The 72,089-nt window shown below is 40.1% G+C and overlaps 2 protein-coding genes across 3 annotated transcripts; both read right to left on the reverse strand.

The window, feature by feature from the left end:
- Nucleotides 1-1,337: 1,337 nt before the first annotated feature.
- On the reverse strand, nt 1,338-6,750 carry zfpl1 (zinc finger protein-like 1). Of its 2 annotated transcripts, none has more exons than XM_040149538.1 (8): nt 6,602-6,750; nt 4,592-4,699; nt 4,394-4,505; nt 4,025-4,218; nt 3,766-3,844; nt 3,394-3,579; nt 3,111-3,234; nt 1,338-2,991 (listed from the first exon to the last, which is right to left on the reverse strand). In XM_040149538.1, the coding sequence occupies exons 2-8, from the start codon at nt 4,691-4,693 to the stop codon at nt 2,805-2,807; spliced, it is 984 nt and encodes a 327-aa protein (XP_040005472.1). In that variant the 5' UTR covers nt 4,694-4,699; nt 6,602-6,750; the 3' UTR covers nt 1,338-2,804. The 2 variants fall into 2 exon arrangements, with proteins under 2 accessions (XP_040005472.1, XP_040005471.1); XM_040149537.1 differs by having other exon boundaries at nt 4,592-4,704.
- A 15,995-nt stretch (nt 6,751-22,745) lies between these two features.
- Nucleotides 22,746-24,797, reverse strand: flrt1a (fibronectin leucine rich transmembrane protein 1a). The gene has a single exon (XM_040151058.1). The coding sequence runs from the start codon at nt 24,795-24,797 to the stop codon at nt 22,746-22,748; it is 2,052 nt and encodes a 683-aa protein (XP_040006992.1).
- Nucleotides 24,798-72,089: the final 47,292 nt, after the last annotated feature.

Here is a 72,089-nt window from a genome sequence, read left to right on the forward strand (position 1 = left end):
GGCAACTAACACTTACATGCAAACACGTGATGTAATGGTGAATATTTATAATACTGATATCTATACTTGAAGGGGGTTATTACAAGGATCCTCAAGGACAGCATGTGACAAACTTACATCACACAACATCAAGATAATCATAGGCCCATTAATGAATGCAGCAGTGTTTATGCTGAAACACTCCCATAATGCCATTATACTATGGAATTACTTACTAATGAATGCATTTTTCACATGCAACTAATTGTTACAGGTTCAATAAAATGACTAAAAATTTGTGAGTTTCCGTTTCGGGCGAATGAACATTGCCAATGTCAGAGCTGAACAATCCAGAGCATCTCTTATATATATATATATATATAGTAAAGGGTTTAGTGTTGGATAATGCCATTAATTAATTGATCTGTGAGGTTTTAAATGCCAGTTGCCCTGTGTCACAAACAATAGTATATTACAAAAAGAAGGCAGAAAACACAAAGCAAAAAAAGAGAGAAAAAACTAATGGACAGTGGGGTAAAGTTTAAACTGACTGTGAATAAAAACACAAACAAAACATCTTAAACTCATCCACAAGAAAGACTGTTTTTCTGGAGCGTTAACCCATGCATGTTGAGTATTATGCAACAAGATAATGTTTCTAATAGGCGCCTAATTTGGCTCCTCATTTTAAGCCACAACTCCTGAACTGATTCTCTTATAGGAGATTATCTGTATACAGCCATTGTAAATTCAAAGTGAAAAAAATTAAATCAATGTAACTGACATAGGTAAAAATAAGTTTTTATACAGAAGCGTATATGGCGGAGTGTAGAATCTCACTAGGAACTGCAGCCATTCAAAGCCACTGACATTGCAGAGATAGTTCTGCAAACAGCCTAACCACAGACCTGACCCTGGTCTCTGTCCTTTCACTGAGCTTGCTGACCGTCATAGGACATTGCTGATGAGGTCCTGAGCTGAATTCACCACCAGGGGGAGAGATATGCAAAATATTTGTAGAATAGTCTCATGGCTGATCACCACAGTGAGTCCATTCATTGGGTGTTACCTAAGAGGCAGGTCTGACTGCTGTCTCTCTCAGAGTCTGAGTAAAAGTTCACAGTGTTCAGATTAAGGTTGGAGTATCTAATATCCGCCGTCTCATTCGAAAAGAACTGGACATGAGATATTTTTCTCATTTTAGAGTCCATTCTTTCCCAATTTGTGCAAGAGTTGTTTATGTCTGGGATACGACAATGTGACATTATTCACAAAATAGTTTTTAATGACAAATTTAACTGCAAAAAGGAATGCCATTTCACAAAACAAACAAAAAACATAACAGCAAATTAGTCATTATAAAACTTATACCGTCCCATGATGATGATGCATGTATTTCTTATTCATGACGTTTACACAGAGATTGGGACAACTATCAGTCGCATGCTGTACACACACAGAACTTGTGACTCTATATTAGTTTGCATTTACAGAACAGCACTGTAGTTATTCAAAGATGGTCTGAGCTTAATGCAGCAGGGTGAAACCTTTACTTTTACCTGGCACCAGTTGAAATAAAGCACAAACTGCATTATCTTAAAAAAGTAACTTTTTTTTTATTATGGAAAACAGAAACATACATAGTGTCTTGCCACAGTTAAATACTATAAGAGAGAGTAAATGAGTAGTTACTTGATGTTACTCATCTAGTTCTCTTTGTGTATTTTGAAAAATGATTCATACTGTCACTTTAGTGCAAATGTTGCTTTGACACGGAGTGCAACAATTTACTGCGATCGCATTCATATGCTGCTTACAACCAGCAGCTGCTTTATAGGAACTGGTCAATGGAATAACAAATCTGTTTGAGCTACTGAACTCAAATATGAAATAGTGATAGTAATAGTGATTTTTATGTGTTATAACATTCTCATTGACCCTGTGTGTAATACAACTGACATTTCAGGAATCCTTCGTGATTTTGCCTATGCACAGCATTAGATGATGGTCAGAATTCATGGACTTTAAAAAAATATTAAAATACCGAAATTCTGTAGTATTCCCATTTAATAGACAGTCAAAAAACATCAGTGAAATATACATAGAGTATGCATGGCAAATCTAAAAGCAATGCACTCAATTTTCATATATAATGCAGACACCCATAAATAGTTATGTATTAATCATGAGTTGGGGGTATTTGATTCCAGTTCTGAGGGCCACCTCTTCTCTAAAAGGAGAAATGCACAAGGCCATTCAATTCAAACCAGCTTGGAATCAGTTTACAACCATGTAAACCTTACTGAACGTTTCATTGCTGATTATATACATTCTGACATTTCTACCAACAAAAGATGTTCTTTCAACATCAACAGTGTTTATTTACTTTCTACTAAATATAAAAAAATTAACCTAAAAGTATCACTGACAAATGTTAGCTGGAATTGAAAATATAAATACTACTCCTCTTTATCAATAACTATTCAGAGAAACAATTATTGGATCCTTTGTCTAGATGCGCCAGGCCATGGATCACCATTGGAGTTTGCAGATTGGTCAACTGGGATCAGAGGAAACCTCTTAAATGTTGTGAGATATTTTCATCATCTGTGAAGGGCCATGGCGTGTCTCTAATGCCTGATGTAAATGAAAGGAGCCAGGGACTGCCTCCATTCTAAAAGAGGTGCAGCATCTCTTTCCATTCAAGTTGGGTAAACAGTTCTCTCTATTTGGCTTACCATGTATGGGAAAGTCCCTTTTCAGCTCGTTCTACGCAGGCTTAAGTTGTGTAACACAGAAGGAAAAGAGGGAATCGATATGTGTAATCAGTTTTTCCCCACACGAATGTTGGGGTTAAGTAGAGGATCTAAATTTGGGTCTGAGCCCGCCGAGGCACGTCCAAGTTTGGCCATGATGATAATTAGCGTAAAGAATCCAAGAACTCCGACCAGAAGAAGCATGAAGACCCGCTGTTTCCAGGACAGAGACGTCCGCTTTCCGCCTGTGCGGTTCCTGAAAAGATTAAAAATGAGAAAAAAAAACAAAAACAAAATCAGAGATCACAAAAACATTTCAGAACACGTCATTCCTAGTGTCAAAGCAATAACAGAGCTCCAATTCATAATACTAACTTGAGAATTTGAGCAAACCAACTTAATGCTGGTCGTCGCCGGTACTTGTCGTCATCAAAGTCAATCTGCGTGACAGAGCTGTGACCAATTTCCCGTGTGTCATAGAGCTTTCTTGGGGATGATGCTGGAGAATAACAACAACCAATTTTGTTAATCTTTCAACAAAAGTAGGCAAAACACTATGTTAAATGTTCAGTATGTGACAAAACTGACTTAGATTTTTCTTTTGAATGTTATAAGCAACATGTTGTTTTAGGATCAGAGGGCTTTTTCATCGCTTTACCTGTGTGTATTGTAATTGTGTCATTGGCAGTAGTAAAGTTGATCACAGAGTGATCCTGCATATTTGGATCCCCATTTTTATGAGGGCCTCCAAAGTCTTCCTGTGCTGCAGGTGAGACTGAGTTTGATGGTGGGCTGAGGCTGGTGTTGTAAGAGTGGCTGGGGTAAATGTTACTTTGTTCTTGTGCTGTGGAAACGAAAAAAAGAGAGAGAAAAAAAAAAAAAGAGTTTAATCATCTGATCATGTTGAAAAATATGTATGTTGAGTTTCACTGTAAATTGAACTTAAATAATGCTGTGTAAACAGCTACAAAAATCTCCCTAATAAATATGCACATGTTGAAATTTACTAAAAAGTAAACTCAGGGCTCACCATCAAATGTAGACCAGTCAGTATAATCGGTGACATCATTAGTTGTGGTCTCCTCAAGAACCCCAACGGGCTCTTCAATCTGTCAGTCGAAGATCACATTAGTTCGAACATTACAGCTGTACAATTTGCTTTTTAAATACAACCAGAGCATGCTCATGTCTGAATGTGTATTTTCTTCTCATTTGAGTTGTTTTTCAGGAAGAATGTCTAATGCTTGTGAGATGATCAAAAAAGGGATTTAACTATAATAGGCTCATACCAGCGGCAGCCCTAAACCAGCTCTAGCCCAGTTAACGGATGACAGCTGTTCTTTCAGCACGTCGGCAATTGGGCTGGCCAAGTTGGAAGGGGGAAACACTGGACCCTGACAGGTGGGGCACTGGTATCCGGCTGGAGCCGTATGGAGGGGCAGCCGAGATGCCAAGTTATTAAGACAGGACCAGTGGAACACATCTGTGGACAGCAAGAACAGTTTCACATCACAGCAACAGGGATGGGATGTCAATATGTTCTTTTTTTTTTTTTTTTTTGTTTAAATTTAATCCGTTTTAGCTGCTCCTTTAAATACCAGAAGATTTGCTTGTCACAGGTGACCATTTATTCCCACTGATAATCTTGATAATCTTACCATAGCAGACCAGTCTGACAGTGTCTTGAGCAGTCAGGGGATTATTACACAGAGCACAGTTGGGGTTGTAATCACTGTCCTGAAGCCACTGCAGATATGACTGCACAATACACTGAAAATACAGAATTTTAATGTGTTCACATTATGTTACAAGGTTTGCACAAATACACATCATGTGATACTTGTTCACCCACTGACCTTGTTGTGGTTGGAGACGAGGCAATGCTCGCAAACATTTACACGATGTTCAAAGCAGAATAAATTGGTGACCTTCCTCTTCGGGCACTTGCAGAGACCCATAGCCACCTGTGCTGTTTGGATGACAAACAAACAGCCGCAGGTTTGTTATGGATGTGTACGACAACAACACCAGTTCTTGTCGTTCTGCACAGACTGCCCTCCAGTTTAGAGTGAGCAGAAGCTGGAAGCAAGAAGAATGTGTCTTCATTGCTAGCAAAAGCATGTGACATTAAAAAGTTTGCACTGAATCAATTTATCTTGAGGCTGATGTTCCCTTGAATACAGACTGAGCAACACAATAGAGGCAATGATTGACATGATTGTATCTGTTCCCTTTTTCCTGACAGCCTGCAACTTCCCCAGACACACTGGCTCTTGGCATATTTTTGCTTGTGACCACTTCGAGTGTAACAAGCCCCCTCACTTTCCTCATATTGTGAATAAAAATATGAGAAAAAGCATCAATGCATCATTGTGATGAAGAACCTTGCTTTACCAGTTATTTAATTTGCTGGTTTAGCCAAATACAGAGATTTTTGTATGGATATTTTATTCATTAACAGTTTCTCGATTGATTTTTCCAAAGAATCTTGATATATTGCAATAACTGTATATACTGTGAGGGAAGATTTTAGCCACATTGCCCACTCCTAGATTAGTATCTCCAGGGATTTTGGTCATAATGATATGGTATATATGTTGCTAAGGCTTAATTAGGCTTAATATACTCGTCAGCCAGCAAGCACTATTGGGCCGGATGCTGATTTTTGTTTGGCATGCTGCATTCTGGTGAACTATCTGCAGGTAAAGTTCGGCACACAGCAGGAAAGTTACATTATGGCTGCCTCCATTATGGCATTATGACCACACATGAGCCACAAAACCCATAGGACAATCTGAGATGGCTACATGCTGGCAATGTACTCCAGACTACAATAACAAAGTTCGGAATAAAATAAAACACAAAATGAGCGATTTGATCAGTATATAATGATGATATAATTAAATGGAATTACTCATATAAAACAACAGCAAAAATTTGTTTTTAGTGGTCTTCAATCAGGTTAAATGGTTATCTCTAAAGAAAGAAAACTCTAAAGGTGACCTGACTCGGATACTTTAAAATGTGGGTGGTTGGTTCAAACAATGCTCTTTAAAACATTTTAAACATGAACTGTTTTTCTCTAAACTTTGCAATTCCAGGTCAGAGATTTGCAGGCAGACCCTGCGCAGGGCTGTCGTTACATTGTTGCTCTTTGTGTTTAGGATTTGTCTCTGTGGATTCAACATCTCATCCATTTACATATTTGAATAGCCAGGCTGCGAGCGACACTGACACCCATTCACGTTCAACCAAATGTTATTGAGTGACATTTTTCTGAGGTTTATGTTCAAGCTTGGTGACATTATTAAGAGACGCCTTTTCATACTTGCTTATCATTTACAGTTTACTAATGATACCCTTCCAGTTGTCATGTCACAAGCAGTGGATGGGACAGTCCAAAATGATGGTGGTAATACCGCTAGTATACTGCCATATTGTATTAGAGCTGCACTCTTCATAGTCAAACCGTCAGCATACTATGGATATCGACAGGCTATCTGGTTAACATGTCATTTGATTTAATTATTGGATGTTTATCAATGGCACCCAGCTCTAACTGTTACTCTTGTTGTCTGCTGACGTGATTTGTACTTCTCTAACTGCACCAAGCATGTAGTTTTAACGAACTTCACACAAGTTACACATTTCGGGAGGCCATGGGTCAAACTTGACGCTTCAGCATCAACTCAAGCATCTGTTCGGCGCCCACACCTTCCGGCAGCTTCATCCCAACATTTCTGTGAGCTAGCGTTAGCCGCTATCTTAGCTGGAAGTTGTCAGGTGAGGTGACGTTAGCGAGCTAGCCTGGCTATCTGCTGGAGTTGAGGAAGTCCCAACGCAAATGACAAATAAACACATGTTACCTGTCACACGGACTTTAACCGAGTCCCGTTCGTTTCAGGTATTGTCGGGTGCTGTCATTTAAGCTTCCTGGTCAGATCCCCGCGGAAGTCGGCTCCACGGGCTGTCATCAGTAAAGTTGACTGCGGGCTAGCTGGGTCCTTCCTCTATGTGTTTATGTGCCACGTCTCTTCCGCTTCGTGTCTTTCTGTAACAAGCCAGACGCTGCAGTCCGCCACCTGCTGAGCCGGAGTGTGTTCACATCGCCTCCTTTTTTTTAAAAATCGCGAGTAGGCCATTCGCAGTATACAATATGTATGGTGACCAGTAAAGTAAGCATAGGGAGTGACGACTAAGGGCAAAAATTAGACACATGACCTACGATTTAGCAACATGCACAATGCAGGTATGTAGCTGTTTGTTTATCATCTTAACACCGCCTCTTATTAACTGCACATCCTACGTCAGTGTGAAAAAGCATCTCACCTCATACTGTAAGTCTTTCTCATGTGCAACCAAACACTCTGCACAATACATGCGCTGACATGACTGAATTAGATTAATGAGTGACCTCTTACATTCTCTCCTCCAAGGTTCTAATGGCTGCTATCTTTTATGATTCATACACATTAAATGTTCATTTCTCACTTTGTATTGTTTTGCAAAACATGTCGTTTTATCTTCCCATCCTAGACTTAAAGCCCTTTGACACAGAAATACTTATATCATAAATTGTAATCCAGCACAGGAATGAAAAACAAGTTGAATTTGATTTGGTTTAAGTTTGACTCGTGTTTTTTCCAGACAGGGGATTCCTGCCACTTTTCACTGTGGATATTTTGCTTCGATGATGTTGCCCTCTCTCTCCTTTTTAAGACAGTTAACAGCTTTTTAAAACAGTTGACCAGATATAGTTTGGTGATAGGATAAGATTTAAAAAATGTATTGATCCCACAGCAACAAAAGGAAGTACAAGGACAATGATAAATAACCTATTATTTATGATCATGTATGTACTGTGAAGAATAAAAAGAGTCTTTGTATCTACGTGCAGTCATGCTGAATTATAGTGGAGAGGCATCAAAGTCGTGCAAGTGTCAAGTGTAACACATTCACATTTTTCTTTGCAAGACAGTAGCAAAAAAAAAACTTCTTGTACTGCTGGGCTCTTTTTTTTTGTACCGCGCAAGTTTGTGTCAGATTGCAGTTCCTGTGTTTACTCAGCAGATGGTGCACAAACTGATAAGATAATCGCAATTACCAAAAGTAAGAAGAATGCTAGGTTCAGTTATTCACCCAATGCTGTCTTTGCAGATAAAGATGTTAACCTTTCAATAGCAGAACACACCTCAAAATGTAGTCATAGATTATTGATCTTCTATCTGTATGTGTGGATCTTTTAAATAGATATCAGTCATTGTAGAGATCTATGATCATAAGAATTTGATAATAATTACTGCAGTGACTTCCTTAGACAGAGGAGCACAGATGTTATGAAGGAGTTCTGTAGTTTTTCAATTATAATCAGCAGTTAGCTGGGATGATGAGATGGCAGCAAAATGTGTGTCTTCATATGATCTGATGATGTTGTCTTAATGAGCAACATTTGAAGTTGGTCTTGAGAAGAGCATCTGCCAAATGTCATAAATGAACATGGCAGAAAAGAGACAGTAAGGGACAGTAGAAAGGTAGGAAATGACTAGACATGAACATAGTTAAAATCATTTAGAGCCACTGCTTTAGAAATTTTGGGACTTCATAGCTTACACATGGCAGCCATGATAGCTCTCAATCCAGCCCTGCAGACAAGCACTTTTTAAATGCACGGTAATGACACCAGTGTGTGCGTGATGCTGCCTGCATGCATAACAATAATGATTTGTCCTTAGAGTGTGCATGTCTGCTTGTGTGTGTACATGGCCATGAATGTATTTGAGAATCAGGGTACAGTTTTTTCCTTCACAGTTCACTGCACATGTGAATTGCCTGTGGAGGGAAGTGATGAGAGCAAAAAGAGTGAATCAAAAATGAAAAGCAGAAGCACCTACAGTCCAAGAAGTGCAAAGGAAGGGGGCAGAGATGTGCTGTACATCTGTAAGGTTTTAGGCAATAAAATAAAAAGTTGTTTAATGCAATTGAGTGTAAAATCCTTCTAAAAATTTTGCATGCAAACATACATTTTCTAATTTACTAAATAATTAACTTGCTCTAATACTTTTAATTTCAATTTAACAATTAAGTAGATATTATCCATGAAGCAATTCGGTCTCATCCACCCTTGTCATGAGGAATGTCTGTGAATAGGCAATTTTCGAAACAGCATGCTTAAACAAATGTGCATACATGTCAGATCATCTCACCCCCAGTGGCAAATTCTTTAATTTCTTTGGAGAAAAATATGAACAGGAGACTAAATGACTTTGTGCAAATGAGCATGCTCTTGTAATGTCCTCAGTTATGACCAGGGACACATAAATCACAGACAGGGGGTAAGGACATATGGAAAGGGCATTTGAAAAGCACTGGTGCGATCAGATGGAAGGGAAATCTAAAGACAAATGACAGAGGCACTGGAGGACAAACCAGCCCTGGAGCTGAGGCAGCTGGGTCTGAAACGCAGACCAGAGAGGTTGTCGGTTTGGACAGGAGCACATTGATTGATTGAGTCTGGCAACTATTGATCAGCTATCAGCTCTATCTGTGAGGGAGAGTGTTAAGATTCAGGCATGGCTTGTTTACTGTATTAGTTCCCTGATGTGAGTGTAAAAGGGATTGGCCCCTAAATCAGAGGGGTGCTGAAAATCCAGATAGATAGATAGTCCATTGTTTAGTTGAGGTATGAAGTTTTGATGTGTAATACCTTTTAAACATGTTGCATTTGCAATACACGCAAAGAAAATAGTAAAAACTCTAAACAACCTCTTTCTTATTGTGTAATGAAAGTGTAAGAAGGAGATCACTGTCATCAGTGATCACTATCACTGCAAACTGTCATCCATTTAAAATGTCAAGCCTTGGATTTGAATTCACGTGCATCTGTTTTAAAAAAAAAGAGAATGCAAATACTATTGAGCGAACACATTTACCGTAAATGGGTTTAATGCATTTTGTATCAACGCAATGAGAAAAACATTCGTTGTTTGGTCCACATAGAGTCCTGCTATGCAAACCATCTAAAGAGTTTTTAACAAGAGGAAACAATTGGCTGATATCGAAGAGAAAAAACTAGAAATAAAGAAATAAAATGTGCAATACATTTATGTGGTAGCAATTGGTTTTATGCTTGTGCCATAATCATCTTTACTACCTGAAACAATCTATCACTCCTCTGGCGGTCACAGTCTGCAGCGTGAAAACTACTGTGTTGCACTATGAAATGTATTTCTGCATTTGTTTGTATCTATTTTGTCGTTCTTGTTGTACTTTTGTGTGTTATAACTGAAAATGAAACAAAATCAAATCCATGGTCATAACCACATCATCTAATTTGGAATGTAATTACGCTGTGGATACTGTTACTTTATAAGGACGGTGGCTCAGAAGCAAACCCATCAGGCTTTGCTCTGAATGAAATTGGATTGAGTGATTGATTCATGTATGTCAAGTGAAGGGCAAAGAGACGGACACAAAGAAACCACAGTGTGAGAGCAGGTCAGGGGAGGGGAGTCGCAGATATATGGATGAAGCATGGCCCCCTGATGGGGGAAGGCGAGTATTGAATCAGACAGAGACAAATGGAGTGTGAGAGACAGAGAGAAAGAAATTCAGACGTATGCCTGCTGACCTCAACCCTCTTTTTTTATCCGGCTAATCGATACAGGGAAATGCGTGTGTGTGGGTTTTGGTGTGTGTGTGTGTGTGTGTGCTTGTTTGGAGGGAGGTTCTGTCTGTGTTGCTCCCAATAAAAATCAGAAACACACTGACATTACCTCAGCCCTGTCTGACTTCTCTCTGGCCCTCCAACCTTTGCACATGCCTCTATTTAATTTTGTACCCTGTAATCTTATAACAGACTGAGAGGTCTGAAGCACTTAGACTGCCCACATCACTGAGCTTGGTGAGGAAAGCGGGAGATAAAACATAAAATATCGCTGCTGCACAAATGACTATGCATCCTCAGGTCATGAACATAATGTGCATATAAAATGTATTTCTGCAAATGTTTTCCTTGTGTTTCATTTGGTTCTACACATAGACGGTTGCATTCTAGCAAAAAATAATTAATAACAATAAAAATGAATGGTTGGTTATTAGTCACTTTTTGTCTGACTGCCAGACTCTCTCCCACTCACTTGCTTACAAACAGACACAGACACACACTGGCTGACAGAGAAAAGACCCCAGTATTTTCTAAGGAATATATTTTTAACAGATGCCTGCTACAGTATATACTGTGCATTCATCTGGGCATCATATTTTCACAACAGAGAATGCTGCAAAGTTTCTATTAATGCTTTGGCTCACAGGGATCGAAGGTACGCAGAGGATAAAGGTGCCCCTCCCCATCCCAGCTCTCAGCTGTTATTGGTTCTCTGGAGGACCTGTAATCATTGTAAAAGTCTCAAAGGGCTTCGCTTTAGGAGAAAGTAAAGTAAATTGACATTCCCCAACATGAGAACCTCAGTGAGTACAAGATAAAGCTCTCACGAAGATCTCATGATGGACAAAGAAAACCTTGATCAGGTTGTCACAGAGTGGGGCCCTGCCTGACTGTGACTGATACCTAACAAAATAGAATAAGATAAGAAGGTGGTGATGGCGAAACTAGGGGAAAAGTCGGGGATCACTAAAGTCTGTACGCTTCATTCTCTTGGGACGATGAATACAAATTTTCATTGCAATTCATCCAGTAGTTAAAGATATTTCAATCTAGACCAAAGTGGTAGACTGACTACCAACATTGCCATCCTTAAAGCCACTCCACTTACATGACTAAAGACAACTGGTGCAATAACAGCACCAATTTGGTCACGTACAATCGGTTTTTGCAAATATCTTTATGCCATGAAGTCTCCCATGTATTGCTTGACTCATTATTTACTGTACAAAATGGATCCATGTTACACTGCAGGAACTTATACTGCAACATTGTCTTTTAGAAATTACATTGATATACTACAAAACTGTTTTCCCAATTACATTGTGGTGGCAGCATAACCACTGGTGGGATTATGTTCAGAAGCAACTTTTTTTTTTTGAATGAATGAAGTGCTACAATTTTTAATGGCCTCGGAGTAGGCTGGAGGTGGTTGGGTAGATGGTGGGCATCAACTGCAACACCACAGACTGGGGTTCACATCCAGAGTCCCGTATGTGGCTAGGTCAAGCTTGGTCAAGGTTAGTGAAAGATCGTGGTTTAGGTTAAATGTACAGTATATAAATAAATAAGCAACTTGTGTTTGATGTAACCATAAACTTTTTTCTTGATTAAAAGAGGCCATGATGTTTCCCTAACCTTAACCAAGTGCTTTTCTTGCCTAAGCATAACCATAAAAAAGTTTAATTATAATTAACTCACTACAACTGGATGTTGTAATGCAAGATCAGATATTTTGGTGGAAAACAAATGTGTTGTCTGTGACCATTTTACTGATACGTTCAGTATCCCTATATTTGTGACTTGCGAAATACGAACAATATCTACATTGTTAATAGATAGAAATAATTGTTAATAGAAAATGTAATGCAGTCGCAATTACATTTTCTACAATCATATTTTCTGTTACAAAGTAGTTGTACATAAACATAATTTTTAGGATACAGGGTTGGATGCTGTGATGTACCCATGGCTGCCTGATTTTCATTTTTTCACAGTGGAGTTGTACCCACATGTTTAGACCTGCAGAGAAAACAGGATGTGCAGAAGCTCAGCAAAAACAAAAACCCAAAACACACTATGTTTCTATGTGTTGCTGTGTCAGCATGAATTAGGCCAGATGAATCACACTTTGTATCTCCTGATCTAGCCGCTGAGCACTGGACTTGAGAGGAGGTTCTTATTTTACAAGTACTCGAGAGTAGAAGCCTATCAGTGCTTCCAGAGGTTGTTTTTTGAATCCTTAAAGCCAAACAATAAATTTAAATTGGCTTCCAGATGTTTTGTTTAGTCATCATTCCTTTTGATTGAGACAGACAGGGGCCAAGCTTTTCAATGAGACTGAATTAGTCTAAGAGGTCTATTTATGCTGTTGTTTGAGGTGTGTACTGCCTCACCCTGTGGAAACCTGCGTGCTTGATAAAATCAGATCCTGCTATCAACATCTTTGCCCCACTGCTGGCTTAGGTTTGATGTTTCTGCTGACTTACTGTTTGAGTCAAGTTTTTCCAAATCCTTCACCACAATTGTTGCTCATCAGTGAAGATGAAGAATGGGTAGATTCTATTGATCCATGGTGATTACATTGATAGCTCTATAGCTGTGTCCCTTCCTATATGGAGCAGGGAAGAATGCAGGGCTTTGCTGGCTATAATCTGTGAACTCCCTGGTTTGATATAATGTCCAGTGGCTGTCCGTAAGTTAGTGAGCTATCTGTGACTCGCATCGCCCAGTGGCTCTGGTAGGCCCAGTTTAACCGTGCTTAAATTGCACTTGACCATTCAATGTCAAAGCAAAACAGCAAAACAGCAAAGACATCTATCATGCTGACACCCCATTCATTCGTTTAGATACTGTACATCAGTCACACCTTGTGTTCCTTGATAGGAAGTGCAAAGGGTAAAGGATGGGAGCCAAAACCATGAGGATACTGCAGATTTTAGTGCAGTTGATGACAATGATTTGATCAGTGTAATGGATGTGTTTAGTCAGAGTTGAAGGAAATGAACCATTAAAGTGATGTGTCAGTATCACCTACATTTGAGGATTTTGATCAGTATGACAATATCAGAGTGCTGCAAAATGTTAAATGATTCAAAGTGAAAATTCCGTTGGATCTCTCTTGGATAGAAAATAACTCTTGATATAAAGAATTTGTCATAACTATATGTCTGACTCAATGACTGTTCATCTCCAGTGAGATTTTTGAAAGATAAAACTGTTGAAAGATGGACCTGATTTTTAGATTGCACCAAATGCAAGCTTTTTTTTAAAAAAAAATTGGGAGGAACAGGCTAGTTAGTTTGTTTTCAAATTTAAACTAATTGCAGAGATTGCCAAGCTCTTTTAGATATCCAGTAGAGTCAGTGTCAGTGATGAAAGATGTTGTGTTCTCCAAGACCTGATGTAAAAAGCTTAGAAACAGCACAAGGTTGCTTTTCATTTTATGAGGCTATTATTCTTTTCACTGCCTGACAAATTTCGCCTGCCAACATTTTTTTAGCAGCCACTCCTTTCATTGTTAAGTTTATGTTTGCCCAGTTAGATTTTTTTGCATAAATGAAACAATGTGATATGAATTATATGTTAGCGTGTGAAAATGTGGCACATTATGATTGTAACAAGACAAATGTATGAGAAGATAGGTGTTTATATTTGAGTGTATAATGAGGAGGTGGGTTATGGGATGGTGTTAACAGCTGGGCTGACATGTAAATGATTGTCAGAGGGAAGGCACTATCCACTGGAGGGCTATAGCAGTGGAAATCAGTGGTTCTTCTACACTCACCCACGGTGTTGTCAGTATTTTCCTTCAAGAATTAATGTGTGCAAGGATAAAACCAACAGGAAACATCCTAAAAGGTACAATACATTCGCTGCATCCTAAGAGTATATAAGAAAATGTTAATCATATAGCAATATTAACAACAGGTTGCTTTATTGAGCATATGTTACTGTACGGTAATGAACTGAATAAAATATCCACCATTAAACAAGACTAAGAGTCTGCAGCCATGCAAGCTACTCTACTGCTTAGACACAGCGGTGCTTTGAGCAAAATGCCAGCATCAGGATGCAAACATGCTCACAGTGACAATGCTAACATGCTGATATAAAGCATTAGCAGATACAAAGATTACAATGTTCACCATCTTAGTTTAACTTGTTTGCATGTGCTTAGTGCTAACATCAGATAATTAGTAATAAGTCCAAAGTAGAGCAGAGGCTGATGAGAATGTCATTAGTTTTTATTTTAGTTACTCATTTTATTTAATCATAAACCAAATTATTGGTCAGTATATGAAATTTTGACCTGATGATAATGCTAGATATCCAGTCAGAGGAAAATGATTACAAATCATGCTGAGAGGAACATAAATGTCTGGACAAGGTGGTGGATCAACTGACAAACCTACATTGCCTTCCCTTGAGCCATGCTGCTAGCTTGGCTACAAACTGGCTGAAAACTGAAAACCAATAGGTGTTAGAAGATGGTAATGAAACAAACTCAAACATTTGGAAGAGTCATTTATGTGTTGAATTTCATTAGTGATAAACTCTGAAAACTGATTTTCCAGTAACGTGGGTAAGTAAGTATAATGATTACACTATTTTAGAACAAAGCCCATCCTGTTACGGATCCCAAATCAAGTTTTTCATTCCACAGCTCACATTTAATCACATAGCAGGAGACATCCTTTCTACAAAATGTTTATTTTTCCCCTCAGTGTGACACTGAGTCCAACAAAGGGAGTCATTTACAAAAACAGACAAAGGAAACATGTTTAGACAAAAAAGACAAAATGATAATCTCCTTCTAACAGTCAAGTAGGCTAACTTTTTTTTGAGTTTGAAGAAAAACACAAAATCCTATTTGAAAACCCTTCAACTGTCTGAATACTAAAATTACAATCACAGTCACATGCCGTTTTGGCTGTGGGCATTGTGTATAGGTCCATGTGTAATGTGTAACACTGATGAGGATGAAATGATGACACTGATGAGGTCCATTTTCCCAGAAATCTTGACAGAATTTTAAGAAACAGATTCCAGCTTGCTTCATTTGTGCTCTTTATTATTATCTTTTTTTTTTTAAATCATGGCCACACACACGTGTGCGCACACACACACACACACACACACACACACACACACACACACACACACACAAACATACACTCACAAACACAGACAAACAAGGTCAGATCACAACCACTTTTCCACACATGCTAACTGCTGGTCCAATCCCTGTAACTTTAATGGCAGGAATTTTGTACAGAAACACTAAGAGCTTGTGTCCAAGTTGAGCATATTCTGCCAGCATGCATAAAAGTGTTTTCTTAATAGCATTACTTTTAATAACTAACTTTTGTAGAGTGTATTTACTCTCCAGAACAACCCCTTCATCTAATTGTAAAACAGCTAAGCTAAATTGGTTTACAAAATGTAATTTTATTCCAGTCTGGAGTACATCCTCAGTAATTTGAGCCACATCACAGTGATTACTACCACTTCAGAATAAATATCACACTTCATACAGATGTTAGGTGAGTACCTAAAGTAGATTTGTGCTTCAACAAATTTGCCTTTGATAATACTCTGCTTCACTCCACTTTTAGAGAAAATCTTTCAGATTTACACACAAAGATGATGTCTCTGTTTCTCTCCCAAATTAAGTAAGCTTAATTGTAGCAAATCAAGAAAACGATATGGTATGTCTGCAAGTTAAAGCTTAACACATTTCTGAGAATCTTTGCCACAGACTGTCTCTGAGACCTTGGAGGAGACAAGAAATACAGAAGGGGGCGGTTGTAGTATTAATATAGGATCATTGTACAGTAATAAAATTAATGAAAGCAAGAGACCCTGACTAATAAATGTTGGGGTATCACATGAAAAAAGTAAAGTCACAGGCAGAAATAGAGACAACATATACTACAAGACCTTTAAAAATAAAATCTTAACTTTTTTTAGGTCCCTTCCATTTGGGCAACTGTGCAGCTTTACTGTAATTAGAGCTCAGTTGATTTCAAGGCAGGTTCAAGAGCATATACTATAATTCTAATATATAGCACTGAGGTCCACTTCCTGCTACAGTCACACCAGTGAGCTCCAGCTAACAAGCTCAGCTATGTCTCTTATGGACAGGGATTATGCCTGGTTTTCAATCTGAAATTGTTTATATGTTCACAGACATCAAAGCTGTTGGTGCATGGCCAGTGTCAAAAGTGAAATGGCATTCCAAGAGTGCCATTGGCGTGACTGGTATTTCCTTCTGCCTGGTCCACCATAAATAGGTTCCTCCTGATGCAGAGAGTACTGAATGTTCTTGAACTCACATTTCTTTAGAGTCCTTCCTGTTCAACCTCTATTTACTGTATACGGCAGGAAATATAGAGTTCTTAGATTCGATTCGACAAAAGAAAAAAAATGTCCTTATACGATCTTTAGCAAGGAGTGGCAGCTACAGAACTTCTTTGAGGTCGAGAATTGCTTCTGCTTCCCAAAAAGAAAAACTCAATACTTAGTTTGGGTTGACTATGTTGCTTACCCTGCAGAGACCCACCAATACAGTTTGTCTCTTTGCTGTTAAGGATTGTGCTGTGAGTGTAGCCAATGCAGTCTTCTCCTCAGGATCTTAAAGGCTCAGACAAGGCATTCCTTCCAAAATCCATGCAGTATTACATTACGCTTATATGAGATGATCAGATTGCCAACTTATCAACCATTAACTGTTGAAATCTTGGAAAAACATTATTAAACCATCTGCGTTGGAAACCAAGAAAGCCCATCTGCTTTGAGACTAGTCAACGACTCCCATGGTCAATATCTCTACGATTGTTTTCTCTGCAACATCCCCCCCTTACGCCTCATTTCCAAAAATGCATTTCTCATATTTCATTCCCCTGGCCTTTTTTCGCACTGCACAATGAGATTTACAGGGGATAGTCTTAAATCGTCCAGGAGTGAGGCAAGAAATAGGTTACTGCCCAACCTTCAGGCCATAGTTATTCGAGTTGTGGTCTAGCTGACCATGACAAAAGGATACTCTTTCATCTCTGTGAGCACAAAAGGTGCTGGAGAGGGGGAGTGTGCTGTCCAAGACCAGCAGAGACAAATGTACTGTTGGCGGTGAAGACTTCCTTGGTGACAATGAGGCCAGAGAGGGCGTTCCTATAGACAAAGGCTGCAATGGCCAAAGACTCATCTTTCTTAACCATCCTTCTTAATGCAACACCAGTTTACATATGCCAACTCTAAGCACTGATTGCTGACTTTAATCTTACTGATTTCCGATGGAGGCGTCTTCATCTCCACGGTGATGTCAAATCGGGTCTCTAAATAAGCCTCTTCTCAATTTTTTGACTCTTCCACAAAAAAGTAGTGTCTTTAAGTGAGAAAACTATCCTTGTTCAGGTTTCTATGACTTAAAAGATTTGGTTTACATTCCTACACACTGTTGGACTCACAATGGACAGTTTCAAAAATATATCAAAATCGATGCAGCAGAATCTTAGATATTTTTTTGTTACAAACATTCTTCTTTGTTTTTCTTCACCGGCATTGGTGCTCATGTTACCCACGTTGCAAATTGACCTCAGTTCAGTGGGAGATTTGGTCATGTTATGCTAGTAGCAGCTAACGTAACCTTGAGCCACAAGCCTCAAGCAAAGATGAGGAGCAGGCTACAGAGGTCTGACTTTAATGTTTAAAATTGGTGGAGTTCCCCTCTAAAACCCAACCAAATTGCTCATGTAGGAGATGATACCTGCTGATTTAAAATGCGTTCATGTTTTTTTAAGCAAGTTTTACTTCAACCATACCTGGCCAGAGTCTGTAGACCTGCTGGCAAAGTAAAGTAAAGATATGATAAGATGCTTTCGGATGTTTTGCTCCCTCTTGACTTTTTTCAGAGTCTAACAGGAACAGTATGTATGAACCTTATGTATTTCAATCACCCTTGGTTTAACTTGTATGGGGTTGACTCTCAGCTCCAGCATGTTGAGGAGGGTCTGATCCAATTAACGTCAGTTGCTCTGCATGGGGAATTCAGCTGCAATTACAAAGTGTTCACAATGCTTTGCAACAGCAGTTACTGTACATTGTTGATCCGTGGAGATAATCATCAAATCTCCCACAGACCTACCTCATTCCCATGGGCGGAGACAATAAAAAATGTCAGCACATTTCAGTTCTATGGCAATCAAATTTGTGATGGCAAGAAATTCAAATTTTCCTTGAAGAAAGACAATATAACCAAACCAAACAAAATAATGGCCGTAAAGTAGCAAAAGGAGGCTAACTTCCTTTGGAGTTTCAATATTTTGTATATCAAGTTCACAGTTAGTGGTTCACTTGTGGACCTTGTCAGCCTAACCCCCAGTAATTCCACTATTCAGACCACAGGTATTATGAATAGGCTTTCCTCTGACACATCCAAACCCAGCATGACTGTGGGCACACAAAGACTGCCAATGAATTCTCCATTTCTACTCAATCGGTGTTCACTGTTTACAAGCAAAGGAGTTACATGTGAGGCATTGTTTCTGTGTCTAAAGCTTGCAATGATGTAACTGACAAATGCTTTGCTTTTTGTCATGCACAATAGCAAAGAATAAATTGTGATAGTACCACTTTCACAACACGTTAGTAGGTGCATCTGTTTCATTCAGGCACATTCCTCACATTTGTCAGATTGAAATTTGAACTGTCAGACAAATATGAGGATTTGTATACTAGTTTGCTTAAAGAGTAATTTAATGAAATAATTTAATTTAATGAAAATCCTTTTTTTGTTGATCAGTGGCTTAGCTTCCTAACTTGCTGCAGTGACATAGAAGTGTACTCCAGGGTGTGTCAGCACACTGTGACATCACTGTTCGGTGCAGTTACAGGTGCAACAGAGCACGCTTCATTGTTCTATTTTACGTTACTCTTTAAAGTCAGCATCTTTCATTCTTTAATAACCGTATTGGCCCAAATATAGGACATCCCCGATTACAAGATGACCCCCCATTCTCCAGCATCTGTTGTTGAGAAAAAGACTTTTTGAGGATATGAAATACTTTTGCACTCATCCTGTCAGGAAGGTTTCCCTGAGATACTATTATTCCAAGGAGAAGCAATTCCTCATCACTGAAGCCTTTTCTCTCATCCAAGTGAAACATGAAATACAGTAATATGTGAAAGTCATATTTGGGGAGCTTGTCTGTTAGTCAAAATTCATACTTTCTCCTGTCAGACTGTTGGAAATGGTCAAAATGAGTTTCTCTGACTGCATTTTTCAGTCTTTTCAGTCTTTTTGAGCTCATTATCTGTGACAACTTTAATTCTTGGCTGTTTGATAGATTTTCCTCCCTATTTCTTTTCTGCAGTAAAGATGTCGGGAGAGGCTATAACCTCATTTTCAGTTGTCATAGAGTTTCAGTGTGGCAACAAAACACATTACACAAGCCTTCAGAAACGCATGCAGGTTAAACTGGGCAACCAAAACACTTTTAGGGCTGACTGACTCTGACAGACACACTGTAATTGGACGTGAAAACACTGATTAGCCTAACATTGATTGGCTAAAAAAACCCCATAATTCAACACTCTCTGTAGAAGACACTCTCTCTCTCATTCAAAAAGAATATCAGATGATGTGAACATGTAATTATGTATTCCTTGAATATGAGACAACCCCCACTTTTTCAAATCTAATTTCCGGAAAAAAATAGTCTTATATTTGGGCCAATATGGTGACTGACTTGTAATAATTTGTATTGAAAATGAAAACATTGTTTTCCTTTACTAAATTAGCAAGCGCCTGTGTTGTACATGGAATTCAGAGGTAACTGAAGCCTTTCAAGTGAACTAAAATTTAAACCTAGTCGAGCCTGATTACTCCATTTCATCTGAAGTGTTCTGATGAAATTGTTCATTTGGAGTTGGGCTCATTCAGTGCCAGGCTGCATGTAAACGTAAAGTCACTAAGAGTAGTGGCCTGTTGACTCCTCTCAGCTCCATCTTATAATCTTAGCTGTTTCCAAGTGTCTGACATCAGGTTGTAGTTGACCATGGTTCATCCCATTGTTGCTCATCAAATGAAAACAATATGTGGGTCTAATTTTTAGCATGCTCACTTCTTGGGATACAAGTGTCTGTCCTACCAATACCTCTATGCAAGGTTATTTTCAATTCAAAAAGTTATACAGGGTTAGAAAAAAAAGTCAGTCTCCCCACGCATAAGGTGAAATGACAGGTTACAGTAATAACAAGATTATAAAACTTTTTATTGATCCCCTCTGAAGATGAATTTATAAAGCAAATTCCACACATATCTCAGGTTCACATAGTTTTTTACGCAAAGTTATGGCACCATTACTTTCTATATTTTGACCAGGAAAAATATTCATGTGGCTGTGGCCATGGTTTTATTTATACAAATGAAATATGTGTCTTGAAGAGATCCACTATAAAATACCAATAACACTATATCAACATTTCCCAAAACAGAATTTGGCAGGCCAGAAAGATGTTATTTGTTTAAGCCAGTGATTTTGGGTGCAAAATAGAATATACATTCCACTGACATATTGTCTGACACCAGTGTAAAACTCTGGGAGACAGCACAGTCAAGGAAGCACAATTGATGTCTGATGGACATTATTAAACCCAAGGGGAGAAGCTGAATGTGAAAAACTGATTTATGCATGGGTGAACTCCACCGTGCCACAGCCATCTATTCTCTATCTTTGTCAGTGCCTGGAGATGTTTCTTTATCCTCTGTCTCCCCATGCCTGTCATTACATTTATCCCTGTTCTCTGCTAAGTGCTAATACATTTACATTTTTAGTGCTGCTCAGTAATAAAAGAGGTGGAATGAGTGGAGGCCTTTTACCTTTGCTAAAACAAACATCAATGAACTCCCTTCACTGAGGAGCCACTCCATCTCCAAACTCCCCCACCAGTCCATCCACACACTCACAGCCTGGCCACTGCCCCACAGTGCAGGTCAACAGTGTTGCGGTTTGAATCTCCTCTGTTGCACTCATAGTTCTTGCCCTCATTTCAAAGTTCACTCACAAGAGTCTACCTCACACAGGAGGCTCATCATTAGTATTTTGTCCAGTCTGGATTCTCAGTGAACACTGTCATCGCTTTAAGAATGTGGAAGAAACATTTTATAACCATAAGTCATCAAATGAAGTCACAGGTTAAGCACACAGGCACAAAATGGGAAAAGAGGGATTGGAATTGGTTTCTATCGTCTCAGTGGGCTGACATGCTAGTCTAATTTTCAGATTACATATTATAAACAATCTCACTCAAGAATTCACTCTGCTGCATTTAAGAAAACATGAACCTTGAGACAGCCATCGGGCTATTGTCTTCACTTCTCGTATTTTGCTGTTTAGATGAATCAAACCCACTGTCTTCATCAAAGATGGTTTTCATCAGTAATGAAAAAGATGATGGTGAAAAAAAAAGCCATTTTAGCAGAGACAAAAACCATCACATAAGGAATAAAATAAATAAATAAAGATAGCTGTGAAGGATTCGATTACTAAACCACTGATAAAAATAGCAAAGCATTTTTCAAACACAGCCCAGTCGGTATCTAAGTAAAATATCTACAGGCTTGTGCTGCATCTAATCTGATGCAACACTACAATACTGATATCAGGTGAATGATCTCGAGAGGTATAACCAAGGCCAACCAGCCCTGATATGATCTTCAACCTGACAACTAATGAATAAGTTATTAACAAGCCTACTTTAAGACAAGTGGTTATTGGATCGTTTGAAATAGAACAATTCACAGCTTTACAAAGCCCTTTCCTTGGATAGCTGGTAGGGCACATCAATATAGTTGAGGCATTTAGAACAATGAGTTGATAAGACTACATACTGTGTATGATCAGGGAGCAGGAAATGAATACCAAAAACGTCTGTTCGTCATAATTTCTTAATCCATTTAGAATTGATTGCTGTGGAAGAGGAACTCTACCTTCACCTTATGCTGAGTTTGACCTTTCCACCGTGGATACATTCTTTGTTTACATGTCACAGGGAAAGAGCAGAAAAGAAAACATACACAAGCCTTTACTAAGATGGTGAAGAAATGGTCAGCTGTGCATTTACACCTGGGTCACTGGCTGCTGCTTCCTGCAGTGAAGTGTTCCCACATGGTATGAGTTCCAGTTAATAACATACAGTACTTTCAGTGCATTGAACAGCAGGTAATTTGGAATGGGTGACCAGAAGAAGAAGGCACAGAGGGGTGCTTCAGAAGTGTCCATGCGAAGGGAAATTGTGCATCTATACAGTTTACCAATAACACTGTGAACAGGATCTGGTACAGTACATCATGTGTAACAGTAGTCTATATCTGGGATTCCTCCTTCTCTATAGCCACGGTTGGTGCCATGTCCTGCATTAGAAACATGGTTAACACCTTTGTACAGGCCAGTGCCATTGGAGGGGAATATGGTATGAATGATGTAATCCTCTCGTAGGGGTTTAGGCTGCATTGGCTGGCAAGCCGCCATAGGCGTCATCTGGAACCCAGGGCCACGGATCTCCAAGATGGTATTGTCCTTCTTGGTGCCTGACTCAATGTAATCATCATAGTTTTTGCTTTTTCGAGAGCTGCTGCGAGTATAGTGGTCACGGGAACACAAATGTCCAGTCCTATGTCCATACCAACAGAAGATGCCAAAAATAAGAGCCAAAGATACAATGGCGGTAGCCCCACCAATAATCCCTGCCAAGGGCAGTGCTGTCATTTTCTGTGAATCTTCATCCTCCTCCTCCTCTAGCGGGCTGAGGTCTGACGTTTCAGCTTTTGCGCACACCAGAGCTTCATCAGAGTCAGCATCTGCAGAAATCACCCCTTTGCTTTCTGAACTTGCCGGCAGGGGCACCATGCAGATGATATAGCTCGAGCGTGGTTGCAAAGAGGTAAGAAGGTACTCTCGACGGTCACCCCGGACCAACGTCTCTGTAATTGATCCCATGGCATTCCCAGTGCCCAGTCGGAGCCAGCTCAGCCTGAAGGAGGAGCTGGGCTGGGCCACACTCCAGGTAACACGGACGCTGTTATGAGAGAGAGGTTTCACGTTGAGGGCCAGGCTCTTCCCCACACCACTGCTGCTAAGAGTGTAGTCAGAGTCAGGAAGCCCCAGTCCAGGTCGTTTTGAGCGAAGGGTGAAGAGGGAGCCCTGTGGAGGGGTCTGAGTAGTAGAGCTATCCACTCCACCTCCACCCATTCTGTCTCTGGTCCCTGCTGTCCTCACCACCTCACATTCCTCCATCTCGCTGGTCAGATCTGTCAAAGCCATGTCTCGCACTCTGTCAGGTCCATGGCAGGTGAGACCTCTGACAGTGATGGAGTTACCACGGGCATGCAGCCAGTCATACAACCAGCGCAGGTTACAGCCACAGTGCCAAGGATTACCTCGAACCAGCAGCTGACCCAGGCTGTCCAAGTCTTTGAACAGTCCCCTCGGCAGGGTGGTCAGGTTGTTTCCCGACAGGTCCAACCTCTGCAGCCTATGCATGCCATCCAACGAACCCCGTGGCATATGAGTAAGGGCATTGTCCTGGAGAGACAGGCGCTGCAGATGGGCGCTGGGCAGGTTGACGGGTGGGGTCTGGAGGGAGTTACGGACTAGGGATAACTCGGTCAAGTTGGAGAGGCGGGAGAATGTGTCATCTGCGATGCGCTGGTTCGCCAACAGATTGCCATCCAGGACAAGACATCTAAGTGAGGTGAGGCCTCGGAAGGCGTGGGTTGGGATTGTTGAGATGCGGTTGTCATCCAGACGGAGTTCTTCCAGAGAGGCAGGCAGTCCTGAGGGAATACTAGACAGATGGTTGCGTGAAAGGAAAAGCAGGCGCAACCGTGGGTTGTCAGCAAAAGCCTGATCCTCGATGCTAACTGTGGAAATAGAGTTGTCATCCAAGTGGAGCTTCTCTAAAAAGGGCATCCGAGCCAGCGCACTCCGAGGAATAGTGCGGATGTTGTTGTCCTGCAAATGCAGCTCACGCACAGATGGTGGCAGGTGCATGGGGAATTCATCTAGTTCATTATCATAGAGGTAGACCACACGGACGGCAAGATGGCGCTCCAAGGAAGTGGGCAAGCCTGGGTTGTTAATGTGGTTGTTCTGAAGGTAGAGGACGGACGCAGAAGGAGGCAGTGACGGGATGGAGTTCAGGCCACGATCATTGCAGTAGATGAAGTCCTCATCGCACCTGCATACAGATGGGCATATCATGTCCCTGTCTCCGATGTACCCTTGTATTGTTGCTGCAGCGAACTGAAGCATGCCGGCATGTAGTGTCAAGCAAAGAAACAGCAGGAAGAGCTCAGCCCGTAGTTTGGCCACTCTTGCAGGTGCCATTATGGTGAACATAAGCACTGTCTCTTTTTTCCAGGTCTATGGTTAATCCTCAAATCCTCGATGTGAGCTGGAACCCTGTGACCTCCACCCTGAGAGAGAAACAGAAATTACAATCAGCACTGATGCACAGATGAATTAGTTGATGGTCACAGGTGATGAGACAACTGAGTTGATTTCAGTGGAATTTTTATGAGCTCAGAAATACTTAACAGCTTCACACTGTACTTTCATTTTCTTATGTCTCTAACAATATAATAATCTAGGAACATGCTACAATTATCATATCTAAAAAGAACCAACAGAGGCATCCTGCTCTCAATAACAATAGCAACATTATTTTCTTTTTTCCACAATTAATAATCATTATCATCAGAGAGATGTGAGCACATGGATGGACCTGTGAGGATTCCTATCCCAGCCTCTGACAACATTCTGCCATCCATTCTAAGTCAAAGCGACTCAAAGATAACCGCACAGCCAGCAATAATTAAATAGAATAAGCAAAAGTAATCCAAGATTACAGACAGCTATAAAACCAAACTTTGGTGTATACTGTACTGAATGTTCAAAGCAGAGTCAATATTAAGTCTCAGGAAACGCAACTATGGACTTGACAAATCCAGTCCTACATTTAGAATTAAGCTATGTGCATATGAAGTCTTGAGAATACTCTCCACTTCTTAATTATTTAAGAGATCTTGAGAGCCCCATAACTCCATTAGGAGTTGCCAGCAGATGGCTGCATTAGCCAGAGAGAGCTGAAGATACTTTTCATTATCAAGAAGGAACAACATGTTTTAGCTCAGAGCCATAGTCTTCAAGAGCTAAATTCTCCTCAGGTGGTCAGGATGGCACTGGGCACTATAAACTTCATGAAAACTTCTCAAATCACATCTTCTTAATTTAGTTATATCATATTAATAAAGTACAATAAAATAGTAATGGAAAGTTATAATCTGCTACAGAATGCAGATAATGTGACAACTAAGCAACAATTTCATGTCACCAAAATTGTGCTGTGGGAGTCTACATGAGCTGTACTCAGAAATTGATTGGCATCATGATATGTTATTGTTACTGATGAAGTGAGAGATGTCATAACAGTAAGTACAGTACTGACAACAGAGATCTGGAAACTGGTGAACTGCAACACTGTCTGTGACAACTTGAGCCCATCGCAGTCTTCAATAACCAGGGCCATTAGTCAAACCATTAAGGGCCCACACAGTAGCAAACATCGCCAAGCTGTAGTATTGATTTCCTCACAAATCTGAAGTGATCTGCCATAGCCAGTCGGCTCTCATGCAGATTACAGGATTCCCAGGAGTATAAAGACTATAATTAACCAAATGAATGACAACTCCGCTGGGAGTTGACTTTGTTAAATATATATTTGCAAACATTAATCTGTATGTACTTATTCATTACCAAAATACTTAACATTAGGAGAAAAAACTTCACTTACATTTCACTAATTTTTAACTTTAATTAATCACTGTTTGAAAAAACAAACAACACCAAATACTGCAACAGTTGTTTAGCTGTGGCTGGTCAGGGATCATTAAATGGAAAAGTAATTGTGGTCTATCATTTGTCAATCCAAATGTTTTAAAAATTCTTTTTACAAATGGAGAATTGTATTTATTCTCCACTACGAGTTGATGTGACCATGTTAATAATTCATTAATATGTTGAATTTGACTTGGAATTCGGGGTCTAATTAAACACTTTTATGCCCATTGGTCATAACCATTAGATACTTCCACTTAAAACTATGTGTGTAGTCTATGGCAATCTTTAAAGCCCTTAAATATAAATATTCTATTCAATCTAAAACAGAGAAGCATTGAAGGAGGCGACACATTTGGAAAACAATGTTTGTAGGGCAAGAGAGCATCAGACATGCTGCTGCCAAAATATGTTTTGGTGGCAGCAGAATATGTCAAACACATAAAAATGTATTTTTTAATGCAGTGGAAAATGAAATTTTAAGGAAACAAAACAAGTTGAAAGCTAAAACCTTCTTTTGGTTCAGCTGGTTTCATTGTAGAGGAGTAACACATTAGTAATACACGTCCATGCAAAGCATTTTCTGTTTCATCCTCCTATTTGATTCTGATGTTGTTTTTATATTTCTACAGTTATAACCCTGACAAGGCGGATTATCAAAGAAAGCTATACGTAGAATCTTTAACAATCATACTCTGACTGCCTATTCTCCGTGATTTTTGAAGACTTGGGAAAATGTGTGGACAAAGTGTCAATAAAAAATAAATCCATAATAATGCTGTAATAATTAGTAGTTGTAATTGCTGCTTAACAATGTCTTCATTTGTCATGCATTAATTTGCAAGTTTAAGCCTTACTTTATTACTTATTGTTCCTTTTTAGACTTTTGTCCGTCACCATCAGCTAAAACATCTCACAACTCAGACCTCAGTGATCATGAAACTCAGCCAGATCTGAAGTGAGAGTAACATCTGTGTGTTGTGTCCCACAAAATATTCACTTTCACTCTGAATATTCTCTCTTCCTGCCTTTTTCCACTTCAATCCTCTAAAGTGCACTGACACACTGAATTGGTGTCAGTGCAATTTAAGTGGAACCTGAAGTGTAAAATAATCTCTAGAATTTAAAGATCTGATATTGTTACTTTAAGCAGTTTGATATTGATTCATTTTATTACCAAGAAGCAGTGGTGTGCAGTGACTTTTACAGACAGGTGAGCAGAGCCAAAGAAGCAACTACGGATACATGGATTGAACAACCCGATCTTGTAGTGAAGACTTTGAAGGAATTTAATAAAATTCCTTCAAAATTTTAATAAAATAGCATATGAATTCTTGAGTTATGGCCAAAAATGTGTTTTGTGAGGTCATGATGACTTTGACCTTTGACCTTTGACCACCAAATTCTAACCAGTTCATCCTCGAGTCGAAGTGGACGTTTGTGCCAGATGTAATGAAATTTGCTACAGGTGTTCCTGAGATATTGTGTCCATGAGAATGGGACGGACGGACAGACAGAAGGAAGGACTGACAACCCGAAAACATAATGCCTCCGGCCACTGCTGTCACCGGCACAGAGGCATACGAGTGGACCAGACTAAAACATTATTTTTCGTGACAGTAGAAATAGCAAATCCCTCTTAAATTTAGCGCCTGTCCTGTCTCATGATTTTGTCCCACTTGTGCTGAAAGTCTCTCTCCTGCATCTTACTGCACTCTGCCTGGACATCTTCACCTTTCTGCACCCCTTCCTGGCTTAACAAGTATTAGGAGTATTCCTTTGAACCGACAGTAAACATACACAACAATATGATAACCAAAAAGCAGAGCACAATTAAAAGGCTTGTAACTCTAAATATGTGAACTGAATAAATACTGTATGTCTTTGAAAGCTTTCCTTACAGAAGGAGTTATTAAAAGCTGCTCCATAAAACACCCAAACTCCTCGTTGTCACACATGTTGACCAGGGTGATTAATGAGACAACAATTTGATCACAGTGTAATTTGCTTGTTTACTAGCTACTGCTACCTCTGTACCTCTTCCACTTTGATATTGTTATAGTTAATGTCTATCTTTACTTTAACTGTCCAAGCACCACTTGCCTTGATTGTCTTGATGGCACGCCACTGCTGCGAAGACTATACACTGTATTCTGCTGTAAGGGCTTTGTTTGTGCACGTGCGTGTGTGAGGCTGAGTAGTGCTAAAGAATGGATGACTTCTGAATCCCAGGAGCTTCAGCATTGAGTCTCTTGAACACTGGAGTATTTGGGTCAGCCCTTTAAAAACAAGAGAGATGGGGTATGAGATTGAAGTGGTGCACAGAGCCAGAGGGATTAATAGAGCATATTGAGCTGTGATTCTCCGGATTAAGCAGGTGCTACAAAGAATGGCAGACAGACATTTCAGGATATTTTGCCTTGTGGTTGCTATTTTTCCTTGCTCTATTACAGAATGACATATATATAAAGAGCACATGGCTGCTCTTTGTGTTTATGCGTGTGAATGTTTCTGGTTCGAAAGTACTGTGTGTTTGTCTATCCATGCATGATCAAATTGCAAACATTAACCTATATGTGGACAATCTATATGGTTGCAGTCTACATTTCAGTTATCTGTAGAGGGGAGTAAAGCATGGATGTGGGGTAATGTGTAAGCCAGACAGCCAGCCGCCTCAGGCAGAGTACAGTGCACACACAACAACCCCCAATCTAATACTGGAACCCAAGACTGGATCGATTTACATAAAAAACAGGGAGAGTGAGAGTGACAGAAAGCAGCTTTGAGCAAGACCTTTGAATCCCATCTCCCCATTAAGACCCCCACAGAGGGAAATGGACAGGGAAATCTGGAAAACCAGATTTTAGATGACCGAAGGGGCTGCTGATGTATGAGGAAATCCATTTTACTGAGGGCAGGGAAAACATTATAGTGGCCCAAAGCTTATCTTACATGCCATGTGCATGGATCATAATTTAGATTTACAGATTGGACATGTGGAAAGGATGATTCAAAACATGATGGTTATGGTGATGACAGAAACAAATCGAGGGATCTGAGATAGAAAAAAAAACAGGCCAGAAAGGCGAGGCCTATTCATTTTGGTTAATCATAATGGTTGTTGGAGCCACAAAGAGGTGGGGTTTTTTTGAGACCATGTCTTCGCAACAGTGTATGATAATCTTAAAGCTATTAAAACATGGAGCTATAAAATGGAATTTAATCCCCAAAAAGCAACGAATAAGGCTCAAATGTGCAACACAGCACAGAAAAAAAGAAAAAAATAGAAATACAGAAACACAGAAATATTTTACTCTCCACAGTTTGCATATTTCAGTTTTGCAGAATCAAGCTCTTTATTGTCAATTTTATGTAAAGTGACAAGTGACGTTCGAGTGTTCTGAATAAAGCCACCTATATTCATTTGACATATTTTCAAACAAAATGAGCATTTGTGGCTCATGATAAATTATAATTATAATTATGATTTTTTTTTTTTTTGATGTACCAATGCAGTATAGTCCTTTTAAATATCTTATCATCGTCTCTTCTTTGAAAACATGTTATGTGAATATGCTATAGGGGCAGATTGAATAACATGTTAAAGGCTAAATAAGTAATGGATTCACCCCCATTCTAACTCACTTTTTTTTTCTTGGTTTATGCACCAATTTCCTGGCATGAAGGAGTGATTGGATTTGCACTCAGCAGTTTCTCATCTCAGCTGCTGACACAAAGAGCCTGTATATGTGACATACATAAAGATTTGTGAGCAGATGATAATGGTGTTCTTATTTTTGTCAAATAGTCTTTATTAACACTCGAGTGATAAAGACCTATATTTTTTTAGTGATAGGATGGATTAAATTCCACCAAGAGCATACATTCTTCAATTACATGTATGAACAAACCAAAAATCAAAGGTCGCACATCATACATATGAAGCCGCATGTGGATCCATGACCTTTAAATGAAAGTAGGCCAATAATTTAACTTTCAGAGACTCTGTATGTTGCATTCAATTGCCATATACAGAAAATATGAAAGACGAAGGATAATGCTGTAGTAAAGTGCCTTATGCTGTAACAAAGTAATAGACATAGTACAGCACGTATGGAGTGTTTCACATGATTCGCAGTTGGGGATTCATTTTAGGGGATTTGGTTTGCTGGTGGGTGTCCAGTTCACGAGGCCGTGAAGGGACTTGATATATAACTCCACAGCACTATAACATGTTTTATCTTTACAGCACTATAATATGTTATGTCTTGCCACCAGTCTCATTCCCTGTCTTCTCTGTTGCAGCTGTTGCGATTTGGCTCAGTGTTTCTTCCTCAAGACAGCCAGATTATAGGTAAATCCTTTCAGGATTAACAAAAGGACCACAGCTGCTTGCAGCAATACGCTCCTGCATTGTGTGCAAAGGTAATAACAAATCTTACATGATGCTCAAAGGGATTTCGGAGGGTTATGTTCAAAATAAGCTCAAAATGCACATGCTAACCGTGATCAATAGTGTAATCAATCAAGTTTTTCAAGGGTGTTACAGTTATAGTCATATTTACTGAGCTGAACTGGATATGTTTATCATTAAGTTTTACAAAAATATGTTTGGCTAAATATTTATTGCATTTCAAAGAAGTCCAAAGAGTAATCCAAAAACATTTAGCTTTTTTAGCCCTTCAAAAAAAGAAATCAAATTCCCTTCGCCTCAGGTGTAATTTGTGTGTATTGCTAATTAGCAAATGTTAGCATACTGACACACTAAACCAAGATAGTGAAAAAGGTAATCAATATACCTGCTTACCCTGTCACTGTGAGCATGTTAGCATGCTGACATTAGCATCTAGTTCAAGATACTGCTGTGCCTCACAGTGACGCTAGTATGGCTGTTGACTCTTAGTCTTCTTTTATTAATCTCATTGACTAGATGACAGTGGTTAATGATGGTCCCCTGCAGCAGATCAGTGTTTCACCAAAATGTTCCTATTGTCTTCTTATCTATGTTCTATTTTGTTAGCCATCAGTCACAGTCAGAGAGGGCCCCTTTCTGTGACACCCTTTTTAGTTTAGGTTCAAAGTCAATTCTGTGTTTTTTTGTTTTCTGTAACTGGATGACAGTGTTAGACATTTCACATTAAAAATAAAGTTAACATTCTTTGGACTTTTTCCATTTGTGCTATTACTTCTGCCAAAGAGGTTATGTTTTCACCCATGTCTGTCTGTCTGTTTGTTGGTTTGTTTCTTTGTTTATTTGGCAGCAGGATTACCCAAAAAAGTACTGAACCGATTTGCACTTGGTGGAAGGATGGGGCATGGGCCAGGGAAGAACCCACGGAGGTCTGCGCTCTCTGAGTGCCATGCTAGTTTGACATGCATTTATGTCCTGACTTCAGTTTCTGGTAGGCAGCTGTCACAGTGTGTTTGCATTATAATCCCAATGAACTGATGATGATGAACTACTATGCTGTACAGCCTGAAAGAGCTGCTAGCGTGGTTGTAGATTCGTAGTCTTGTTTAAAATCAATTTATATCTTGGAACTGATAAAAACAATTGCCTTTGTGATATCAAATGACTTTAATATGTTAAAGCAAGCATTGCCTGCCTTTGTTTGCTGATTAATGAAAAACACAACTAACCTACATGCTTCTAGATTCTATCTATGAAGCAATTTTTTTAAACAGCTCTTGATATTTAATGGGGAAATTGCTATTCTGCTACCTTGGTGGATGATACAGTGAAACAGCACAAGCTTGGCCGACTGGCGGGCAAATAAACTTTAGATGTGTCCGTCTGTGTCAGTGGTCATAATGCAATCTTTGATCAATGCATAACTGGCTTCTGAAATCATTTGCACTGTGTTTAATGGTGCTGTTTTTTCCAGTAATGTTGGTTAATGTTGTTTATTCTCAGGAAGGGTCTAACTTCTGGGTTTTGAGAAAACATACTTGATCATTTTAAATTGGACTTATAAAGGCAAATTTATCTTCTGCCTTTAAGTCAAGAAGTCAAGCTGTGGCTGTTACGCTTCAGCTAGGGCTCTGATTGGATTTTTGCATTAGTGAGAAAAGGAAAGAGGGAGGTTGGCTGGCTTAATTGGTTAAATTTGAATTCAAGTCTGACAAGATGCAGTATAAATACAGGACAGTGGGAGGCCCAGGCAGCCGAGTCACAAGACAACACTGTGCTTTCAGGATGAAAATTAACCTCCACATCAAAGAAACAACTACGGAAGCTCTGAGAGGCAAGCGATCCATTTTCTAAATCTGATCTAAATAGTTTTCTCTCCTGTGTTTATGACTTAAAGGTATACTATACAGGATTTTCCTAAAAAACAATCATCACTTATGAATTCTACTAGAAGTCTATGGCAGCGTATTTATCAGCAGAGACCCTGCCCTCCGCCTGCATTTTCTTATTTTCTTCTTATTTTGCTGTGTACGGGACGTTTCTGGGCTGCAGTCCTCTGGCAGTGGGTGTGTAGCCCCCAAGCAAATAACAGCGCGCAGGGTGTGAGGGCAGGACTCTGTAAAAACGTAGGGACCAGGTTACATCGCTGTCTCCGTCTCTCTCCTCTGCTCTCATTCTGTGTCATGGATGTGTAAAGAGCTGCAGGTCTATGTGTCTGTTTGACCAAGGGCGGGGCTGATCTACACATACACACATACACACACGCGGAGCAGAGAGGCCACAGCGGACAGGAAGAAGCGTGTGCGTCGGCTGCATTCACAAAAAATCGGCGATGCGGCACCTTCCCGCAGGGTTGTGCGGAGGTGTGGGCCTGTTTATTTGTGCTTTAGAACGTAACCGCCGTGAAACAATCAGAAAATAACGTTTTATTTCTCTGATTCACTGCTTTGTTCTCACTAACACCACTCCCTCTCTCGATTCACTCTCTAGCTCACCCGACCACCGCTACTCTCTCTCTCGTTTGTTGAGCAGGGGAGGAGGGGCATACTTTGAATGGTGTGTTTACAAACAGCAACCGACAAATCCTTTTCTTCACCTGTGAAAACAGGTGAAAAAAAGGATTTGGCAGGTGAAAAAGAAACGCTCATTTCGGCCACAAGAGGCTCATGTGCACAGCTACCCCAGTCTAGTTTTCATCCAGGTGATTTTTAATTTCTCAATGTATACTGTATGTGCTTTTGAGTGTAAACTGTTCACCGCCGCTGACCATCTAACCCTGAAATGTAGTACACACGTTTGATTTTCACACATCAGCAGCAGCTGCTAGTCAAGGCACAGTTCCACTGCATCTATTAAAGATTAAGAGGCTCACATCTTTGATCCTTTCATTTATTTAAATTTTTATAGTAATTTATTTTATCCTCTTAAATTATTTCTGGTTGTTCTTGTACATTACATGTTGCAAAAGCCCTTTGATTTGTTTATTAAAAAATAAACATCCACTTTTCCCCATGAAGAACTCAAATTGTGGTTTTAATGTAGGCAAGTATGTGTTATTTGTATTCTGTATCTGGATGAAAGTGATGACATGTTAACATTAAGAAGAAAGTTAAAATTCTTTTTCCATTAACTTCAGTTTCTGGAAGGCAGCTGTCACAGTGTTGACGTTATAATCAGAATGAAGAATGAAGAAATGCATTTTTTGTTTTACACATCATGATGGTTATTTTTCTAGGAAAAGTGTAATATTATAAGGCCTTAACGCACAGAGTTTTTCAAAATAAAGCTTAATTTATGGCTGTATGTTACAACCCTGTCCGCAAGAAATGACCTTTATATATTATGAAATTGTTGTCTCAATTACATTTTGATGACAAATGTAATCGCTAGCTGGATTATGTACACAAACAATGTTTTTTTTGATTGAATGAAGAGCTACATTTATGAAATGCATCAAAGTTATCCGGTGGTGGTTGGGGTGGATGCTGGAAGTACAAACTGCTGAACTTTGTTTCCAGAAAATGTGTTTCGCATCCAGAGTCCCATCTGTCCCGTCTTAGGCAACAAAAGTGCTTTGGTTAAGGTAAGGGAAAGACCGTGGTAAACATAAAAAGTGTAATAATGCTATAGTCACTACAAGTGGATATTTTACTGCATGATTGGATATTTGGGTGGCAAAAAACTACATTGTCAGCAAATGTATTACTGATGCTGATGTGTTCAGTATCAATATTTTTGCAATTTGCCAAATAAAATTAACAACATTTCCTCATCATGATAATAGGAAACGTAGCCCGGTTGAAATCACGTTTCCTTCAAAATGTATTTGCTGTTGCAAATTAATTGTATGTAAACATAGCTGCAGGGTCGCAAACCAAACTACATCAAACCAAGCCAAGATTTAGGTAACAATCTCACAATTGCATACTTTATCATAGTTGTTGGGAGAGCACTGATAAGCTCAAATGTATTGATTTTTTATGTTAACAAAAACTAGCATTGGCTGATTTATCCTTATCAGATATATAAAATCCCAAATATAAATACCAGTATCGGCAGCATAAAAATCCGTTTCAGCTGGGCTATAATGCGTTAAGGGTTTCTAGCGTAGCTGTGGTGTCACGTCCTCCGCCTCTCCCTAGCCTGCAGTCTCGCTCTCCCCCTCTCTCCCTGTGTGTCGGTGTGTGAGTGTGATTGTCTGACTGGAGACAGGTGTGCTGGAGTCAGAGCAGAGCCTCTCCAGCTGCACCCCATCCTGTAATCAAGACTTCTACAAACACCCAGCTCTGCCACTACCGCCCTGCCAGATCGTAGTATCTGTTCAGTCAGTCTGTGTTCCAGCCATTTGAAGACTATGTACTGCTCGCTGACTGTTGCTCCCTGCTTAACCTGTTCTCCTCTCCCTGCAGCCCCGTCTGCTCTCCTCTCTCCTTGTCTCCGGCCCTTCGTCCTGTCAACCCTGCTCCTCTGCTGTGGACCCCGTTTGGCTCAGCTTCCCTCTCTCTTCTTCTACTCTGCTCCAGTCTCCTCATCTCCCTGTGTTTGCTCTTGGGTTCAGTGGCCTAGCTTTAACATACGGAGGCTCTACACCTTGGGGCTGGGGCGGCTATGAAGATACCATGTGGAGACTGCAAGAACTGTGATTGCTTGTGTTTTCTCCTACAAGTTTCTAATGCTGGTGGAGATTCTTGCCAGTGAAAATAACATTAAGTAAGTTGGAGACCGGCTCAGCAGTAACACACCTGTAGCATTCCATTTCCACTGCAAACCTTCTTTTCACTATGCCCACTGTTTTCTGTGAATAAATAAAAAATTAACACTGCTTTCCACAGCAGTGGTCTCCATTTAGTGGTAAGAAAAGGACACACACTGTCTATATTCACGGATGCAGTTCAGTTTGACCTTGGCAACTACAACATTTCAAAACAAAATTCAGATTGTAGCTCAAATCCACCATAAGAGAGTGTACAATCAGGAAATAACAAATAACTATTATTTCTGTGTTTGGTCACTTTTCATCAAATGTTGATTCCATGATCCCAGCCTGGTGTTCCTAATCGTCTGTATTACCCATCTCCCTGTCAGTGACTTTGATTTTAATATTCTTATTAACACCCTCCACTTCACAATTTACACATTAAATCCGATACTGCACTTTCCAACTTCAAAACATGTGTGTGCATGCCTTCATGCACACAGCCCCGTTTTTTTTTTTTTTTTTTTTTTGTGAAGACTCAATTTCAATCTGCATTGATCTAACAAAAGCAGATCTGTGCTTCATTTAGAAGAAGACACATGTCTCTCCTCGCTCTCTCTGTCACAGTTTCTCCACTTATGTATGTGGCTTGTGGGAACAATGAGGCGTCTGACTGAGACCCAGTTTTCTTGTAAGTCCTCATCATGCCTCCCTTTACAATCATGTCGTCCTTTCACTTTTCTCGTGACATTTTTCTCTCAAAAAAAATGTTCTAAATCGTCTACAGAATTTAACCATGTTTTCATCTTACCTTCTGTGATGTTTTTGTTCTTTTTTTAACTAGTTTTTTTCTGCATATTTTATTCCTTTGCATTCAGTCTGTAGCAGCTTCTCTCTTACTCACTCTCTCTTTATGCAACATTTCTTTAATCCCATTTAAAACAGTCTTTATATCATCAAGTAAGAAATCTTAAGGAAAACAAAACAAATTCTGGCTTTTGCTCCTACTTAGAAATAATAAATGTTAGTAATTACAATCCAGTTAAAATCCACTTTTGTCTAATAAAATCTCATCCAAAGGAAAATTACAGCAGCAATGCAACTTAAAAAATGAATTACACAGCCATTAAATAAATCTAATTTAAGTAAATGTGACGATATGTCTCTCTATGTGATGGAATTGTAGCTGTGGTTTAAAAGGCACTAGTGTATGCATGCAGGCTTGTTAGTAATGAAGTATTATAGTATATAATCTTGTGTTGTTGAAGATGTATGTGTTTATCTTTCACCATAAGAGAAATCGAAGTGGATAAATAGATACAGGCCGCCCCCGGGGCTCAGAAAAGATCCCGTGCAGTGTACACTTGACTTTGACTCCTCAGTGTGTGTGGGTTTCTCCTGCATGAAATATCAGCCGTAGGAGTGTTTTTGGATCTTTAGCAAAAGTTGCTTTGAATCCTGAGGCGCATAGCCGTTCAAAACTCTTCGCTCTCTCACAACTACATGACCTCACTTTCACCCCTGATATCTGGTCAGACTGGGTCCAAAACAAAGAACATATTGTATTTTTCCTGATTTAGATGATATATCTATGAAGATGATATATTAGAATATTATCTTTCAAGAGTAATCTCTCAAACAGAATCATGTCTTATATTTGGAAATATTGCAGAGGGGGGAAAAAAAAGTAAAATCCTGCCCTTGGCTCTGAAACTGAAAAAACAAACTGAGGCAGTTATGGTGTCACGGGATTCAGTCCACCTCAAAGCACTGACCGATAGCAGCGAGTTAGTATGCTTCGTTAATGGGTGCTGGCTTTTAGAACAACCTTTACTGATTGCTTTCTTTGGCCTCCTGCCCAAAAGGAGAAAAGGAGGGGGATAATGGAGTTTTATTGCTCACCGTTTAACCATTGATAAGTGTTAGTTTGTTTTAATGGCTTCATTTATCTATTAATTAATTACTGCCACCATCTGAGAAAGAGGTACAGTCAAGGTAGTCCTCTTACTTGGTTTGTATTTGCTATAGCTTTTAAGGTCTTACAACCGTTGGTGTTTAGGTGAACCAGAGTGGATTTTTTTTTTTTTTTTCATAAAAATGCTGATAGAATGAAGGAAAATTACAGGTGCACAAACGGTTTTCATACTTCCAAGCAATAATCACATAGCATTTTATGCATTTCACTGAATTTCACTGAGTCTTTTGTAGGCTAATGTGTTTGGAATTTTGATCCTAATGCAAATGTTTATAATTGCGTTAGATTAACAGTAGATGGAGTTAAAATAGCCCAAGTTCATGCCTCGCATTTAGTACCATCACATCTGAATCACAGATGTGACTCTAAGCTTCCATTTCTTTGAAAAATGACTCACCAATCTTTGAAAAACCCAGAATGTTGTTAGACAACACTTAACATTGTGTGAAGGTCAAGAAAGTCTAAAAAGATGCCTCTAACCATGTGGATGAAAAATATTTCATTTCTGTATGAGAACAAAAAGTTTTTTAACCTGTTCCCCAAGTTGCAGTTGTATTGCCTACTCACATTCTTGCTCTTTTTGTAAAACCAAATATTAATGTTATTTTGCATGAAAATGTACCAATATGACTGTATATAAAGTTTTGAACTCTGGTCCATGTTATAAAAATTAAACAAGGGGATATGTCATTTCCAGTTACCATCATGGTTCTGATTGGGAAAAAGAGACACAGCTCAGGAAATGGGCTAAAAATCTTTTTCTTTTTTTTTTCATCGTACAGTGGACAGAGGAGGCTGTTAATTGTTGCTAATCGACTTCCTGGGTTTGTTAAAGGTCTCCAGATATTTATTTTTCACAGACACGGATGCTTAAGGAGACATAAAGCACAGTCAGTGACAAAATTCAAATTCAGAGGAAAAAACTTTGATAACTTTGATGGTTTGATCACATGGTAAACAATAGCGCAAAAGGTAAAAACTGCTCAATTATTTCTAATAAATAGACTAAATCAAGAATAAGTGAAAAAAAAAATCCTCATTATAAGCTTACTTTTTGAAGTGGGGCTGACAGGAGAGCAGGTCCCGCGACACCATTTGCACTGCTCTTTCCAGCACGATTCCTTCAGCGTCTGCAGACTGTACCTTCTCCGGCTCTTGTCGACATGTAGTTGGTAAACTCTGGGAGGCTGACGCTGGAGGTGGTGCGTAGGGGTGTGTTCCCACTTTTTTCTGAAACAGCTCTTTCTTCTGTGTTTTTATGTTCAGCTTCGATGTAGATCAGTTGTCGACTCTGGCTTCAGATTTATTCTCTGTGGAGAAATAGAGTGACAGAAAAATCATAAGGGATTGCAGTTGACCATCAATGTCAATCAGATGCAAAGATTTTACAATTTCTGATGAAACTATAATGGCATTACAGATCTTTCTGCATGACCCTCTGACCGTCATGTATGTTGCTACTGTATGTCATGTACAGTATTTGAGTTTCTATTTTTATCACTTCCTTTCTACTAAATTGATGATTGCATCGACATGATAGTCATAAGGTTGTTAAATCAAAATAAGTTCAAAGAAAGGTCAAATGTGTTTACACGAGACTTTTTCCACCAAAGCAATCTCATACTGGGTCTTTGCTGTTAACATCACAAAACTACCATCCTACTCCTTCCTCCTTAACCTCCCTCACACCTGCTCTAGGAGGATTCTGTCACATACTTGGAAAAGAAAATGGTTAATAGCGTCTGAAGTTCCAACCACCAACCATTTCTCTTGTTTTCCCGGATGAGGCTCCGCAGCTCTGCCAGCAGCCCCCTCTGCCCGGATCTCACTGTCTTTCCTTCACATCGATGCTGATCAGGTCTCTTTCTCACAGCTAACATCGACTGCTTTGGGACATGAGACAGCACGCCCTCTTCCTTCCAGTCAGTTCAACTTTGTCCTCTTGTCATGAGACCAAACCTCATCTGATCAGACATCTAAAACTACAGAGCAGTACTGCTCCTTTATTTTTCTTAAATTCTTGACCATGCCACCTTGAAGAAGCTCTGTAAAAATCTTTTCCAGAATAACCACAATAAAAAGGTCAATGTTGTCTTTTTATGCCAGCTTTTCCACCAGCTTGTCTCAAAATACGTGTCTTAATTCTTGTAGAGCCTATGTTTCAGCTAAATTAGGTCTTACAGAATTGATTTTACAATTTTTGAGTAGAAACATATCCCTCATTTTCTGCCATTCCACTATAACTACAAATTAAAAAAAAAAAAACATTACTGAAGAACCCCTGATACCTGCCTAAAGGCTAGTCTAGTCTAGTCTAGTGTAGTCCAGGGGTTTTCAAAGTCTGACACTGCGGGTCCCCTGTCAGACAAAATTGAGACAATCGCGCCCCCTCCCACGTCACCTCTGCCAAATTGGAGCCATTAAAAGTATACCAAATGAGCTATTAGCAATTCCTGTTTCCAATGTACCCATAACCATGGATGTTCATACAACTATCTCGGGTCTACTTTGATACTCAAGAAAACTTTAAAACTTGAGGATTATCAGGCAAGTTCTGCATTATAAGGACCATGATTCCAAAGCAAATTAAAGGTAATGATATCGTCAGGTAGTGTAAATCCCACTGAATCTAAAAATATGCATATCAATATTGTGTGTTGTGATTTGACTGAGTTATGACTCAGAGAAGGAATGGGATTTTCAACACTAATTGTGGCAGTTGGGTGCTTAATGTACCTTTAATTGCCTCCATGAGCTGTGTGTCGCAGCTGCTGCTGCTCCAACTACTGACTGTGTTGATAATCGGGCCAAAATACGATAACTTACTCGCTGTTTTCGGGACACCCATAGGCACCTGTCCCTTTCACCTCACGCAGTATCTTTGTCTCACGTCTCTCCCTTTGTGCCTCCCCTGCAACTCTCTCTTACCCGTGCCTTAAAGTTTGAAAATATCTCATGCCCAGAAATACTTAACACAGATGTTACCTATGAATGAAAATGAAAACTTGAGGTTAGGAATATACAGTTATCTTGCCACTGAACTGGAACTGAAACAAATGTAGCAGTTGCCAAATATCTACGCGCTGAGCACACAATGCACCTTGCCTGTGATTTAATTCCAGTATACCATCAGTTATACGGTTGGGTTATGATTAAACAGTCATGCATGCCAGGTATCAGTGCTGCATACTGAGTCAAATCAAATTTGACACACAGGGATAATGAGAGAACCTTGTTTAGCACTCATGTTCAACTTCTGTACCAGAGAAACAAGCAACAGCTAGAGACAGACACAAATAAAGACAGCAACAGTTTTATTGTCATAATAACTGTGATAATTTGCTATGGCCATAAGGGGAGCACCTCTAAGTTATTACCACTAAGCAAACACGATGGCATATTGTTGGAAAAGACAACAGAAGCATTGATTGTGAAGCCAAAACTGGAGACAGGTCTGATTGGTGTCTATATGTCTTCAATACAACATCAATACAACAATCAGATTCAGTCGGATGGACTCATTGTTCAAAAAGTTACTACCTGTGAAGTCAGACGTTGCCTATCCAGCCAGTGGTTGGTGCTTTTAGAAAACATGGTGTTATGGGTATCATCAAAAGAGTCCGCATCTCTTCTGTCCAAGGAGGTCCAACAGGGCCAAACCCTCTTCTTTCTCTGCACTAAACCACTTGGCTCTGTCAACACATCCCATAATTCTGCCTATCATTTCTATGACACTTAACTGACCTTTTGATTCCCACCCCTGGCACAATGGTTGGGTTGCATATCTCCAACTTTCTAGCTGAAATCTCCCGTTGGATTCCTGACAAAGACCTCCCGATTGACCTTGACAAAGCTGAGCTGCTGTTCTCTTCAGAAATCCTGCCCTTAACAAGAGCCGTCAATCACCATGACTGCTCAGACCAATGTTTAGTTGGATCTCAGGCAACCAACTGCTACAGCTGCTACTGCAGATTTGCTCTGTGTAAAATCTGCTGACTCAGACCTAGTTGCTTGTGCAAACACTCTTTGTCTCCCATCTGGACCGCTGCAGATCTGATCTGGCTGAGCAACCTGAAAATAACTGCAACAAGACAGCTGTCAAACTAAACTTCAACATACACCCGAATTTGTTTGCTATTACTGTAATAGAAAGTGGTAATGCACTGTGGGATTGTTTGCATGTACATTCCTGATGTCATCATCAACATCACATTAACCATGTCAGACTTTTAACACTGGATTCATATTTCTGAAATTGAATTAAACAGGAATCAAACAGCAAACGTCTAACATGCAATTAAAAGGCATATTTGTACATTTTCCCTGCCAGTTTATCCTCTTTTCTATTTTCTAACTTACGTAATAATAGGGAAAAAAGACTAGAAGAATAGTTCAACATTTTGGAAAATACACTTAATCACTAAATTGCCAAGAGATAGATGAGAAGATCGATACCACTATCGTATCTGTACGATAAATAGCTTCAACCAGCAGCTGGTTAGATCAGCCTAAAATAAAGAGAGTGAAACAGCTAGCCTGGCTCAGTCCACAGTTAAATATACATTTGCCAATACCTCTAAAACCTGCACAAACACAATAATTCACCATGATGTAAAAAAGTGAAAAGCAGAGTTAAACTCGTAGAAAAGGCACTGCCACATGCTACCGTTCAGTACTCTGTAGCAGGCTCAGGGGAACCTCCTCCTTTACATGACTTCATCTGCTGCAATGTGAAAGTTTAACGGAATCTGCTCAAAACGCCTACCTTTTTCTCAGAGTTTCAGCCCTTATGTCTTGTAAAACATGTAAAATTATACATCACTTTCAAATGAATTATAAAGCATAACAGTTCAGTCAGAAATTTAACCTACAAGTTGCTCTTTAACGTACAGTCATGCGATACCAATTTTATCTCAGTCTATGTTAAGAAAGAAAGCAAATAAGCTCACTTCAAAAAATATTGAACTCTTCCTTAAAGTCCTAGTTTCTATGTGCATGTTTGTATATGTCTTGCTTTGGAAAGTTTGGACCAATCATTTAGTGATCAAATTTACCTACAAAATATCAGGCATCCATGTTAACGTTCAGGCTTTGATACATCTCTCTCTTGCTTCAGAGAATTCTTAAGTTTCTGTTTCCATGTGGTTATAGTTAAAAGATTCAAATGAGTGTGTGTCTATGTGTTCTAAATTGCTTATACCTCATGCTGATTTCATAGTGATGGACAGCAAAGGTGCAGAACCTGAAGCTGAAATGATTTGACACACACACACACACACACACACACACTGCTCTCACACACAGATACCCTGCGATGTGATCAGACTTTCAACGCAGCTGCACATAGTGTCTATTCACTGACAGGGAGGTGGTGGGGAGCAATGGAGACAAAGATGACAGATAATTGAGACGAAATGCACTAAGTGAAATGATTTCACAAGAGCAGTTAGCTCGGACCTTTCTTTATCATTGTCTGGAAGTTGTTCTCTCTCTTTCCCATTCAGTGCTTTGCTATTTCACTTTTTCCTTTGAGGCCCATCTCAATGACAACTGAAAGAGCATTCTCTCTTCCCTCCTTAACTGAGGACTGCATCACTCCTAATAAGAAAGCTTTTACACGGTTAATTAAGAGACACTGTAATGCAGTATGTAATGCTCAGTTTACTCTATCTCATTCTCCCCCGCGTCCTCTTTAATTTCATTCAGAATCAATCTGTCCAACTCTCTTATTTTTCCCTATTATGTGGACTTTTCTACATCAAGGCCTGCTTCTGTGCTTACGACTGTCCAATTTACTCGTATCGGCTCCGTTTTGAGTCTTTCCAATAGTTCCACTGCGCTCTCTGACTGGCCATTTCTTTTAATTCTCAGCCTTGATGTTGCTACTTCAGGGCAGAGGAGAGGGAGAAAAATGGAAAAAATGGATATAGGAAAATAAATTAGCTGGTTGGAAGAGATATTCAGAAGATAAAATGCTGGAAATAGGGGGCCACATTCACCATAACACAAATACTGGCAGGGGCTGACCTGCAAGGACTTGCCAGCGAAACTAATTCAAACATGGAGGGAATATAGAGTAGAGGGGGAAAGGGAAGCTGGGAAAATAGAGTGGGACAGTGTTGAAGCAAAAGTGGATGAGTAAATAGATCAACCACACTTTAAGCACAAAGAAGGGAAAGAAGAGGAAGAGGTGTTGACGTCAGGAGGAGGAAATAAACAGCGCGGACACTCAAGAGAGGGAGCGAGCTGAGGTTGCCGTTTTTACAGGTCCGCAGGTTTGAACATTAATTAAAAGTTATCCACTGATGAATTGCCCTGTGATGAATTGTTTCCCTTACCATAAAAACTGTGTATCCCAGAGGGATAGAGGCAAGCCACTAAATCTGTCATCCGTGTTTTTCACGCTCTCTGCTTTTGACAGTAATGAGCCAAGCCAGTATGATTGGCTGTTCAGCGGCTGATTAAAAGTAGTTTCTTCTAATACAAGGATTTACTTTGACATTTCCTACACAGGAAAATGGCTTCATAACAGTGATGAAAATAATACAGTAATTATTTTCACCAGCGATTCATCTCTCAGTAGTTGTTTTGATCCAAAAGTGAATCATTTCTTATTTAAAATCTTTTAAGAAAATGTGAAAAATGCCCATCACAAGGTTCAAGGGCCCGTGGTGATGTGTTAAAGCAGCTATAGATGATATTTCTATATTAAGAATGTATCAAATGACAATGTGAAAAGGGTCGCTTATAGTGATGAACTTACAGAAAGTTATCACCCAAATCTGCAGCATCCCTGGGCTTTGCGGAGCTTTACAGTGAGTTTTAGCATATTAATTAACTCTCCGGCCCGCAATTTTACTTTTTTAGTTCACTCTCACCGGACTCATGCCGATTTTTCTTGGAGAAAACTCTAAAAAACTGTACACTACCTCCTCAGCACCACGTGGCAGACAGATGCAGTTAGAGACCAGCTGGTGAACATAGTGGAGCATTTAGCAGCTGAAGAGCAGGATATTTCCCTCAGGAAGGAGTATAGACCAAGAACAGAGCTAAAAGAAGGTGAATATTGGACTTGCATATCCCAGGTGACCAGAAACATGATGAATGATAATGGTGCTCCATAACTACTGGATGTGTAAATAAGGAACTGTTTGCTAATAAGTTCATTGTACCAACTTAAAAGGTGATGATAAGTCAGTGTTGTAGTCAAAACCCGCGTCCGCTGCCCCCATATAACCAGTTATTGCTGGTTTAAAGTCTAAGTGAAACAACATTTTGTCGTCCTTTTTTTGCAGTCAAAAATACTGTCAACATCTTATGGTCATTTTTTTGTCAGACAGGCAAAATAAACAGTTGTGTATGTGCACTTGCTGTGTACGTGTGTTTTCTCATTGATATGCACACGTACACAGAGAGCCTGACTCTGAAAAAGGTTACTTTATAGTATTTGATGATATAACTTGCCTGAAACCAGATCTGTATCATGATTTTTTTTTTTGTTGATATTTTACATCTATAAATGAGTATATATCAGAGACAAAATGTACACCTAAAACTGACGTGACGGATATTCAATAAAATGTTGCAAGAAAAAAAATAAATGAAAAACCTGTGGGTAGTGTGCTCCTGTTTGAACCAACTATTTCCCATCAGACATTTTCACAACTTCATTTTTTGATTTTGGCAACGCAGAGAGTTTCATGACAGAGCCACAGTAACGCTCCAACCTGTCTTTAAATCATGTCAAATACTTCTTCTTGTATTATTTTTCACTCAGATCTTTGACCATCACATCAGAGCTCACCTGAGATTCTGCAGCTCGGTTGAGATTTCCCTCAAAGGAGGGAAATGTTTGGAATTGATTACAGATCATTCTCAGTAGCTAAGCTCAGCTGTTACTTACACTTCGGTTCTTCTGTAAAAAGAACCTCATGTGGCTTTGGGAGGCATTTTCACCTACAGTGATAAAACTGTTTAATAAAATGACCTGTCTGAGCAACGATCACAAATTAGCTGACAACACCCAGCCACTGAAATGTTAGATTTGTCCAGTGAAGACGTTTTCAATGCTTTGACGTTTGAAACGTTTAAACTATAAATACTTACCGCTTCAGATTCACCATTGTTATGTAACGGTCTACCCATGACAGAAGGCTGACAATACTGCTTTATGCAAAGATTTGACTGGCTATATGGAAACAAGTTCTCCATCTATGCAGAGGGGGAACGAGCGGTTTTCCAGTGAATTAATGAAAAAATAGGTGGTGCCATCATGAGATCAACAAATAAATAACATTTATTAAATATTTCGTTTAAAACGATATAATTTTTAAGAAGCTGGCACAATTGAAGCATTGCCTTTTTCTTACTTGATAAATTACTTTCAGTAATTAATTGCCAAACAAAATTGTTGCAGAATAATCTTCTGTCAACTAATTGATTAATCAACTGTTCTTTTCAGCACTTCTTTATAATGTCTTTGCTGGATGAGACAGATCTCCTGAGAACTCTTTTTTCCCTAACAAGCTTTGAACGCAACAAGATTTTAGAACAAAGTCACAGAATAACTAAAGTAAGCAGTAATCATGTTGTATTCACAGCATTATAGCTCCCTCTTGTAAAAGGCCTCGTCATGCAAACATATGATTTGCTAACCCCTCACCATGAGTTCAGATATACCTCACCATTGGAGGCATATTCAGAAATGTACAAGGCGAGACAGTCATGCATATTGCAAACCTGCACACACAAGCCGCATAGATGCTGGTATGTGATGCGAAGTGGGAGACAAATTGCCGAATTACAGGCAGAAATGGTTCATGGCCTTGGCTGAGTCTGATAAATTCTGCCCGCTGAGCTCCACTAATCAATGCAGCCTGTCACAGACACGCCCCTCTTCCCCAGAGAGCTGACAATCACGCTCCTGATCTCAGGGCAGCCACTGGCTGACCCCACATAACACACACTTGTGAACACACCCATCCACGCACGGACTTAAAAATGAGCTCTTTATGCATGAATTCATTGATTGTCAAATGGATCACAATCAATTTGCTCGGCTTTTTTTGTTCTGTTACCAGAACAAAAAAATATCCTTTATTTCTGCCCCTGTGTTTTTTGTGAGTCACGTGAAGCCATAAACTGCATCCTACAACACAGAAATTTCCACATCTATCATTCTTAATTGTTTCTGTATTCCACCCCCATCTCCCACATACACATAAACACACTCAGTGCACTCGTTTGGATGCTGTATCAGTGTAATTGATGCAATGACTGGAAATAAACAGGCAATTTAAGTGCTGGACACCTCACTGCTCTCTCTCGTTCTCCTTCTCTCTCCACCCCTCTCTCCCACCTCTCTGTTTCCTCTTTGTTCCCTCACACACACACACACACACACACACACACACACACACACACACACACACACACACACACACACAGAGTCACAGTCACACATACATTGTGGACAATCTCACAATCGAACAAGGTGGAATAAGGGACAAGGTCAACATGCTGGGGAAAAAAAATAAACGTGTGAGACGGAGAGGAAATTAGGCAGGATAAGAATAGAGGGGGACAGAGGGCATGCAGAAAACAAAGACTATTCCCATAGATGACTCATGTCTGGATGACCTGTTTAATGACAAATTTGCAACCCCATGAGAGAGCGATAGACCATGTTATCACCAACTTAACTACATTTGAATCATTTTAGTTTATGCAGCTTTGACCACTGCATTTGTTCATTTGTGTCATTTGGAGGCCTGCAGCTAAGAGGTGTAGTTCAGTGAGCACTTTCACCTTCCAAAATGTTTCCTCTAAAAAGTCTCCACTGTTTGCGTGATGGGTCGCCCTCACTCGACCACTCAGCCGAGCGGACAGTGCTCCAACCTCTCCTGCCTGCAGCGAGCTCAGACCAGATAAGACAGAAATAGCCCGACCTGATCCAACTGGCCACGTCAATCTGACAAGGCTGCAGAACAGAGCAACAGACTTTATCTTTTGACCGTTCCAAAGATCCTTCACGTGTGAATTCACACTGTTCCACTGTATAAGTACACTGCATCTATATTCTAAATCATAACAGCACTAATTATTAAAAAGCGACACGTCAAAATGTATACTTGCTTGTCTTTTTCTGCACTTGTGTGACAGCATTAATCTGATCCCATTTGCTCCCGTTAGCATCAGCTGGGAACAGTGATGCTGCATGAATATTAAAAGGTTGCAGCCAGTTATGTGTTCTACAGAGTTAATAATAAAGGAGGTCTAATAATTTAATGGGTCTGCATGTTGACATATCCCATGGGCTGCCATACTGTCTGTACAGGAGGTAACAGGAAAAGAGAGTGGAGCATAAAATGATACAGCGGGACTTGACAAATGGAGGACAACAGAAACCGAGAACACAAGGAGAAGAACAGGAGTTACGGTTTCCTTCTCTTTGGTGATGCTTCCACCATCCTCAATAGAAAAAGTCTCCAGAGTATCCTCACATGGCCCTGGGGACCCTGATCATCAAGAGCCTCAAAAAAAACACAGTATTTTGTGCAAAATCAGGCAAAATCGTAATTAAATTCAGGATAGATATGTGCAATATCTGACATCTGACATGACACTGTGCTGTTTTGGAGGTTTGGTCATGGTTTGCTTCACTAAAATTTCCACTGTACATAGTGAGTTCTTGAATGGGTCAGTGTAGATGCATAATCTACCAAGTGGACAACCTAGTCAACAGCAGCTACAGTGACTTAATCTCTAGAGTTCCATAATTTCCTCCCTGAGGCCTACCAGCAGGTCAACCAGGTTTTCGTGCCTACCATTAAACCAGTTGGCCTCCATAACCATCATTAGGTTTCCGGGGGGATAACAAGGCTTTCTCATGACCCTTGACCACAGCACTGCTGCTCAGCCATATTTTCAGTACTGATGACATTTGCTCTCCTGCTGAGGAAAATAAAGGTGTCGTCTTTCAGACTATTTGACCTTGACTTGGGCCTACAGAGCAACTCAACCTTGACTTGTGTCCGAATATCAAATTGAAAAATTTTAAAGAACTAAATACAAATTTTTCAAGATTACTTCCACACAGATGCTCTTGTTGGCCAAATCACAGTAATGTTATACATACCCAAATATAGTTCAAATATACTGTGCCAATAGTATTACCTGTATAGATATTAATACTGTGCACTTCTATGGACATGTCTTTGTTTTTTATAACCAGTCTTTGTTGGATTTGAGTTAGTCTTATATTTACGTCGAAAGTTTAAAAGTAGGAATTAATATAAAATCACCCAGATAAGTCATACATAATGTTTTACATTGAGTCTGGAAGGTTTTTAAAAACCCCAAAATCTAAATGATTGAAATTTCTATGTATTTAGTGCTATCAGTCTCAAATTACAGTAGTTACAATCAACACACTGAGTGTGTGCATGTAAACTAGTGCATGTTATAACATCACCTGACTCATCTCAAATGTATTTTAACGACTGCCTACTATATTGCAAACCACACTGTAGCATTATTTATTCCACACAGCCATTGCTTTGCATTAATTTCTATATGGTATTCAGGGGGTTCCTGAGTTAAGCTGGCAATACAACATTGAGCTCATCACCTTTTAAGATGATATGGGAAATGGTTCCCAAACTTATGCTTATTTACACATTCACAACTATGCAAGTAAGGACATAGGGTACTACATGGAAGTCGACTAACGAAAGTATCTGATATGAAACAGAGTGCATGTGTTTGTGCCAAGATGAAGATAAAATGTTAGCATGTTAGCACACTAAAAAAAGATGGTGAACTGGTAAACATTATACCTAATAAACATCCACAAGGTTAGCATTGTCATTGTTAGCATGTTAGTGTGCTGACATTAGCATTTAGCTCAAAGCATTGCTGTACATACAGCCTCACACAGCACCTAGCATGGCTATAGAGTCTTAATCTTGTTATACTATAGTAATGGAAATTAATGGAAACCAATGGCTGCCTGAAAGGTAGGGGAAAACATTTATTTTTCAAAAACCCTGTTATGATCCTTACTGGATAATAGAAACTCATCTCATAATAAATCTATTGCTTTGTCTCACCACCCTTCTATTTCTTAATAGGTCTCTAAATTCCCTTCACTTTATTCTTTATATTCCACTGAAATCTCACCTTTTTCTCTCCTTCTCTTTCAGACGTACAGTACATGCTCATTCTCCCTTGAAAGACTTCACTTTTTGATGGCAGCATTATCACTGCAACCTCTTGACAAACAAAACCCCATTCATACAATAAAGCACACAGACGCACACACATACTGTACATGCACACAGACATACACACTTCATATGCTGTCTGCAGTGCCTCTACCTCATTGACCACAGTATAATACTTCATTAGCTATAGAGCAGATTTTACTATTCTAAGTGAGATTAGCTTCCTTTGTCTCCTTTTAGTCCGTGAAATGCTCCCTGCCATAAACCTTCTCTCTACAAAGCCAATAACCTCAATGTCAAGAAATTTTATGTTTTCCTGGCATTTTTTTATATTCCTAATTCATTCCATTATTCTCAGAAAGTGTGTGTGCTGGGAATGACTGAATGTGTCTCTGACAATGAAAACTGTGGCACTGTAAAAATACAAATGAACAACTCCCAGAGGGGTCGAAAGCTCCTGTTTTATTAGTTAAAAAAATAGAGACACAACATACTTGTATAAAAAAGGGTACGATGCAATTTTCTAAAAGGTTCATAAATTATAAAATGTACTGTAATGTGTACATTCAATAACTCTCTTCTGTAATATTAAACACAGTATTAAGAATCAAACTGCTTAAGGCTGTTCTATAAAGGGCAGTCATTTGTCTTTCTGCATAAAGGAAAGTTAAAAAATTCAGGAGGCAGTCGGCAAACAAAACTCCATTTTAAACCTTCTGAGAAATTTTCAGCACAATTGATCATCACACTTGATTTCACAAAGCACAAAGCCTGAAGCGCAGGCTCCTGCCACTGCAGCAAATCAGAAACAGTAAACCTGTCCATCTGGGCCTTGTCTGTGTGGGCTGCTGCTTATTGCACCCTGACAGGGACATCCATATTGCGTGTGCCTGATGTGTCGCTGTAATCTGACCTAGTGTGGGCGGTGCAACAGGCTCTGATCGCTTCTATGTTCTGGCCTCGAACAGATACAAAGTTTAGAACAGGCAAATTATTAATGTTTTTGCTCCTTTACCATAGCAATTACCACAGCTGACTGCACACAAGCACTAAATGGGAGTCATTAATCTGAGACAAAAACTGAAATAAATAAATAAAAATAAAGCTGTGAGCAGGGAATGATTTTATGTGAAGCTTATAGGTCCCACGAGCAAAGGTGTTTACTATGCAGCAATGTATACAGTACATTACATGCCAATTATATATCCTGTATATATATTATACTTTTTTTGAGAGTGCACTGGACAACTGAACTGGATAGAAACTGAACTCTAGCAAAAGAACGAATGCCTCTACAACATTAAATCAAAGTTCAACCAAAACTGGACTGATGAAGAAAGAGGGCAGAGGCTTTGAACCGACCAGGTAAGCAAGGTTTATAGGCTATAGGCTAAGCTAGGATGGGCTACACAATCCGCATTGCCATACCTCTTCATCCAGGATCTTAACCAAACTCTGCTCTTTTTTTCTTTTTCCTCTTTTCCTCCTCTTCCTCTCTTTCCTCTTTTTTTGGCCTTTCCAATACAAATGTCACTGCATATACACAGTGCACGCTTCTGGTTGCCGTCCATGTTTATTCCGTTACAAGAACACTTGACAGCTGGCATTCCTGTGGGATTTACTGGGTCGTTTAACACCAGAACTCACCTCTCTCGCTCTCACCCCCTGCTATTATCATTCTTTTCCAACTTTGGTTGTTTAGCTTAAAGCCGCTGAAAACTTGGCTTCAAATAAGATAAGATAAGATGATAAGATAAGATAAAACGTTATTGTCCATTAGATTTGCCTAAAATGGAAATTTGTCTTCAGCAATTTGGCAACACAGTAGAAATAGTGATGCATAAAATGCGTAAATATATGTAAAATAGACAAAATACATAAATAGATTTTTCAGCGGCAGTGCTCAGGGGATATGGGGGAAGGGGGTACTTTATTATGTCCCTGTTAAGAATATTCACACCAGAGGGCACAAATGATTTTTTTTTGTACCCATTTTTCCTGGCTAGCGGGACTTAGAGTCTCCTACCAGATGGCAATAGTTGGGATGATGAGTGAAGGGGGCTGTTGGGGTCATTATAGACCTGTGTTGCCTTCTCGATTGTATAGGTCTTGGAGTTGCAGTTGTTTTTTCCCAGTGATCTGGCCCCGTTGTCCACCTGGGTCAGCTTGTTCCTTTGCCTGACTGAGAGGTTCCCATACCAGGACACGATGTTGAAGTTGAGAACACTCTCAATGAGTTACCTATAGACCATGGTCAAGGGGTGTTTGCTGCTGTTGAAGTTCCTCAGAGAGAGCTGCTAACTTGCTTTTTTACCAATGTCGTCTGTAATGGTCTTAAAGGTGAGTTCATTGTCAATTATTTTTCCCAGATATTTAAAGTGAGTGACCTGCTCCACCTCCTGCCCTTTCATAGTAAGCGGCATGAAGATAGGTCCTGTGCTGTCTTCTCCCACATTCCCTCCAAAACACAGCTCCTTGGTCTAAAAAAAGTTAAGTATTTCTCTATAAAATACTCATGACTAACAATCAACATGAGCAACAATCAAAGTCATAAAGTCATTTAGGTGTTATTTATTAAATTTTTTACACTCGAAAACTCAAAAGCTAATCTGCTTCAGGGCTCAGGACTGTGTGGGTCTGTCTGGGTGCCGGATTTAATTGACAAGAACAAAAGAACCAACCAACATTTGCTAAAAAACAGTTTCCCAAATCCTGATTGGTGCAAGGAATCTAAATTTTTACATCTTTTTGTAAATGACCCACCCACTTCAAACCAGTGAGAAGAGTACATAGACAAAAAAATAGAAATCTCAAATATGTAATAACCAAAACTGTCCTAACTACAGAGGAGGAATGACGTAAATGTTTCCAGCTGGACTCCAGCAGGGGACATTGGAATTACATGGTCAGCACCAGAAAACGCATAGGTCATCATGATTCCCAAACTTTGAAACTGTTCTGCAAGTATTTACTCCAGACACTATGACTGTAACTAGCTCATCCATTTTTCACATATTGATCTTAGTCTGAAATCACAACAGTATGCAGATCAGTTTGGCTCTTCACATTGGCCAAATAACTAGATTTCACAGTGATCCACAAATGTTCACTACACTGTTGTACATTTTGCTCATAACAAGTTTTATCGTGGATTGATTCCATTCAGGTCTCTGTGCAGTTTAAGGGCAGCTCATTGCTTGTGAGCCATTTCTCTGAGACTTCTGTGACGGTTTGTGAATTATTCATTTAAACGTGATTGAATGTGGGATTGAATTACAGGTCTGATTGATCACTGGGCTCGTAAAAAGGAGTCCCAATGATCACTGAAACCTAAGTGTGACTTAAATGACTAGAGGGTGGAGCAGCCTCAGCAGGCCGACATGTTCAACCAGTGCAGGCTTAAAATGCATCACTCTGGTTTTGGTACACACCATCCCAATTCTTAATTTCTCTTTATAAAAGGACACATGTTGTGTTTGTTAGCTCGGTGGCTAAAAAGAAAACAGGAGATAAGAATGGACGCGACTGATGAAAATACGACGTCTGTACCCTGCAAATGCTCCTAACATTTCTGATTGAATTCTAACACAACGAGCTTTTTGTTTTTACTGAAAAAATGTGTTATCTGTCACTTTACTGAAAAGGATAATGATTACAGATGCAACTGGTGATTATTTTCACCATCAGTTAATCTACAGATTATTTTCATGAATAACATATTAGATGTTTAGTCAATAAAATGTCAGCAAGTTTTACAAAAATGCTCATGGCAATCTCTTTGAGTCCAAGGAGACATCTTCAAATGACTTATTTTTTCTGACAGTCAGTCCAAAACCCATTTGTGGATAAACTTTCTGAGGATTGACTAGTAGATTAATTGACAAATCGTTCCAGCTCTAATACGGGTGCAGGAGGTAATTTTTGTGCCATTGCAAGAACAACACTCTCTTCCTGTGCTGTGCCAGCAACCACCACCAATCTCCCAATGAAACATGTCATCTGTAGAGTAAAGGCTTCAAGGTGGCTGCCCCGTTGGTTACTTTAATTAAACAAATGTCTCAGTTAATGGTAGAAATCAGTGTGACTATGCTAATATAACAGCTACTAATGGCAGGAACAACATTCACAGATATGAGAGTTATATAGAAGTGTCTGTGGACTGCCTCATAATTCCAGGAGACTCTGACACTCTCTCTCTCTCTCTCTCTTTCTGTCTGTGTCCTCCATCAAAGGAAAACAACAAATTTCTGTATCCCTGATTTTTCATTACTGCCTGTCATGCTTTATCCCTCAAGGTTCAAGTCTGAGCCTTGTGGTTTGTCTATTTCTTTTTTTCCATTTATGCATGAAGTGCTGGACATGCCCTCCTTGTGTACTAGAATAATCCCAGATTACACATAAATATTCAGTGTGTGTATGTGTTTGTGAGTATATGCATACATGTATGGCACGCATCTTTTCTTTTACTCTCTATGTATGTTTTATGCAATCTGCAATGTCTTTTAATTTCCTCTTTGCAACCACTGACCTCTGCACCCCCATAAACTGTTGTAAAATTCAGCAATTCAGCTTCCACAAACCACTAATCAGATCTACATCAACAAGAAAACCTGACCCAAATGTCACTTCCCATTTAGGGTGAAGGAATGAGGGGAAAAAAAGCTGTCTGCCGTTGGGGAATTCTTGAAAATGAAAAAATAGCTGAAATTATGAAAGAATAATCATGGTAACTGCTGCTTCCGTTTTTGCAACACCGCTTAGCAGCCAGAATTCCACATATCAAGACTCAGCTCAGCATCAGTTGTGCTATAGGTAGTGGGAAGCTGAACAATTATATATGTCCGTGAGTGTTTTTGCTCAGGGGCGAGCGGGATGGCACATGCTGTTTGTAAGATAAAAGGTGCTGTTTGCATACTAAAGAGTCATTACAGGAGATGTCTTCCTCTTGCTGTGTGCTATAAAGCTGCTAAATTATGCTTTTTTTTTTAGGAGAAAGAAAAAGGGAGGAAAAAAACACAAAGGGAAACAAAGCAGACCTTAATTATTGCTCTAGTTGAAACAAAAAAGAAAATAACTGAGTAGCTGTAGAAGCAGTAAATATAAACATCTTCATCAATATGCTGAAATATAGGGAACTGATTTTAGGATAAATTTTATCTATATATTTATAAAAACATCAATCAAGTCTAAAATCATTCCACATGTTTTTTTTTTTTTTTTTTAAATCCTAATCAATTCGCCACCTCCTGCTGCTTTCAGTGGTTGATTTTATGGCAGCTGCCTGTGTGGCCTTTGCCTCGAGCCCGTCCCACTGGATTCATTTATAGGCCTTGTGTGAGCATGTTTTAATGACCACAAAGCTCTGTTGGCAGCAGGGACTGTAATGTGTGCTGCATGTGTTTGAGCTACTGAAAAAAGAGCAGCAATAGGAGATACAGGGCTACAGCACGCATGAGTCAGTCACGTTCATATGTGCATTTTCTCAAGTCAGTTGGCAAAAATCTGCACTTGGGTTGGCATGCCCAATGTACCCTACTGGCTGCCAGCTGTCACTCAGGAAGACAGAAAGATAGAGGATAGAGAATGGGGTGGGGGGATAAAGGGAGTGGTGATGATGTGAGGACACGAGCCCTGAGGCTTTCGTTCTCTCTTGTTTCTCATTTGTCTCTCTGATGATAACAAAAAACATGGCAGCTCGAAAGGAGAGAGGTCGACACCGGTGAAAGAAGGAGAAAACAATGCTGAAGGAAAAGAAAGAGGGAGTGAGTGTGATATGGAAAAGAAATGTGACTAACCATTTTTTATGTTGATGGAAACATTACTAAATATGCCACAACATAGTGATTCATAATGCATTAGACCAAAGGAGTGCACCCCAGGGTTTCCCATGACATTAACCATATACAAAAATTGGGTATTTTATGTACAATTTGACTTGCGTTGTTTGCAGAGGAGTACAGGCTGACCCACAGCCTGTTGCAGTATTCATTATGATACTCTTCAAACTAATTACGGCAGAGTGGGAAAAAATAAAGCTCCTCTGTACAAAGAGAAGCTCCTCATATGAGGAACAAAAAGGGTCCATTTTAGCCTGAACCGAAAAAAGAAAAAAAAACAGACATTCTTTTCAACTTAATTTCATTCCTCTAATTAGGCAGGCACAAGCCCCAGTTTATATACCAGCAATAAAAAACCGGTTCCAAAATATAATGAAAATACAAATTCATCAATACGAGTGAAAAATTTGATGTGAGTGGTTTCTTCTTCATGCTACATTTGGCAATGCACTCCAGTAAAGTACACAGGCTGCAGGTTGTGGGTTTGTGAACGAGTAAATGGAGTCATTCAGTTTTTTAGAGCTGTTCCATTCCCATTATCATCACAAGTAAACTACAATTACCAGTAAACAGCAGAAAAATGAACATTCCTTTTTTAAGAAAAGGCTGTTTTCTACTCTAGTATGATGAATGTGGACTGTTGTGAGCCCCTAATGGAGCCTGCTGCAGTAACAACACACTGTAAAAAATCTGATGTCATGACTTCTCTCTTTGACTTTGGGACCATCAATCAACGTACTGTACAGTCACAGCACTGCACAGAGAGAATTTCAGCTTAGTTACTCTTAAAAAAAAGTGTCATCAGCATGTGTGCAGAGGTTTGGGTTGAAAATACTGTATATCAGCACATATCATACACTGGATTTGACATGAAGTTACTTGATATTCTTTGCTCTGCTGCAGCAGATTTACAGATTAATAGATTCCTTGAAGCCTTTCATGTTACACGACTGGGCACGATGCATGCAGATACAACTTGCTCATATTCCACCTCACGGGAAACATAAATACTTAATTCATTCGGCCCATACACTAATTTACAGCTGGGCAGTGCTCTGCATCTTGGCTGATTCTTACAACTTTTGAATTTGTGTGTATATTTTGGCAACAAATGTCAAATACAGCTCTGTCATTAATAAAACAAAACTGGCCACGAATGCTTAGGCTTTTCATAAGGCACTAATTTCTGTGATTTACAGAGAACAAGGGATCAGTAAATCATTAGAAGACACATTCAGTGACATCAGCTGGATTTAAAGGCATAATGTCTACAAATCTCAATACTACTGGGCCTGAGAAAGCTCTTTTCATGTCTCATTTAGAACCTCATTATAATAAAGGTAAACCACTATTAAAATGCTGGCTGTTTTTCATTTTACATTTGAAAGGACTCGGCTTTTTAAATGCTTCTGTTTATAAATAAAGACCACTATTGTGATTTTCAAAATCATTCATGCAAATAACAATTATCAGCATCTAAGCCTCTCTTCAGGCCTCAAACTCCAGCAAGATCTCACACAACATGAACTGTACAACGCTACCCAGCATGCACATGTACAGGTCTAAATGAAACGTTTTTTCAAGGCTGCATGAGCATTGTCAAAGAGTTGTTGTTAGACTCAGAAAAACTGTATTTTCAGGTTCAGTAGTTGAGTTCCATGCTGTTTTAAAAGTAATTATGAGCTACACATTGTTTAAAAGAAGCTGGTTTGCATTCATTTGACCCAACTAGTGTTTTTTAGGGTAAAGAGCTCCAAAAACTGCATAGGATACAGCAAATCACGTTCACATGCCATAAAAACACCTTTCCAGTGGGAAAACTGTGTTCGGACAATAAGGCCAAAGGTTTGATTTTTTTTTGTTTTGTTATTACTGCCTTCAAGATTATCCAACATTATATCTCCTGCATTTGTGTTCCCAGAGCTTGTTATCAAAATGAAGGATGAATGAAAAATTGAGGGAGGATGTAGTTTGCTTTGTCCGGTTCTCAACATTGCAGTGTAATGTATAAAGGAGGAAATAATACTGCCTGTAGTAGAGCAACACAGGCTGTTTTCAGACAGATGAATTGTGATTTTATTCCAGCTCGGTACACTCTCACAAACAGCTTCAAGCAATTCATGTCTGCTCCTGCAACTACTGTTATTCAACATTCAATTTATGGACTCTAGGATACCACTTTTAAAAGTAAAGCCAGATACTGAACAATGGCAATGCAATGATGACCTCACATCCTCACATAGCTTTTATCTGCACAGAGCTTTCATCTATGGACGAACCGGTCATTCAGCTTGCACATCCGAAGTTACTCTTACTCACATTGTTGAACCAGTTTTCTGTTTTGAAACAGACTGTGGCATCAAGAAATTTTATTTCTGTCAAAACGGCAGATATACAAAGTACTCAAAAAGGCAAAACTAATGGAGGAAGCTATGTTTCTTTAGCCTCAAGCCACAGTAAATGGTTATATCAGCATCACAGCTGATCTAATCAGGGAAGATATGCACTGCACACACAGTAAGACTGAACCATAGCAGGTGAGGGTGAGAGAAATTGTCAGTCTCTCATCTTTGCAACTGCCCTAGCTTATATTCAATTTTAGAACGTGAGCTTAAACCTTACTTCTTCTTTTGCATATTTACAAAAGCCCATCATCTGATAGGCTAGTGTACTGTAGGACTGGCTGTTAGAAATGCAGTAGGCTACAAATCTGGTGGTTAGTGCTTCCCAAACGTTTTGTCAGATGTACACCCACAGACATGGCAGACAAGCTCAAGTACCCCTTCAGTTCCTATCAAATCCCATGTGTTCATTTGAATTGATTTTAAACAGGATGTCATTTACAGTTATACTATTAATTATATAAAAGTGGAAATTATCATTTCATTTATCCATTACTTTTAGCTGCTTATTCCAATCATTTGTTTATTAATTTTAGCCATCTATATCTACAATCAACTATTTATATCAGACAATCATTAATAACTATCAACTTATCCATTACTTTTAGCTGTTTAACTGTTTCATGAATTGCAACACCTGGTGTCTGTTGTTACATACTCAATATGTATGTATGTATTATTTTTAAAGCCCACACACATTTATATATATGTTCTTCAGTCCAGCCTTTTCCGTGTAGGGGCTTGTCCCTCCATGATGGTTCCTCCTCCTCCTCTGCATCATCGGGTTTCTGCTGCCTGAGGTATTCACTTAGCAGTTCATCTTTGGGGGCCATCTTCCAGATGTATTCCTGGATGTTGGTTGTTTCATCCTGGACAGTAGCTCTGATGCTCACCAGTCCTCGGCCTCCCTCGTTCCACTTAGTGTACAGTCTCAGGGTGCTGGACTTGGGATGAATACCTCGATGCATTGTGAGGAGCTGTCTTGTCTTGATATCAGTGGCCTCTATCTCCTTCTTTGGCCAGCTTATTATACCAGCGGGGTATCTGATGACTGGCAGGGCGTATGTGTTGATGGCTGGTGATGGATGGTTCTTCCCATTCAGCCAACTTTTCAGGACCTGCCTTACTCTCTGTAGATATTTGGCTGTGGCTGACTTACTTGCGGCGTCCTGAAGGTTCCCATTTGCTTTCAGGATCCCAAGGTATATGTAGCTTTCCTGAACATCTGCAATGCTGCCTTCTGGTAGTTCAACCCCCTCCATTTTGATCATCTTCCCTCTCTTCGATACCATCCGATCACACATATCTAGTCCGAATAACACTCCGATGTCATTGCTGTAGATCCTGGTGAGGTGGATCAGTGAGTCGATGTTTTGCTCATTCCTGGCATACAGCTTGATGTCATCCATGTAGAAGAGGTGACTGATGGTTGTTGCGCTTCGGAACTGGTACCCGTAGCCACTTTTTGAGACGATCTGGCTGAGGCCTATGTAGAACAGCAGCGGGGATAGTGCATCATCTTGGTATATGCCGCACTTGATGGTAACTTGTGCAATTGGCTTTGAGTTGGCCTCCAGAGTTGTTTTCAACAGTCCCATTGAGTTCTTGATGAAGGCTCTTAGTGTAGTCTTGATGTTGTACATGTCCAAGCATTCAAGTATCCATGTGTGTGGCATTGAGTCATAGGCCTTCTTGTAGTCAATCCAGGCGGTGCACAGGTTGGTCTGCCTGGTCTTGCAGTCTTGGGTGACCGCTCTATCGACCAGTAGCTGGTGCTGAGCATCCCTGGTATTACTACCAATTCCTTTCCGGGCCCTACTCATGTATTGGGCCATGTGCCTATTCATCTTAGCCGCTATGATACCTGACAGGAGCTTTCATGTTGTACGGAGGAAGGTTATTGGCCGGTAGTTGGATGGGATCGTGCCCCTCTGGGGGTCCTGGATCATGTCTGGTCCCGGTGCTGTCCAGCTCTTCATACCTGACACTCGTTCTTGGATGTCTGCCATTTTAATGGTTACTTATATATACATATAGATATGTATATGTAGATATACATACACACATATACACACACACACACACACACACACACACACACACACACACACACATATATATATATATATATATATATATATATATATGTATGTATATGTATATATATGTATGTATGTATGTGTATATATATATGTATGTATGGGTATATATGTATACTTTTTTTTTTCAAATTATTTTGGTTACTGTACAATCTTTCCAAAAGCACCCCCTACCAAATGCACAAGTACCCCTGGTTGGGAATCTAGGCTGCTCCCATCACACGTTTTGCTTGGCTATACTCCATGAAAGCCTATGTGAATTATACCATCCTGGTGCCGCCCCTCTCAAATGTCACCATCAGTCTTTACAAGAGGCTGAAGAAACAGCTGACCTATCTGACTTCAAACAATCTGACCACTTAAAATAGAAAAAAACTGTATCAGCCGACAATGTAAGAGACAAAAGAGGCATAAACTTGTGGTACTGACTCGAGGGTTTTATCCGCTTTCATACATACTGTAGATCTCTCCTTCATTGTCGGGCTGGATGAAATATGAGCCATGTCATTGTTCTGGGGCTCTTAATACTTTGACAAGCTTGGAGTTCCTACTGTTCACACTAACCTCTTAATTAACTAATTTCCTGTTTATCAACATCCATTCTGGCTTGATTCAGCCTGTTCAAATAAAGATGAACTATGTTTTTCTCAGTTGTTGGTATACGATATGTGACTAGGCAGAATATTTATAAATTTTATATTTTGATAGATGTTGATACAAAAGTTCAGATACAGTTTTGACGTAGAACTGGCTTTAGTTAGTCTCTCCACCGTGTTCTGGGTCTACCCCGCGGTCTCCTACTAGTTTGATGTGCCCCGAAAACCTCCAATACAAGGGGCCCAGGAGGCATCCTGTTGAGATGCCTGAACCACCTCAACTGGCTCCTTTCATCGCGGAGGAGCAGCGGCTCTATTCCGAGCTCACTCTGGATAAGCTTTCCAGGGGAAGCGGAGCCGTGCGATACCCATATAACTGGGGCACACCATCCACTCTCCCGTTCTAAATATGAGAACCACTACCCCAGTGTGCTAGTCCACAGGCACTGTCCCCGACCTCCATGCAGCATTGAAGAGACTTGTCAGCCAAGACAGCCCAACAATGTCCAGAGCCTTCAGCATCTCACGGCGAACCTCATCCACACCCAGCCTTGCTTATGAGGAGCTTACCTCAGCGACCTCTGCCATATCTCTGGCAGGCTTCCCCTGATTTTCAGAAGAGAAGACTCCCGCCCAACACCTCAGAAAAGGAGAGAGTTCAGCCCCTCTCCAGCTCTTTGGTTCCAGAGCCAGTGCTGTGCATGGAGGTGAGTCCATCTTTATCTAGCTGGTACCGCTCCACCTCCAGCACCAACTCCAGCTCCTTCCCTGCCAGAGAGGTGACATTCCATGTCCCTAGAACTAGTCTACAATGCCAGGGAATGGTACGCCGAAGTCCTCGCCCTTGCCTGCCATCCATTCTCAAAAAGTGCTGTTCATCAGGGTTATATGAACTGCTCTGAGTTTGGTCCCTCCCCTGGGACCAATTTCCCCTGGGAGACCCTACCAGGATCTGTTGCCCCAGACAACACAGCTCCCGGGAACACCGGGACACACAAACCCGTTAGGTGGCGATTTTTACTGTGGTGGAGGGGTTTGTGAATAACGTGAATTACCTCGCACAAAACTGAGTCTTATGTTGAGGACCGCATACTCAGTATTCATAACTTTCTGGTGGTTAATATTGATTCATTAGTATATCATATTTCATGCTAAATTGCAATCAACATTACAATAATCAGCAACCATTAGGGAGAAATTGGGAATGTTCTAATGTCCATTTGTATTTTATTTGCCTTGGAAGGATTTGGGTTTGGAGTGCATGTGCTGATATCGCCATTCCCATTCTGCCAAATAAATAGCACTCATAAAACTCAGGCGTCTGCTGCACAGAATGGCAGGAAGTTTACAATAAATGTCTGGATAAATCCACAAGAGACAGTGTTGCCAACTCTTCTCCAATGAAATACACTAATGGCTGTTCAAAAAGTCACACAAAGAAGATGACGCAATCCCATAATTTACATGTAAATTGAGTTAATATTTTATTTATAATCAGAATAGAGGAATCCACCGCATGAAAAAGAGAAATATGGATGTTGTGAGTGGTGATTGAGCTAAGACTGGGCTATGGAGATACAGCTGTTCAGTTAACTAGAGGAAGAGACACACATCCTGTCACAAGCTGCCCCTCTCTTGTCTCCCAGCCAGCTGACTAACACTGATCCAATGAACCTCAGTTTTGTCAGCAGTAGTTCAACGTGCTGTTTACCCTGCAAATATACAACTAAATAATTTGTGGTCATGGCCAAAGATAGAGTCTGTCCAGCTCAGCACAGGCCTGTGGCAAGGGCACCAACACCAAAGGCCACACTGGTTCCAGAAAGCCCTCCCTTCACCTCCTTCCTCCCCTCTAACGCTTTCACTGAAGAAGAGAAGGACTGTGTTTCTGTTCCTGCTGCTGCAAATGGCAAGTGACTCAAGAATGGCTTTCATTAAAACATTAAAACAATGGATGCAAAACGCATTTTAACTGTGACAAATTTCCTAAAAATATTGTATGCCTACAGAAAATCTGCAGAAATTAGATCTGTAAAAGAGGCTGAAAAGTTTCAATTGTAAGAGCATTTATATTGTGTTCCACCAGATATATGTAGCTATATGCTCTATGAAAAACAGTCCTTTTATACCCATCATTTGAAACCATGTTCATATATTCTCCATTTTGTTACAGAGTAGGACTTTTTAGTACTCATGCATTTCCTTAATCAGGGTTGTTTTACCACTATGGCACTGAAAATCACACTGTGGGGTTTCTTGAAATAACTTACCGTGAAATTAACAATATGAGTCAATAGTGACTATAGGTGCTTTCCATCAAAACTAATCTGAATTTATTTTTATGAGCTGTTTTAATCCTCTCTCTCAGTCCAACTCCAGTGTGTTCTGACAGGTTTCCACCTACTGCCCATCACAGACACTGCAACCCATCAATTTTTCAGCTGTAATGGCAACAAAGGGTAGCGGGAGAGCTGTCATTCCAATAATGACTGTGCTGTCATGAATATAATGGCTATGCTGTTATGTTTTATAGACAGGATGTTCACATATTCCCAGTGCAAGCCAGAAGTACTGTAGCTGAGGGCAGCTAGCTTGCCTGGACTGAAACTGCATCATTCCTATCTGAAATGATGCAAATTTTGAAAGGTTGTTTTCTGGCATGAGTTGAAGGTCTCAGGAAGAAAGGAAGTTGTGATGTTGCAGATATGTAGCCACCTGATCTTTTAGTTTGTACCTTGTTTCTCTAAAATTTTGATGCACCATTTTCACCTGTTTTGAATGATTTCTACTTGAAAAAGCCATGTTGATGTTGTGATTTGTGTGTTGACACTAATCTCTCAAAATCAGGACAAAATAATATGAATATCAGTCAAATATCTATAACATCAATAAGTCAAATGTCAGTGAGTAATATTTACATTGCATTCACCACCAACTGAAATGATTCGGGACTGGCTTATCACTGGCAGCAGCAGCCCTAGTCTCTGAGCTGCTACAGGTTGCCAAATAAGGCACATTCACAGCGAGCTGGTCATTATTGGAAGTAAGCCCCATGGCGAACAACGAATGACATTATCCTGCTTATTACATAGCTGCTTACGAAATACATCAATCATCTGATACAATATACTGATTTTAAATGTTTTTCCTTGATGTAATAAAGTAATTAAGAGAGCAGCTCAGTGCTGCAGCCATAGAAACATTTGTAGCTAGCATTCATACTACACTGTGAAAGAAGAGGAACAACTGCAAGACTGCTGTCCAATCTCTGACAGGCGATAAAAAGTGTGTGCTTGTGTTCTTCAAATGTATCACAATCCGCCATGCTGTATTCTGGGTTTTTCAGTAACTAAGGATCACTTCAAATACAGCATCAAAAAATGACCCACTGAATATGCCACACAAACACCTTACAAACACCTTTTACTATAATGTGGCTCCTCCTCTCTACAAACGAATGAATTAAGAAGCCACACTATTTAATAACCATGTTAATGACCGGGCATCTATAGCACCGGAAGAGGCTGCATTGTGCCTGAGCTGGTCATCCAAAATCTGAATTGCATACATCTCTATTGATGTATGATGAGGCCATGCAAATCAATTCAGCAACGCCATGCAGCATCAGCATCACAGCTACTGTGCAACTAGAAGGGTTTGGGGGGGGGTTTATTTATGTATTTATTATGAAAGGTGTGGGCAAGTCATAAGACTGAGCGATGTAATTAGGCCGTTCACCATGACTGCCATTATTACTGCCAGAAGCAGGTCTCAGTGCCAGCAAGTCAGAGGGTAGCCCATCCAAGAATATCTCTTCCAACTTTCACAATATGAACTGCCATCTGTCTGTCTATTGCCTGGGTGCCATGGGCACAGGTTAGATCAAGTTATTGCAGCGGGCATGTCTCCAGCCTCTGCAGTTCCTTATTCACGAGTCCTCATCGCTGTTTTGTTTCACATCAATGAAGTGCCCCTCTACAGGGCATCATTCTGATATTCAACACGCGGGGTTGCTCAGTGAGTTGCTTTGGAAATGTGGCTGGGTTAGGTTATGTACTTGGGTTGGTCAGCATCATCTCCCAAAATCCTTCCATGAACAGACACTAATGCTTGAAATATGGGTTTCAGGTTGGCCCATGGCATGGACAGGAGACAAGAAGCTGGATTTTAAATTATGGTACGTAACAGAAATATTTGGCTTACTTTGCGTATTGCTCATGAGGCAAGCTATGGATACAAGAGCTGCTCCCCTGTTGATGTGATCCTCTGAACCAAAATATTTCTATTTTACAAGTTTAGATTTGTGGCACGTAGTGTTGATTTCATTTGTTTGACCAACTTAATGACACTTTAATGGGCATGCATGGCAGGAGGCACTGCCGCAGCAGTACTATATGCGGTGATTCTGTCCACAAGTCTTTGTCAGATACGGCACTGGGAACCTAGTAGTGGGGGTGGGTTTGAGCAGATGCAGGTTATCTCACCTGAACTCACCTGACCAACTGTAGCCTCCAGTCGTCACTCCCCCCTTAACCAGAATGGTAGGGTATATCGGATTTAAGCACGTTCAGTCTGATTCGTGAAAGCCTTTTTTGAAAATAGATTGTTCTTCACCTAGCTATAACTAAAATGCAGACCCTTACTCCATTAAATACACAGTACAAATATGTTGGACATATTTCAATAGTACACTTACATTTAGCTGCTTCAATGTGCTGGGTTTTTTTTGTTTTATTTTTTGTCTCTTGCGTGAAGACCTGCGCCAATCATTTCCTAATCCCTGTAGCTTTTATGTTGTGTCTTGTCCTTTGTTTGGATTTATATCCAGACTGGGCCTTCGAACCAGAGTCCACGGTTTATATAACTGACTGCCAGCTATTCAGTGAAACCCGCATCCTCAATCAAGTGGTTTGGCATTGGCAAAGAGTCGATTGTATTGTTCCACAGACAGACCTAATTGTTTCTTGAACAGAAGACAAAAAAATGTGTCAAATACTTGTTGTTGGGCTATAACGCGCGATAAAACACTGATGAGATTTTTTTTTTTTTTTTTTTTGGCCAGATCGGGTGATGAAAAGCATATTGGCAGTCCGTGCACATCAATCAAGGCTCACCTACCGGATGGTGCTTCGGATGCCACTCTCTCTCTCGGCTGTGTTTGATGCAAAGTCCCTCAGATTTGGCCGCCCTTTTCCCGCACGGGTTTGTGGTGTCCTCCACGAGCAGGTGTGACCACAATCTCGCCTTGTTGTATTCCCATATGTTCTCGCCAGCGCAATTGCGACTGCTCCAGTTGATCAGCGACTGGATAGCCTGTGTGATCATGTGCTGCCAGCTCCTTTCTCTCTCTCTCTCTCTCTCTCTCTCTCTCTGTCTCCTCACTGTAACTGCTCCCTCCGCCCGATTATCTCCCCTCTGCGGCACTGCCTACATGGTAATACGGAGAAATAAAACGTGCCTGACTCGCTGGCGAACTTGTGCGCCTTATTATGGTAATTAGTCGCCGGACCGGTCCGTGCTTGCTCATCCGTGCACCTTTGCAAAATATGCTGGCTCTCAGCTATATCCACTCTTTACACTGAATAAATTGCCCCCGAGACGCTGGAACGTGTTTTATTTTCTGAAAGAGAGAGAGAGAGAAAAAAAAAAATCTCCAATCTGCCGGCTGGGGCTGGAGTAGAGGAGCGGAGGAGAGAAAGACTGAGGCGTAAAGGATGGAGAGGATTAGAGGAGGAGGAGGAGGAGGAGGAGGCTGGAACACATTTGTGAAACCCTTTCCTCTATATGTCCTTTGGATAACAGTGAGCTATACGTTGCATATTTCCCAAATGTCTCTCGCTCCCTCTCCTCTTTCTCTCCCTCTGTCTCTCTTTCACTCAGCTGTTCCCGTTTTTTTTTATTCTTTTGTGAACTTGTGCAAAAAAAGCCACTCAGACCATTGATGGACATTCTGTTCAAATTCAGCCATCTATCTATCTATCTATCTATCTATCTATCTATCTATCTATCTATCTGTCAGTCTTCTACTGGCTACCTGCACTGTTTTGTCTAGAAATCCACCCTTGTGAATGAGTAATATCAGGATTCAGGGTTTTTTTTGTTGCCGTTTTTTTTTAATTTTTTTTTAATTAGAGCTCATCTGCGCTGAGCTGCGTGGAGCATGTTGTTGCAGGTTATGATCCGGTCCCATCGTAGAACTATTGGTTGGGCATCTGATACAGTCCCCAGAGCGATGTATACCACAGTTTCGCTGTGGGAGGAACAGAGCCGTGTAGGGACTGAGTGTTGTGAATCCCACTGGTGGGGCTGAGAGCTTGTGATTAGGTGTGGCATGGCTCCAGCCTCTCCTTCCCTACCTTCATGTGCACATCAGCATACAGAATGTACCGTTTCTACAGTTCTGATGTTGTTTGACGCCCCTCGATCATATTCTATGAAAAGCCGGGTTTGTGATTTGTGTAGAAAGGCAACATTTTATACATATAAGGCAAAACTGTAAGCAAAGATCAGTGGCTCCTATAATTAAAATGCAGAGCATCACCGTACAACATTAATGATTCACCAGGACCTTCAAAAATGAAAAGTGCAACCACTCATAGTTTTCTATGCCATCATGCACTCCTGTGCTCGCAGTGCATTTGATGTAATTTTGCGCATTTCAAATTTATGTCAGTGTTTTTCCGGGAAGCAATTACTCTAACATCTGAGAATGTTACAGCGTGGCAAAAATGATAACCTTAGCCCTCTGAGCAGTGTTTGGAGAGAACAAGGGAGAGAGGCAAGGAGGCCTGTAACCTAAACTAAACCTGTTTGAGTAGTGCTGTCTCTCAGGCCTTGTCTCTTCACTTCACAGTGAAGAGGTGTGCATGGGAATGTGCAGCCTTATAACCCTAATCTGAATGACGTGCAAAAGGTCCTAAAGTTGCAATGATTCCATAAAAAGGTTGTGAAAGGAAAGTTTCCTGTATTTGCTGGGTGAGAAGGAAGGCTTGTTTGTAGTTGCCAGTTGCTTGTGAAAGGTGCGTACCTCTGGCAAACTGTGTGACATCAGTGTTGTACTGAATGTGCACGCACCTTAGACATGTGCTACCAGGAATAAGCAGAAACCATCAGAGGAGCCACAGGCCACTATGTGCGTGCGAGTCAACGATAGTACCAATCACTGTCGGACTCGGGCTGACAGGTCCAGACATTTCCGTGGGTCTGCAGGCCGACTTTTGATTTTTTACAGCAGTTCTGCAATCAAATGGTGAGAGGAGCTGAGCTATATGTATTCTGCCCTCCATTTATTTGGCTGCTTGGGCTGCAAATGGAAACAGTGAGTGGACTACTGCGCCAGTTGTGTTGTACTGGCTAATGTCAACAACCTTGTTTGAGTGCATGACTCACAGTCAGCAGTTGACATGTGTACAGTAGCGTGCTCATTTTCAAATGTGTTGATTAAATTTGCCTGCTTCTTATAATACAGGCTAACTGCGATTTGCTATATGCTCAGGCTGATGACGTCGCTGTCTTTGAAGGCCGTGCGTGTCTGGCTCTTGTTATCGCCAGCTTTTCAGATCCTTTTGTGATTAAGTGGCTCTCAGTCCATCCAATGAACTATTGCACTGCTAAATGTGATTTGCCGTTTACATGGCCATCCTGTAATTACACTACAGACTGAGAGAGAGCTTGACTTTTACGTGATGTTGAACGCATTTTTCTTTCAGATGAAAATGCACAAGGTCCAATGGCTCGACTATGTAAATCTTCAACAAAGCATCACTAAAATAGGGACCTTTAACTCCACAGAAAACCTTTGCAGCTTGCTGTAGAGTTAGTGTGCAGTATTTTGCCCTACATCATTAAGATGTAATGAACAATTTGTGATTGAGATCATGATGTTCAAAGTCACCTTTCCCCCCTAATCTGTAGGAGTGCCTAGCCAGCATCCAGGACTCAGGGATGGAGTGAATCTAATATCTGACCCCCCTTGTGACATTTTGTTCATCTTTTCTGTCTCCCACTGCCACTGCTCTCCATCTATGCTGCATTTCTTTCCTTATCCTCCCTCTCCATGGCATCTCAGTGGGAGTGGGAGTGTAATTACGCAGTCAGGCCATGTTTACAGACGCAAAAGCACCTTAATTTATTCTAACAGTTAGCAGTAATTCCCCACTTTAATTTATAGCTCCTCCACCCAGCGGGAAAACGAGCGTAGCAGACAGTGAAGATGAGGGGGGACAGAGAAGGAGCATATGGACTTTATATTACAGAATACAGTTGAGTACGACTTCTACAAGGCGTACGCACGTGTAAAAGCCATCACCACTGGTTTTACTGCACAATCAAGTTGTGTTTTTTCCAATCAGCGTTGGGTTTTAGCTTGCTCTATAATGGTAGGAATAGAAACAAAAAAAGATGTTCATGGCTGTCTTAGTTTTAAGTGAAAACTGTTGCAGTGTTACTGTTCAGTAATCATTATCATCCTGTTCTTCTGCGAAAAAAGCCCCAGCAGACGGCCAGCAGTGATATTCATGTTAGGTCAGGCTGTAAAGCATGTAAAGCAGTGGAGTGAAGGGTAGTTTAATTTGTCTTTACTGTCATTTAATCAGCGTTGTTGTGGGCAAAAATTCACCTTTACCAGTGAGTTACGCTTCTCTTCTTGTAAGCAGGTTTTGAGCCTGTTTTTGGGTTTACCACAAACAGGGAGTCTTTTCAGCCCAAAGTGCATTTACTCCTGTGTTTTCTTAACTTATAAGCCTCTACAGCTTTGAACACTGTCTCTGAAGAGCTACAGTGGTTCTTATTGACGTTTTGGAAACCATGTGAGGTAAGGTACAAAATCTTAATGACTGCACCAAAAGACTTATGTCAAGATACCCAAGAAAAACAGCAGACTGAACTGTAGCAGCTGCCACGGAAACACACCTCTCCATCCCCTCATGAAAGTGCAGCATTGATGCAGCTGTGGACAGCAATTTGAAGCAGGAACAAGTCAGAAAGGAAAAGAAAGCATTTACCAAATCTTTCCTCAGAGGGCCCTCACTGACATTTTAAAGATAGAAACCTTACTGAAGATCTTGTAGTCCGATTCAGTCTGCTTAAAGAACTTTACATTGATAGAGGCACTAAATGCAGTGTCATCTTCCTGGACCGTATCCTCCCTTCCATGATCTTATTTGCCATCATGATGCCGGTCAACAAATACTGATAAACCTAAAGGCTTCTCCAAATAGGACTGTCCTGATTTACATTTACTCATTGATCTTAAGGTCTCATACAGAAGGCAAATTGCATTTAGTGTAATGCTAGAATAAGTTTAAACTCCTGGACAGCCAACAGCTAAGTACTAATATGGCCATTAGTAGGAGTGCAAGAGTCAAAGCCACAGGGCCCTGACAATGATTGTAACAAATCTTCCTGTGTAGGTAGAATGATCATTTATAATAGAGAAACACTAATTAAAGAAACAAGGAATTTTGAGTGCAAGAGGAAGGAAGAAGATTTAATATGTACACGGGGGGGGGGTACTTCAGAGGAAAGAGGACTGTGGTGGAGAAGAGGACATGAAGATATTAGATTTTAGGTGAAAACGCTGATGAAGAACATGGACCGGACTCCGCCAACCACTAATGAGGAGTCGATGTGGCGTTGGGTGGAGCCTCGGTTCTGTCACCACAGGGAAAAGAGAGCTAACCAAAGAGCTAACACACAAACAAGTGGGATTGTGCATCACAATAATCATGTGAACCTCAGCAAATAAGCAGCATCTGAAGTGTGGGGGGGTAGCGATCGACATGAAATCAAACTAGTCGTTTAACTAAGATTTTGCAGTAGCTTGCTGGTAGTTCGGTTACATTCATGTTTGCATAGTGATTCCAGTAGTTAAATCACTTTTTTGCCATTTCTTACTATTGAAACTACTTGGGGCAAGGAAAGGAATGATTTTTCAATTTTTTTTTTACCATTGCTTCTCTACTGAAACTGAACCCCCTTGGAGCAGCCCCGCCCCGTCTTTCTCTCATCCTGACCACTGTGAAGGCACGCCCAGGCAATGCATTCGTCAGGCAGCCACCACCACACACCTGACCTTTGTGTAGTGCGCGTGCAAAAGCCGAGGGCGATTGTTGCTCAGTGCTCACGCAGCAACGACATCATCATGGATAAATCTCCTGAATCTCAGCCTGAGGAAGAATCACTATGGCCAGAGGCACTTTTTACAATAAACGTTTTTTGCTGGTATATGACTTTTTTGTATTATATTTTGTTTGTTTGTGTATCACATGTACATTGCTAATTTGATCATTTAAAAAAAAAAAGTTTTAACAACTTTTTCTGAGTAACTTTAGTTAACCAAAACAAACCTTTGCTCTAATTCCACTTCTTCCAGTCTGAAGTCATTGGTAGCTTGCAAAACTATGCCTTCCATGTAGCTTCCCCGACACTCTGCATCTGCCACAGTAAAATCACATAAAACTGGCAAAGAGTTGGCTCATCTGGCAAGTTTCTTCAGTAATTTCAGCAGACTAAATGATATCACTGGGTTATCCTGATAAGCCAGTAGTCAACACACACCATGTAACTGTGACCTGGTTTGAGCCTGACTGAGCTTGTCAAATGTCATCTTCTCTTAAAGAGACAAGGCAAAGCGGGATAGTTTATTTGTGTATATTAAACACATTGGCAATCCAAAGTGCTTCATCAAAAGATTGTTAAAAAAAATATACAACATAAGTATAAAAAAATAGTTTACACTCGGTAATAACAATGTCTGCATATCTGTATGGGTTTAAGTGCAGGTAATTTTGCAGTAAAACATCTTGAATTGATGCAAAACAATACTTAGGAACTGTCAAAACATTATCAGGTTGGGTTTCTCTGTTTGTTTGTTTTTCACTTAAAAAAGTTGTTCACTTAAAAAAAAAAAAAAATGCAAAAAATAAGTGTAAAAAGAGCAGAGATGAGTAGTGGGCTACAGAGGTCTGGTAAGCTCACTTCTTTCTAACTCTACACCCACAGATTTCTTTAGCTTTCAAAATTGTAGTCCTCAGACCCAACTGATGCTGATTCAAGGGACATCACTTGAGGACATCTATCAGTTTTTGCGCAGCTCCCTCTGGAGTCACAAAAGCTTTTTTCCCACGTATGCAGTATGACTCCCCAAGACCTGTAAGCACACTTTGATATGTCAAGTCACATCTAGCCGCTGATGTGCACGTTAGAGGTGAAATATCAGAAAATTGGGCACATGAACTGAGCACATGCAGGTGCACAAATGAAATATTGATCCGAGGTGAGAAAAGAATATAAGAACCTCTCCTGCTCTCCCCAAAAACTGAAACTATCCTCTCTTCAGCCAAAAGAAAAAAATTCCAATAATCTCCCCTTTTTCTTACCCCTTCTTCCCCGGACAGTAATTTTCATACAGTCCCTGAGGCCTATGCACTGACAACCACTGCGTAACCGCTAACATTTTATTACAAGATGATTTATGTCACCAAATACTTCCACTCATTTGAATGAATTATTGCATATGACACTTTAAATTGTTATTTGTGAAATGAATTAAAAAT

The sequence above is a fragment of the Xiphias gladius genome, chromosome 17 (assembly GCF_016859285.1).
Source record: "Xiphias gladius isolate SHS-SW01 ecotype Sanya breed wild chromosome 17, ASM1685928v1, whole genome shotgun sequence".
NCBI classification, from domain to species: domain Eukaryota; kingdom Metazoa; phylum Chordata; class Actinopteri; order Istiophoriformes; family Xiphiidae; genus Xiphias; species Xiphias gladius.

Excerpts from the sequence above, each read along its gene's own strand:
- zfpl1 (XM_040149538.1), bottom strand. The coding sequence starts at position 4,693 with ATGGGTCTCTGCAAGTGCCCGAAGAGGAAGGTCACCAATTTATTCTGC. Across the intron at positions 4,506-4,591 it reads TCGTCTCCAACCACAACAAG|TGTATTGTGCAGTCATATCT; the intron begins GTCAGTGGGTGA and ends CTGTATTTTCAG. Across the intron at positions 2,992-3,110 it reads TGGTTTGCTCAAATTCTCAA|GAACCGCACAGGCGGAAAGC; the intron begins GTTAGTATTATG and ends TAATCTTTTCAG.
- flrt1a (XM_040151058.1), bottom strand. The coding sequence starts at position 24,797 with ATGTTCACCATAATGGCACCTGCAAGAGTGGCCAAACTACGGGCTGAG.